At 47.9% G+C, this 72,089-nt stretch overlaps 1 protein-coding gene across 1 annotated transcript; it reads right to left on the bottom strand.

The window, feature by feature from the left end:
• Positions 1-26,043: 26,043 nt before the first annotated feature.
• Positions 26,044-46,841, bottom strand: LOC144370358 (uncharacterized). The gene is made up of 2 exons (XM_078031098.1): positions 45,844-46,841; positions 26,044-31,227 (listed from the first exon to the last, which is right to left on the bottom strand). The coding sequence occupies exon 2, from the start codon at positions 29,902-29,904 to the stop codon at positions 29,269-29,271; it is 636 nt and encodes a 211-aa protein (XP_077887224.1). The 5' UTR covers positions 29,905-31,227; positions 45,844-46,841; the 3' UTR covers positions 26,044-29,268.
• Positions 46,842-72,089: the final 25,248 nt, after the last annotated feature.

Genomic DNA, 72,089 nt, shown 5'->3' with positions numbered 1-72,089 from the left:
ATATCAGCAAAGAATCAATGGGACACCTGGTCCTGTACCTGTGGGAAATGGACAGGACAACTGAGTGACCCTGAGGGGGCAGTGCTTCCTGTGCCCAGGGTAGATGTGGTCATGGGTGGGGGTGGACAATGGGAACCCCCCAGAAGGTGAGAAGATCCATGGAGCTCAGTGGACACGGGGCCTCTCCTCCCAGGGAGCACCCTGGAGCCACTTCCCAGCGTGGGAGGAGCTGGCACCCTCCTCGGTCATTGCCGTGGACAGGGCCCACTGTGTGCAGATTCCCTCACCCAGCCTTTGTGTTATGCTGGGCACATGTAGTGCACAGAAAGGGAGAGGCTGGTACGTGTCTTCTTGCTTTCCAGATCCTGGACCAAGAGGAGCCATATTTTGACCTGGAGGAGAGGGCTGAGCCGTTGCTAGGACACCTGGGCTGTGAGCTGGTGCAGTCACTTCAGAGGACCTGGTTTGTCGTACCCAGTAGGAGGGGGGGAGTTTGTACATTATAAGAGGGATAAGTGGATCTCTGGTGACCACAAAGTCAAACTAGGGCAGTGATGTCCACCAAACTCCATTTGTTCCTCCTCCTGGGCACACAGTGGCACTGCATGTCCAGATGCCTGTGAAATTAGAGTGGCCATCAGACTAAGTTGTGGTCAGAGGGACAGTTCTGGCCCAGAGAGCCCTTCCAAGTCAACACACCACCACTTTCCCTATTTGGCTACAGGTGATTCTTGTACTAAACATGGTGGAGTGGCCATCACCCAGGAGCCCTGAGGAGCTCCCTGTGGAAGCTACGTGAGTTCAAGATTGTGATTTAGCAGATCTCTTTATCTCCCCAAGCCACTGGTACCCAGAGCTCTGATGTTACAGAGCAGCCCACTCTGATCACCAGGGGTCTTCCCAGTGGGCTGATAGTCCTGGAGGATTTGTCTCCATCTCATCTTACAACTGTTGTCAACAGGTTTTCAGGCTTAGTTTTTCTATTTTTTATTTCATTGACCCTTCTACCGTGATGACTGTGGCTTTGGAAGTTGGTCATAAAAGAAATGGAGAATCTATTTGACTTTTTCCTCCCCCAGTAAATTCTTGAAATATATAACAGATATGTCAATCTGGAACGCCATCCACAAATGAGCAGGAGATTAATGTTACAGTTAAGGAAAGGCATGCAGAGTCCAAAGAATAAGCATCTAAATCTCCAACACAAGTGTGTCCTATAAACTGGAGCTGACCAGGGTCTGTGGATGAGCCAGTCCCTAGGTGGTGACACCCATCCACAGGGCAGGCACCATCATGGGTTCCTGAGGTGAGGTGAGGAGAGTCCGAGGCCCCCTGTGGAAGTTCCTGGCAGAGAGGACATTTCTTGGCGCCGTAGTGAAGCCCTGCAGGAGCCGCATCTCACCAAGGAGAGCATTCGTGGGAGATGCAGACGGCTCCAGGGGTGAGCTATGGCCACACACGTCCAGGCAGAGGGCTCCCAGGCAAAGCGTGAGATGGAGAGATGAAGGTTGTGCTCAGTGTGGAGGAGAGAGGGTCAACGTGGATGTCAGGACCAGTGAAAGTCCTGTGTGCTGGGGACACCAAGTGTCCAGGGAACACTTGACTAATGAGCCAATGAAGCCAATCCTCAGGCCCCATTCACCTTCCCTCTGCTTTTTAGAAACCACAACAAATTAGAGCGTTGGTCCCTCCCTTTGTGAACACTGCCCTCCTGGGCTGGGTGCAGGTGTTGAGCCAATCACACCTGTGTGGGAAAACACCTGTGGGGTGTGGTGGGCACTGACCTGGGAGGAGATGCTGGCATCAGAACCTCAGCATGCTGGGAACTGATTCTTAAATGCCCAGCTTCACCCAGCGGGTCCCGAATGATGCTGCACTGAGGTTGGAGCCGAGCTTGGGCAGGAATGCGGGCTCTGAGCCCCTGGGGGTTGGACGTGAGCAGCACTGACCATCCCACTCCTTTAAGCCCCAAGTGTGGGGGCACCTCCTGGCCCCGGGTCCCCTGACCCTCAGCAAGGTGGCACTTCAAAAGCAGGCATGCAGGCGTCTGACACTCCCCTCTTGCTCTCAGGATTTGGCAAGGTGAGTCGGTGAGAGGAGGTGAGTCCTGGCTAGCTCTGATCTAGGGTGCAGCAGGAGAGCTCGCTAGGGCACCCCCCTCCACTGGGTGTGTTCCCACCTGGATTCAGCTAGAGATGTGAAGTTAGGCACACGGGGCTGCAGTCTAACTCTGGCAGTATGAGGATGCAGTTTGTGGAGGTCCCATGAGCCACCCCAGGGAGGAGAGGGTTCTTGATTCCTCCCAATGCTCCTCACAGATGTTAGTCTCTCTGCCAGGCTTGACTGAAGCTGCAGCTTTGATGGTAGTGCACGTGCACGTGTGTGTGTGTGTGTGTGTGTGTGTGTGTGTGTGTACCATTCCACAGTTCCACAGAGCAACAGGACAAGTAGAAGCCAACGTGGCAGTCCTAGTTTCAGACGGATCAGAGTGAGCACACTCTGTGTCCCATGGAAGGAATTAAATGTCCTGAGTAGGACACCTGTAGAAGTGGACAATCAGGGAGGGATGGTCAGAATCCAGAGAAACACCTATTGGCACTGAGGTGTCCTCTGGACTCCTCAGCCTGAATTTGGTGCAGTGTGGAACCCAGGAATGGCCACCTGAGACAGGCACAGAAGGCTCCAGAACCCTCCAGCTTTGACTAACAGACAAGGTGCCTATGACAGCTCAGAGGGAGTGCAGAATGGCCCACTTTACTTTTCCTTTTTCTCTGATATTACATATTCCATCCCCTGAAAATACCTGACAATAGTTCAGCAGCCTCAGAGTGAGCCCATAGCAGCCACAGCCACAGGAGGAGACCCCCACATGAGGGTCTGGGATCTCACCAGTGTGGGAAAGCCCCTTCACTCTGCTTCTGCCCATGCCCTCCTCCAGCTTGGCTCCATACACAGCTGCAGTTGCAAAGTGCGTGCAGAGGGGCAGCTGGCCAAGGAGCCAGAGGGAACGGAAAAGCTCCAAGGTGCTTGTGGAGAGGGAGGCTGCACCGGAGCCCCGGACTCATGCCTGGTATGTGTGCAAGTGCACCTCATCCCAGACAGTCTCTGCGACATTGAGAACTTATCTACACAGTAGCCTTCCCGCTTTCCAGAAACAGACTTGCCCCTAGGTACAGCAAGCAAGATGAATCAAATGGCTCTGCGAGGTTTAACACATGTCCTGATTCTCCAGCCACAACCAAGTCTTGTGGAAAACACCCAGGATAGAATCCAAATATGCAAAGACCCAAGGAATCCCAATCTGCAGAGGAATAACCACCAAGGGCAACAGTGCATGAAGCAGATGAACCTCTAACAAAGATGGAGGAGCAGCTCCTGTAAATATGCTCCAACAAGGAAAGGCAAACATTCTAAAACAAACGGGGAGGGGGGGAACCTCCAGAAAGAACTGGAAGCTATAAAGAAGAACCAGGTACTAACTTTGTTAAAAATATAACAATTAAAGTTAAATAGTGACTAAATAGGCTTAATGGCAGATTGGGATTGACAGAAAAATAATACAAATTATCCAACATGAACAACATAGAGGAAGAAGATTTTTAAAAAATGAAATATGCAACCTAACACATCAAAATAAAACTGATGAGGTGTAGAGACAAGATAGAGTCTTGATGGCATCAAGAAAAATTGCCTGTGTTACTTGTAGTGACACAATTTTATTAAGTGCAGACTTCTCATTGTACCCTGCGGAAGTCAGTAAGAAGTGAAATGACATTTTAAAACTGATGAAAGAAGAAACGATCACACAAAATTTAAATACAGTGAAAATCCCTTCAAGAATAAGGTGAAGTTTTGCTCTGCTCAAATGAAGGAAAGCTGAGAATCCAATCTCAGATCTGCTCTGAAACTATTCATAAAGGAAGTAATTCTGACAGAAGGGAAATAATGCCTGCAGGCATCGTGGAGAAAATGAGGAAGGAGGAAGGATCACTGGGAATGGTAAATAATCGAAAAAATGCAATAGACTACTGTCCCATTGAATTCTCTAAATTATTGACAATTGAAAGCAAAATTATCCCATTGCCTGATGGGCTTTCAATGGATGTAGATGTAATGATAAGACGCCTATGACTTGGAGTAGTGAGAGGGGAGGCTTCATCTCTGCACTGTGTGTTGATCTAACATCAGATAAATCAGACCACAACAGAGAGAATCACCAGAGACAAAGAACATGACAATGGAATTCCGACTCACCAGGAAGACCCAGCATCCTAGACGTGAATGCACCCAGCAACAGCACTTAGAGAAGCTGAGACAAAGACCACACAGTTGAAGTGAGAAACAAGCCCCTGTGCACTTTGGACAAAGGCTTTAATACCCCTCCCAGGAGTGGACAGAAGAGGTAGACAGAGAGCAGGTTTCTCGGGGATGGAAAACACATCAGCCATGGGGTCCCTTGTCTTGAGAGCAACACCACTACCAGAACTGGGATGCACACACTTTCCAAGGGCACATGGTACCAAAGAAGCCATATCCTCCGTCAGAGGTCAAAGGGCCGAAATCTCACCACGTATGTGCATAATGGAGTTAGATCACAAAAAAATAACAGAAAATGAAGAAGAAATTCACCAAAGGATTGACAAGTAAACCATATACCATTGGATGGATCAAGGGTCACAAAGCAAGACTCAAGAGAGATTACTGAGAAATTAGAATGTAGCCTATGACAATTTGTGGGAAGCAGCTAAAGCCGTTCTTAGAGTAAAATTAACAGCATTAACATCTTACCTAGAAGAGAATAAAGATATAAGCCAATCTCTAACTTCCACCTTCAAATCCAGACTGAGGAAAAGGAGAGAAATAATAGATAGGCAGAAATTAATAAAGTTGAAAACACAAAAATAGGAAAAATGTATACAAAACAGAAAAAAAGAAAGAAGACCAGGGATGATCAGGACTGAAACAGGGGCCAACGCTACAGACCTCACCAACGTGAAAAAAACCCATGGGCGGACCTGCAAATGCCCTCACACAGTGGTGACAATCAGGTGAATACACCACTTCCTGGGAAGTCACAAGCCCCAGCACAGACAACCCACAGGGACAGAAGACCACAAACCATGCTGTGGTGGATGAGGCCATTGCCTTCCCATCCACTGCTTTAGGAGACCAGTGTCCTGGTGGAACAGCTTTAGGGACAGATTCTCTCTGTGTGTGTGTGTGTGTGTGTGTGTGTGTGTGTGTGTGTGAGAGAGAGAGAGAGAGAGAGAGAGAGAGAGAGAGAGTATGAGTGTGAAAGTGAGTGTGTGTGTGTGACTATGAGAGTTAGTGTGTGTGGGTGTGAGTGTGAGAGTGAGTGTGTTGTGAGAGAGTGTGAGTGTGTGTGAATGTGAGTGTGAGTGTGAGAGTGTGAGTGAGAGTATGAAAGTGAGTGTGACAGTGTGTGTGGTTCTCTCACTGGGAGTTTTAAACAGTCATTTTGGGTGCTCTTCTCCTTCAGGAGATGTAATCAACTGATTTCCCTCATTAAACTGGTGACCTCATGCAATCAGCTGACTGATGTTTCAGCCCCCCAAGCCTTTGCCCCCCTCGTCAGCCCGCTGTATTGGGGTGCACACACTCCCACGTGTGCTGGGTGTGTGGGCTTCCCCCTGGCTTCCTGCCCATCGAGGGTCTCCTCCTGGGCATTTAGTGTTTTGCTTTTCTCCCCTGTCCTCGTCTACTGGGGTCGGAGATGCAGGCCTCCTCCTGGGGGTGAGGAGGTGTCCCCTACTCCACGGGAGGCTGCAGTTCTCTCCCTTCCGTTCATTTACTTATTTGTGGTACTGAGGGTGGCACCCGGGGCCTTGCACTTCCCAGGCAAGTCCTCTGCCCCTGAGCTGTTCACAGCCCCCACTCAGAAGAGAAGCTGGGACCCATGGATGGCAGTGGCCACAGCCAGGATGCCTCAGGGGCAGCCCAGAGCCACGGCTCTCTCCACATACACATGCACACACACAGACACACACAGATACACACAGACATAAAGACACACAGACATGCACACATAGATGCACACACACACTATGCACAGAAACACATAAATACACACATACATAAAGACACACAGACACACTATGCACAGAAACACATAAAGATACATATACATAAAGACACACAGACACACACATACCCATTTCAGCTTCTATGGGACGCACACAGGGGGCTCCCCCACCACAGCCTGCCCCTGCATGGGAGCCAAGTGTGCTGACTCCCCTGCAGGGACGGTGAGAGAGGAACTGCGTCCCACCTGGTGTCCCCAGGGATGAGTCAGTGATGGCAGTTGGAGCTGGCAGGCACTGCACACTCCCTGCTGTCAACAAGGCTCAGTGGACAGTCGGCTTCTGCCCTACTGGCTCCCACAGGAGGCTGTGGGTGGGCCCTCTGCTCCTCCCTGCATGGTGTCCAGGGGTCCATCCGGCCACAGCAGAGGGGGCAGGTACACCTGAGGGAGACAGGTGGGTGGAGGGCAGAGGGCGCCACCCTGCACATTAGCAGCACAGCGGGTGCCCCACCCTGGCTGAGAGCTGGGCAGGGCCCAACAGGAGCTGTACAGTGCATACCCTCCCAGCCATTCTGGGCACTGGCTGCTCTCCTGGGTATGGCTGGCAGGTGACCTCCCAGGCCTTGGCTGGACTCTCCACCCTCACAGCAGCTGTGGTCATAGAAGAGAGTCTCTGATTGATGGGCGGAGGGGAAGCACTCTTCCTTCAGGGCACCTGCTCTCTGTGTTGAGTCTGGGAAGGTGGCTTCCCCCAGATTCCATGGGCTTCCTGGCACGTGTCTTCTGAGGCTCTGCACCAGTGTACGACCTGAGCACCCTGCGCTGGTCAACCACATCAGGAGGATGGCTGTGACCCTCTGCATCCTGCAGAAGGCCTGTTTCTCGGGATGTGTCCCCAGGCTTGTCATGGGCCAAGGTTGAGGCCAACACCAGCGGCCTGTGTGAAAGGGTCCAAGGCTGAGCCCACAGGCTTCTCGCTGGGCAGCTCTCAAAGGTGCTGAAGTGTGAAGGTGCAGGTGAAGAGCGACTCCAGGGCAAGGCAGGCAGAGAGCTGGCAGAGGGCCACAGTGGGTTCCCCTGGGCCAGGGCAGGAGCTGGGTGGCATTTCCCCCTGGTGGGTGAATTTACAGTGGAGATGGGCATCTGCAGGCAGGACAGAGAACATGAGGCAGAAACCAGAGGCCTGTGGGGAAGGCCGGGCCTTCCTGACTCCACATACCCAAGGCGGCCATTCGCCGTGCCCACCAGAGCCACTGCCCAGCAGTGGTCCTGGTGGCCCATGGACTCTTCAAACGAGAGGCAGAGACACATTGGGATAAGTAGGTCGATGTCTCCAGAAGTCCAGGGCTGGTTGGAGCACTCCACACTTGTCTGTCTGCCTCCCTGGAGCCCACCTGTGGCCACTGAGTGGATGGCTCTGGAGGAGCCCAAAAGGACAAGGATTTGGGCACCTGTGTGAGGTTCTTGTCATAAAAGCTGGGGGCTTCCATTTCATCAAGGTTCCAAAAGAGGGGGCCATGGCTGGTGGAAGACAGGGCCTCGCAGGAGACACAGGAGAGCTGGGCAGGGCCACCGCTGTGGGCATCCTGATCCAGACCGCCAGATCTGGAGCTTTCTGAACATGAATGTGATGTCACTCTTGAAGAATTCCACACCATGAAAACTCGTATCCTACTCCGAATTATCAATGCGTGTAAAATGGCCACCAGGCTGCGTGCACCAGGTGCACCTGCGCGTGGTCAGTCTCGGGGTCCTCGTCCTCCAGCACCTTGCTGTGCATATGCACAGGTTCCAAAATCTGAAAACACCTCAGACCCGCCACACTCCTGGCCCTGAGCATTTTTCGTAAAGGGCACTCCACCCCACTAAACAGCGACTTCTCTAGACCCTGGAATGAGGCAAGGGCTGGTGGAGCTCGGCACAGAGCCTCTTGCAGATGAAGGAGAAGGTAGAAGCTGGTGGCTCTGCTCCCAAGAGACTTTGATGTCCAAATGCACGTCGTCTGTGTGGCTCCCTTTGAAATGGCAACTCCAATTGCTCGTTTTCAAATCAACTCTATAATTACTGATGCTACACAACATCTCCCAAATAATTAGGGAGCAGTCCGGGAATCACTGGTTATGAGATGTGACCAGAGTTCCATGAGGCTCTTAATCTGTGGAGTTATAAATAATGTTAAATGCCCAGGAGCTTCAATTAAAAGATGTTTACTTGTGTAAAATGAAAAACGAGGTGGGGGGAGCATTTCCCGAGCCAGAAACTGGGACAAACACCGGGGTAGCTAAACCCACCTTCAATCGCGTCCTCACCTCCTTTGAAAGTTTAAAGCGCAGAGGCCTCTTCTCCCTGCCCCCAACCCAGGGCTGTGTCACCTGGGCCAGACCCAGGTCAGAGGGTTTTCAGCTTTGTCTGGCTGGTCCTCGCCTGGAGGGCCTTCTGCTCCCTCTTTTCCTAACCATGTCTGTCCCCTTCGCTGGACGATGCCCCGTGCCCTCTGGGCCAGGACAAGACTGGACTAAACTGTGCAATAAGCTGAGAATCGTCCCTCCCCTGTCTCCTAGGACTGAGCAGGGTGCAGCTAGGAATGGCACTTCCTGGAGTTGTAGGAAGCCACAGTGTGGCACTTCCCGGGGAGTCATGGCTCATGATGTGTTAAACATTCCCTCCAAGGAAACGGCCATGCCACTGCCTCTGGTCACTCCAGACACTAAGAGGCTCTGATGGGGAGGAGGTTTTAGGGGCAGACCGTGCACCTTTGGGCACTGGGCTCAGACCTCTGTGGAGGGGTCGATTTTGAGTGGAGTCAGGACAGAACAAGGCACTTTGGCAGGTGGCAGGACCATGCCCATTGCTCTGCCACTTGGACGTGAGAAGCTGCAGGTCGGAGTGGCCACAGCAGACTAGAGTGCAGCTGCGTAACCCTTGGAGTGCCGCAGCTCAGAAACCCAGCATTGCAGAGCAGAGCCTGGGCCTCTCTTCTTTGAGGGCCACTCCCAGGTCCTCCTGGGCCCTGGTACAGATTGAAGCACCAAGTCAGTCAGTGGCCTGTGGCTGCTGTAGCAAGTGACCACAGACTTCGTGGCTTGGAAACCACTCAAGTTCATTGTCTTCACAGTTCTTGAGGTGAAATGGGCAAACCAGGTCTCACCGGGGCAAGGTGTGGGCAGGAGGCTCCTCCTGGAGGTGCTGGGGCGGGGGGGCTGGCCGATCTCACTCTGGGGTCACCTATGCTCCATGGCCCATGGTTCTCCTCTCTCCAAGACTTGTGTCCATGGCCACATTCCCATCTTCTCTGATTCCTGTCTCCTCTTCCCCTTATAAGAACCCTGGAGCAGTGACTTTGGGAACGGCCACTCACCTGGTGGCAGGGGTTGGGTTGGGCCACTTCCATCCCAGGAGAAGCAGTGGGCTGTTCTGTGGCCTGCTCACAGTGCTCATGGGCCCCCGGGAGGCCCCAGGACCTCAGAGTAGGTCTGTATTTCAGAGGTGGTGCTGAGGGTCTGGGGGATCCACTGCAGAGGGGAGGTCAGGATTAGATTGATTTCCTTGCTGACCTCCAATCAAAGAGCCCCAGGGAAGAGGCTGGGTCAGGCACACCCCTCAGGAGGCCACTGAAGCGACTCCGGGGACTTATGAACAACCAGCAGAGGCCAGGCTGTGAGCTTCGGGAGGTGGAGGAGGCAGATGGACCCTGGTCCTCAGCGGCCATGCAGGGGGATGGCAGGAGGAGCTGCCCCCTCCCAGGCCTGTGTGTTTTGTTGGACTTTCATCTCTGAAGCTCTTCACAGGAGAGAGCACTCCTACCTTCCTAGGCGGCTCCTGTCTTCTCTAAAGGCTGTTCTTGCTCTCTCTAGATGGAATGATGATGGATAATGGGCTAGGAAAGCTGCCACGGATGCCGAGCAGTGAAGAAGTGGATGTCACAATCTGAAGCACTGGCAATTCAGACAGAAACACGCCAGATGAGATTACCATGGGAGATGCTTCAGGCCTACTTAATATGTCAACTCTTCTCCGCAGCGAGGCGGGGTGTGGGGGGGTGGGGGGTGGGCTGCTACTCCAGCGGCTCGGCCTGCTGCTGGCAGTCAGCTGGCCTCTGGCCTGCCCCCGGCTGGCCTCTGGCCTGCCCGCGGATGGCACGGCCTGGAAACCAGAGAGCTCAGCTCTGCCTATTTTGCTCTGTAGTTATTTTCTTCCCCGGTTTAAGAAATAACTCCGAGCAAAAATCACAAGTTACATAAGGTATCGCAGTTGAGGACCACAGAGACTCAGGCTGGAAAGAAATGTGGCTACTCCTCAGTCCCGATCACTTGTTCTCCAGGAGGGAACTGAGGCCCCAAAGAGGGACTAAGCCTTCCATCACCTAATCTGCTCCTGGGTTTTGACCCAGTGCTTTGCAGGTTCTCCTGCTGCTTGGAGTTATTTAGAGAAATTTAAACATCCTGCTGCTCAGGCCACCTCCAAGGTCCCTCAGCCCAGAGCCTCCCAGGTGGGACCGAGTGTCAGCATTTTTTGGGTTTTCACAGGATGCTGCCGAGCAACTGAGGTGCTGACCCGTTTGGGCCCAGCCTCACCTCCGCACTTGTGGCTCCCGGAGTGCCTGGGCTGGGGCTCCGGCCAGGCACCTGCTGTCTTTCTGTTTGGGATTGGACCTGGCACCCTGTTTGTCCCTGGAGGTGTCTCTGCACTCTGCCTCACCCATTGCGCACCACATGGCTCCTTGTGTTTCTCCTGCTTCTGGGTGATGGAGCACAAAGTTATAAATAGCCACAGAGCTGGGAGGGCAGCTCTGCATGGCTGTCAGGACCAGGCTTGTCAAAGGCCTCCTGTTGACAGTTGCATACATTCTGCTACCCATGCCAGTCCGTTTTCAACAGGCCCCAGAGCTGGGCCCCAAGGCAGGGGCTTCCTCCTTGGCCTGGGAAGCCTTAGATTCCAGGCCAGTCCTCCTCAATGTCCCACTTGCATCCTGGCCCTGTGAGCTGTGTCTGTCCCCTCTCTCCTGGGCTGGGGGGCTATGCAGTTCAGTTGTGAGCCTCTCCTATGTGTGCATGAGGTGGCTTTGGTGAGCAGGTGCTGACACTGAGGAGGCTTTCTCTGGGCCTCAGCTCTGGAGGCTCAGGGGAAGCAGGAGGAGGCAGGAATCGTCTCTCCCCACCATAGCCGATGACAGCCATACACCTGCTCGTCAGGCCACCGTCACTGCCCTGGAGTCTGTGGACAGGCACCGGGAGTCGGGTCCAGATGTCACCTGTTTATGGTTTGATGGTGAACAATGGACTGAGCCCTGGGGACCTGGGTTTCTTCAGGTGCAAAGTGGGATTAAGAAGGGCACCACTCTCTGACCCTCGGGCGGCTGGCGTGAGAACCATGAGTAGAATCTCTGACACTATTTGGAAGAGAGAATGTGGTGTGTGTGCTAAAAGGAAATATGGGGGCTGGGGGGCTCAGCAGTGGAGTGGGTGCCAGGTGGGCGCCAGGTGGGCACAAAGCCCGTGGTCACCCAGCGTTGCAGTCAACCCAGCAGCGAGTCGATGGTGATCCACTCAGGAACCTTGCAGTGCTGCCCCCCTCCACGCCCTCCCCATGTGGCTGTGCTGCCTGTTCTGCTGCCTCCCAGGGGTCACACCACACCACCCCATCAAACTGCTACCCCTGCCTGGCAGAAGGAGGCCCTGTGCCATCTCTGCCCGCATGGAGTCCTGGGAGTCAATGGGACCAGGGCTTCTGTGGACAGGCCGCCGGGCAGCAGTTGTATTCAGTGTGTTGGAACCAGTGGATTGTGGAGGCTGGTTCTCTGGAAACCCAACTCTAGGTTAAAACTCTCCACTCAGAGCAGTACAAGTGGAAACTGGGTCTCCACACTGATGGACATGTTGCGTCATACCTACCAGGGAGAGGGACAATGACACTGCTTCTGAATACCATGTGCCCTCAGGTGTTAGGGTGGCATCTCCTCCTCGAGTTCAGGCCACTGGATTTGTGTTAAAGTTGGCCACAGATTCATTGTGGGCCTAGACAAGGCCACCAACTCACAGAGCCTCAGAGTCCGAACCGAGGAGAAGGAACACCCCTCTCTGTAAGTCACAGGGATGTGCAGAGGCCACTGGTGGAGGGAGTCCCCGCAGCCACGCAGAACCCTGGCGGAAGAGGATATGAGCCATCAGGTCTGGAGGAAAGATGGCGTTATTTAAATGTCAACAGAGACACACACGTATTCCCACACAGCGACCTGGGTCCTACCTAGAAGAGTGCGCCTGGCCTTGGGGAGGCTGGCCCTGTGTGAGGAGCTGGCCCAGGTGTGGGGGACAGGGCCAACAGCTCTCACCTGGAAGCCAGGGAAGGAGGAAGCACGGGGGTCTGGTGTGGCAGAGGGGCCGAGGGCATTGTTCTCCCTGTGGTGGGGCAGGAGACCAGGCCTGGCCAGGAGACCACCACCGAGTGGAAAGTCCTGGGGGTGCAGGCAGAGGAATGGTGAGCATGGGCCAGGGTCCCCAAGGGTGGGCGTCCTTTCGGGACCAGAAGTCTGGCCTGCTGCCGCGCTCCCTGGGAGCCTTGGTGGGGTCCCAGACCAGGCGCCTTTTCCTCAGTGCTGGCCACGGAGTGACTCACCGGCCTCAGCACAGCAGCTCTTCCCCTGCACCCCACACAGCACCACTGAGATCCTCCCGTTCTGATTTCTGAGTAAAAAGTTATTCCAGGAAGAAAGCGCTAGACATGCTGCAGCCCAGGAGAGACTCTGGCATCCAGCAAATCAGAAAATGCATATACGGCCCTTGGGGGCATAGACAGTCCCAGTGAAAGCGTCTCAGGGCAGGTGGATACAGGGGCACCCAGAGCATGGGTCAAGGCTGGTTGTGCTCCACAGGGTGAGGCTGCCATGGAAGTGGGTGTCCATGGGAGGGGGAAGGATTCGGAGGATGCCAGCTCCTGTCCGAGCCTGATGGGCTGCCATGTGCGGTGCAGAGCAGATCGATTCCACATGGCCACAGGGACTACAGGGCAGATGGGTGGAGGTTGCAGGGAACAGATGGACATCCAGAAATAGGACAAATTATCAGAGCATACCTAACATTTGTTGAGCCAGACCGTGGTGCCAGGCACTGGTCTACATAATGTGTAGCGCAAGTCCCCGTCTTTAGGAAGCCTCCGGAGGCAGATGTTGCTGTTGTTGTAGGCACAGGGGCTCAGAAAACTTCTGCAACTCATCTAAGGTCCCACAAGTGGAGAGTTCAGAATCCAGATCAGGCCTGGTTTGGCCAATGCACCTTCCTGGTAACTGCTGCTGACCTGTGCGCCTCTGAGGGACATCTTAGGCAAAGATCTGGGGACAGACAGGTGAAGTATTCCACCCCTGCCTGACATGGTGCATTGGTCCGAATGACTTTCAGATTTTATGCTCCACCCTGACATGGTACACACTAGGGGAAGAATCAGTGATGCAGATACCAGTGAACAGATTGATTAGAATAGAGGGAGCCTGATTTGGGAACCAGTGTGTTGTGTTAGGAGGGGGCTGGCCGGTAGCTGCCAGGTGTGGCTGCCTTAATACAGGATGAGAGGACACACCTGAATCTTGATCTGGACCACATGGGGCCTGGTAGTGGTGTGGAGCAGAGCTGAGAGCCCAGTCTCACCTTGCTCCCGGAGCCCCGCCCCACGGCACTCTTTGTTTCCCGCACATTCGTCCACTCTACAGACAGCGTCTGCGTCCCTGCATGGGCAGAGATCTCCGCTGGGGTGGGAAGGCCAGGGCGTAGCCATGCTCCTGCACCTGGACAGTTCACAGCATCAGGTGGAATCAATATCGAAGAAATAATTATGTCAATTAATCATGACTTATGCACAGAATTACAAGCTCATAAAGCAGAAGTGTGGTTCAGTGAGGGATGTCGGAATCACTGCGGAGAGCCCCAGGGAGGGCCTTCCATGGTGAGGACCCTAGGGATGACACCCAGACGATGGCAGAGGGGCGTGGGGACTGGAGGTCTGAAGCTGTTGCAGGCCTGGGTGGGTGTGTGAGGGTTCTGGGAGAGGAGACTGGCACCTGGGCATTGAGGAGAGGGGATGGAGGGTGTCAAAGGTGACAAGGGAGGAGGGTGATATCCTGGCATAATATGGATAAACGCTGGCATTTTTCAAAAAAAGCAAGGAGACAGAGAGAGGGAGTCCCTGCACGTGGGCACTGTGTGCATGGACACAGACCAGATCTGCGTCTGGAGCTGGGCTGGACTGCAGTGAGGGGGCTGCAGGGAGACCAGGAGGCAAGCAGTCCTCTAACCCAGGCAGCAGAGCCAGGTCGAAAACGTGACCTTGGAGTCTCTGCAGACCCAGGGCCAGTCTGGTCCTCGCTGAGCCCTAGGCCTGCCTGGTGCCCTGTGCTCTTGCTCCACCTGCAGCCCAGCTCAGCACCCCACGCCCTGCAGGAAGGAGCTGCTGGGACGCACTGGTCACCTCTGCTCGGAGTAAACACACCACCGTGCTCTCAGAGCATTGGCCAGAGTGGTGTGTGATCTCGGCTAACTGCAAGGGAGGCTGGGCAGCCCATCCCACCACACAGGGGAGCCCATGCATACTTCCGCCCGTGTGAGAGATGGTGGGAGAGAGACGGTGACAATCCCACACCCATGAAGAAGTAGAAGGAGGCTGCATGTGACAGCCAAGGACAGGGAGGGAGCTCTCAGAGGTGGCTTCCTCAGCCTGGGAAGTGGCCAGGTGGTGGTGCTCACTGAATGGCCCTAGGGTCAGGCTGGGTGAGGACAGAGTTCCAGGGTCAGCTCACATTTCTTTGAGAAGCCCCAGGGAAAACGTTCAGGTGGACACGTGGGTCTGAGGTCCAGGGGGAACCTCAGGGAGGATCCAGGCCCCATGTGACCTTCTTGGTGGCCAGCCGCCTCTTGCGTTTTGCCTCATCACCCTTTGGTCAGTTTTGCTAAGGTCCTGTTTCCTGGGCGATGGTCATCCTCCTAGCACTCCCTGCTTGAACGCTCCTGGTCCTGCTGCTTGGCCGCTCCTGGCAGCCTCTCCAGCCACTGCAGGCTCCCTCCTCAGCCTGCCCATCCTCTGGGCTGACCTGCGCCTTTCATTCTTAAAGGGTAGCCTCTGGCTTCCTGTCCTTCCTGGTCTCCCCTCCTCCTTTCTGTCCTCTTGTTCTGTCCGCAGTTTCACAGGACCCAGCAGGACTCAGAGCCCCTGTGACCCTGGGCCATCAGGTTTGGTGCTGATGTGCCTCAGTCAGCCCAGAGGGGCCCCTGGTCTGCAGAGCTTAGAGCTAAACAGGGAGGACAAAGAGCACAAAGCACCCTGGATGCAGCCCACATGTGGCCACACGTTTGGCAACGGTCCTGCCTACAGACCTCAGGGTGATGCAGGAGGAGCAGCTGCCCTGTGGGGGCAGCCTCATGCTGAGGACGTCCCGTGCCATGCGGTTTAACACCCCTTAGTGTGTCTTTATCACTGTCACGTCCCGTCTTTGGAGTCATCAGGCCACACCTAGAGAAGCCGATGGTGATCGTCTCCGACTCTTGTTACAGGGTAATCCATCCCTCCGTGCCTTCTAGGAACACCAGTGGGATATGACGCTACTTGGGATCTCGTCTGCAGGGGCGCCCTGCCCAGCGTGCCTCGTGTGAACCATCAAAGGAGCAGGGAAGCCTGGGCTCCACGGGGGCGATTCAGGGCCTCTCAGCATCGGAGACATTGATGGGCTGTCTCCTGAGGAGGACGTGCATGTGTAGGTGGCCGTGCTAGTAGCTTTGCCGTGACAAAGTCCCCAGATAATCCACTTACAGGAGAAAGGCTTTATTTTGGCTCTTGGTCTCAGTTGTCTCAGTCCTGTGTCACCACCCATTGCTTTCAGCCTGTGGTGGGGCAGGACTTCACGGTGGGAGGGGTGTGCCACCAGGAAGCAAAGAGGAGAAGGGGCTGGAGTTCCCGAAACCCCTCAGGGACACTCCTGCAGAACCCACTTCCTCCCACAAGACCCCACATTCCAAAGGCTCCATCACATCCTGATAGCACCTCAGGTGGGGACCAAACCTTCAAAACGAGGGTCTTCAGGTCATTCAAGGCCCAACCCTAATGCTGCCTAAAGTTGTTTTTCTTTTTTAAAGTAATTGAAAAAACTATTTTTTGATGTTGTGTAATTGCTTATCTTGGGATGGAAAAAGAGAGGCATGAAACCCAGAAGCTGTGTAGACTTTTAGCGTGTGTCCTGCAGGCACATCCAGAGGAGGCCTCAGTGGTCACTACTAGCTTCTTCTTTTCCCAATGTTTTGCTTGCCATTCTGAGCTCTTGAAGTTCCCTCTGCTGCTGATGCTCATGCAGGGTCCTGGGTTAGGAACTTGTCCCTGGGAGCTAAAGCAGTACACACATCTGGGGGTTTTCTCAGGGTCATTGCTCCTGCTTGGGGGCAGCAATCACACCCCACCCAGCAAAGGGTTAACATCTGGGGATATCGTGGAGTATGCAGCGGTAACCTGCGGCCGATCTGCGCACAGCTGCAGAGTGATTCTATCTCTGGGTTATTTTTAATCACCATTATTAAAAATCAGAAATAGTTTGCTAACCTTGGCCTCAGTGGAGCAGACTTGGAACCTTTGCTCCTGTTTCCTGAGTCAGGACCTTCCTGTCACCCCAGCCCACATTTGCTACAGGGACATCCCCACGGAGGTGTTTCCTGGCTGCCCCTTATCCTTGTTTTGCTGCATACCTAGAGTTAGGAGGCGGAGTCCCTGTCCCCCATAGCCTTCTATGGCCCATGGTTGCACCCCACCCCCTCAAAAGAGTCAGGAGCTCTCCCTGTTTTGGCCACCTCAGCCCAGGCTCTGGGGACCCTCGCCCCAGTGTTCTCCGGGCAGGCAGGCAGCCTGGCTCTTCTGGCTTTAGGTTCAGCATCCTTGGACGGAGGGATGGACCACCAAACCCCACCTGCTGTAACTGTGGAGACTCTCCAAGTCTAAATCAGGGACAGCACAGGCCAACAGCAGCAAGGGGCTTCCACAGCCATCGAAGCACAAGGGAGAAGACCAGCCTCAGGGCCTGGCTTCCCCAGGCACAGCAGGCCGGGGAGTCAGGGAACAGGCAGGCTGGACAGTGGCCTCCCTGAAGCAGTGGACGTGGGAACCTGATGTGTCTGTGATTATTTATTCAGCTCTGACACTACATTAAACAGCCTCCCGGGGAGAGCGCAATTGGATTCCCGTGAATTAAGACACGGTGAGGAAACCACAGTGGCAGCAATTTAATTTAAAATGACAGCGTTGCTTCTGAAGGAAACAACAAACACACTCACTGAGAGAAGTCGGGAACCTCCAGACAAGGCAGCCTCAGCACACAACTCCTGTGTCACACAGGGGAGTAGAGGGCTTGTGCTGCGTCACGCGAGGCTCCAGGGTCCACTGTCCACCACTGAGGCCAGCACCCGGGGCTCTGCAAGTCCAGGCCTGTCTGGGCCCCACACAACGTCCCCCAGGCCCTCTGCTGTGTCCAGAGGTTGGCTTTGCCCATCTTGTGGGATTTCACTGGACAGAGGGTAAGAGGTGGCCCAGCCCCTGGCCAACCCCTGGCTCATAGTAGATGTCTGTGTGTTGCACCCAGGGGCGTTGCCAACTATGCCCAGTGGTTTAATCATGTGTGGGGTTTAGGACCCACATGTGCATCGAGAGGAAGGATGTACAACAGGGACATTGTAGGCATTTCCAGTCCTTGACCTGAGATCTGGAGGTGGGCAACTGAGTGGCCTGCCCCTCACAGCCCAGGGACCTGACCCTCCTGCCCCACTTCCTGTGTAGCTCCCTTTCCTGACCCTCTGGCCAGGCCACACAGGCATCCTGGCCCTGACCCCACCCACATTTTCCCCGTGCACTGATTTACGACCTGCTGCCACATTCTGAAAGGTTGTATTTTTGATTTTGTCATTTAATACAGGAACTCTATCTGCAGACAGAGATTAAACTTTGAGAACATTTGGAGAAGAAATGTTATCTATGTACAAGGGGCGATTTCTGGTGGGTTGGGATCAGTGGCTTTTGAGGGCTTGGGGAGAGAAGATGTGAAGGCAGAGATTGGCCTCAGCTCTGTTTTGAAGAGCGCTAAGACCTGCTTGTGCTTTAAGGGACTCAGTGTGGAGACAGGTAAGGCTTGCTCAAGTCACAGGGCAAAGCCCAAGGGCACAGGAGACACGTGTCCAGGCAGGGGTGTGGCTGGCTGTGGCAGACACTGGGATCAAGGCCAAGAGCACAAACTAATGGAACCAACCCCCTGAGCCCCCACTCTTGGCCAGAAGCTGTGCTAGGGTTTGGGGGATAGAGAATAGAGAAATAAAAGACATCACTCAAGCTGAATGGAGACTGATCTTGGGTGATCCATCTCTAGGGGACCGTCAGACTTTTATTACAGCCGCTTAGCGGGAAGCCGAGTGCCATCTTTTCACTGTAGAGGCCGGGGATCAACTCTAAACGATCCTTAAAGCCCAGGAAGATTAGATCATTGACTCAATCACTGAGTATTGATTTAGTGCTGCAGTAATTAAGGTGAGTGAGATTAACTGAAGGTTGCTGTGGTGAGGAAAGAGTCCTCGCTGAACGGGAGGACTCCTAATGAAGAGGACAGAGTAGGGTGCTGGGGTTCCTACAGGCACACGGGGTGGGCAGTGCAGACCCTCGGCCTCTTCAGGCAGCTGAGCACGTGTGAGTGCCCCCAGAGAGCCCAGCGCTGCCACTGCCTCACAAAGGCCTGCCGTGGGCTTCTGGGACACACACTGACCTCCTCTAGGATATGGAGGCTGTTTGGGGCGGCCTCAGGCCACATGGCTGATCTGATCACCTGTGTTGACTCTGCTATATGCCTTGACCAGGGCCCCAGGCCTGTGCCCAAACCTCATGAGACTTGGCTCAGGAGCAGCCAAGCATCAGGCCCAACTTCAAGTGCTGGCCACGGAATAAACTATTTGTAGAGGAGAGAGCCTGGGACACATGCTTCCCATTTCACCCCTGCACATTCCCAGGCAGGGTGAAAGTGTGCCTGTATTCTGATAAATAAAAGAAGGGAGAGGAGGGACAGGTGGGAGAAGTATTCATGGGTGACTTGAGGGGTGGACAGAGGGGTGGACAGAGGGTGGACGGAGGGTGGGTAGAAGATGGATGAGTGGGTAGATGGAGAATGGATGGATGGGGGAATGGGTCCTGATGGATGAGTGGATGAGGACAGATGGATTGATCTGTGGGTGGATGAATGGGTGGGTAGATGGACAGATTGATTAATGGATGAATGAGTGTGTGGGTGGGAGTATGGAGGGAGGGAAGAATAGGTGAGTGGGTGGAGGCAGGGAAGGGTCAGCAGCTGCCTGAAGAGATGGATGGATGGATCAATTGATGGATGAGTAGATGAATGGATGGATGGATGGTTGGATAGATGAATGGGTAGGTGAATGAGTAGATGGGTGGACAAATGGATGAGTAGATGGATGAGTGTATTGGTGGGTGGAGGTATGGCTGGATGGATGGGTGTAGGGTGGGGGGGTGGAGGTATGGGTGGTTGGGTGGATGAATGGATGAGTGTGTTGGTGAGTGGATGAGTAGATGGGTGGATGAATGGATGGATAGATGGATGAGTGTGTGGGTGGGTGGAGGTATGGATGGATGGATGGATGGATGGTGTGTGGGTGAGTGAATGAGTAGATGGGTTGATGAATGGATGGATGGATGGATGTGTGTGTGGGTGGGTGGAGGTATGTATGTTTGGATGAATGGATGGATGGATGGGTGGGTGGGAGTAAGGACAAAGGTAAGAATAGGTGGTGGCTGGAGGCAGGGAAGGTACACTGGCTGGCTGGATGGATGGCCCAATGGATGGATGAACAGATGGATAGATAGGCTGGAGATGGGTGGACTAGAGGAGCCGAAGGCCACACTTGTTACTCTCCAGTAGTGGCAGTGAGAAGGAATAAACCCAAGAGCAGAGCACAGAGTGGAGGGGTTGTGGAGGCGTCACCGGATCTTAGATGTGGAAGAGGCTTCAAAGGGGTGTTGGTTCTCACTTTCCATTTTACAAGTTAGTAATAAATGTTCCCTCTCACTTAGATCAAACTGCATATGAATTCTATGCCAGAGTGGATTTCAGAGCAGAGCAGAGCAACTGGCTGTCCACCACAGCAGCACCAGCATGACCCCATGGCTGGAGACCCACCCATCTCCCAGGAGACCCAGTTTCAGGGATGTTTGCCTGAGGGCTTTCTTTACTTGTCTGTGTGATCCTAACAAGCACTGTGTCCTCTGATGCAATGCCTGCAGCTATGCAACCGTGACCGTGACCCACACCCCTGCCAAGCTGACCTGTCCCTCACAACATGCCCCTTGTGTAACCACATGGGCTGCATTGCTGAGTCCACCCCATTTTTCAAATACTCCAGGATCATGGAGAGGACAGAAAATCATGGCACAGGGTAAACAGGGGGTGGGGACACTTGATCCCTCAGGAACTTCTTTCCCACTGACCCCAGCTCATTCCCTGCTCAACCCTACGTGAGCCAACCTGATGGCATTTACTCTTTAGTCATTTGAACAAACAGTCCCCTGGAGACGAGGAGGGGCACAGCTTCAGGGCTCTGGCAGAGGGCCTGAGTGCAGAGGTGATGGAACCATGCACTCCCTGCCCCCACTGCCGTCTCCTCCTGCCTCTTGCTCTGTCTCTGTTTCCTCCAGTGAGCTCATTCTCCAACAGCCCCAGGGACCCCTCGGCAGCACAGCAAACAGACCCCAGGCAGAATTCCACAGCATTGTAAAATGGATCCTAAACAGCACAGATCATCTGACCCACAGTCTCTGCTCAGCGAGTGTGTGCATGTGTGTGCCTGAGGGCAACATGGTATGCAAGTGTACCAGCATGTGAGGGCTCACACAGGCCACGCAGCTTTACAGTCCACCCTGATGCAGACCATGAAGTGCAGCATCAGGGCTGTTTCTGCAGGTGGCCGCAGCCGGGGGAATGGGTGCAGTGTGTGCGCGGTGAGCACAGAGCCACTCTCTTCTGCCACTTGGTGCCTTTCTCCCTGGTGTGACCCTCAGGCCACCTTCCCATTCACAAACCTGGCCTGCAGAGCTGCCACTGTGGAGCCATCAAACTAGGGTCAAGGGTCAGCCTCAGGACAAGCCTCTGCCCCATAGACCTCCAGGTACCCTCCGTCTCTGCCCGCGGCAGAGACTGTGCCCCCAGCTGTCCTGTGTCCCCTAGATGCATAATGACTGGGATTCGCTATAAAATGGCTCCGCAGGAAGGACAGGGAAGGGGCAGCGCATCTCACTTTAATACCCGAGGCCATGCCACGAGGAATGAGAGACTTTGGGGAACAGGAAACATTTTCCCTGAGACAAACTAACAAATGACAGCATCCTCCTGGCATTCCAAAGATCGTGTGCTCAGGGAGAGGATGGCTGGTCTGGATTCACAGCCCAGCTCCTTGGCTCGGGTGGCTCTCCTGGGCTGGGAATCCTCACTGGTTCCTCAGACTCAGCTGGAGAAAACACTAACGTATGCTCTGCCACAGTTAAATATGTGGTGTCCCCAGAAGCTCACATGAGCAAACTGGAGGAAGAGACAAGCCTTCCCTGGTGATGAGTGTCTTAACCTAATTAGTGCATCAGTCCCCTGATGTGATTCTCTGGGTGTCAGTGGGGTGTAGCTGGAGGAAGTGGGTTCCTGAGGGCCTGCCTTTGGGGATTACAGTTTTTCATTGGTGACAGAGCTCTCTCTCTGCTTCCTGGGTGCCAAGTCCTGAGCTGCTTTCCTCCTCCACAATCTTCTGCCTGATGTTCTACCTCACCTTGGACCTGCAGCAATGAAGTTGGCCAACCATGAACTGAGACCTCTGAAACTGTGAGACAACTTTTCTCCTCTAAAATTGCTCGTCAGGGCTTTTGGTTACAGCAATGCAAAAGCTGACTCAAAAAGCCTCTTGATTTTCTTTTCAAATATTCAGAAAATAGTGGGAGCAGGGCTTTCCCTCAACCCACTTAAACCAGTGCATGTAAATCACTCTCTAAGGGCTGCTGGGGCAGGAAGACTGACAGAGGAGGTTTCCAGGGAGCCAGGGAGCCATCTGAAGCCCCAGCACTGAGGTGTGGACATCACACTGGTCCCCACTGGCCCACCAAGGTGCCCCCAGGGAGCAGAGAGGCAAGCAGTGGTGTTGAAGGACTTTGGTGGCTGATAGTGGGCATCTTCCCTGGGAAATAACAGCATCTTCTCTGCACAGCTCTGTGATAGTCCCTGCACCTGGACCACCACCCTGGAAATCTCATGAGTGGGACTCCAGTTCCAGGGTGTTTTGAGTACATGGAGAAGCCAGGCACTGTGCTAGTCGAGATCTAAGATGCCAGAATGAAATATGCCTCACAGAGAGTTAGGGAAGTCAGCATCTTCCCAAAATCAAACCAGAGAAGGATGAACTTACTGAATGTTGGAGAGATAAGGCTGGGTCAGAGGCTTATAAAGTTGACCAAGAAAATATCGAGGACTTAATATACAGGGCTTGATAAATCCTGCTTCTGTCAGAACTGTTCTGTCTTAGAACACCGGGTTAATAGGAAGAGATGACAAGGGCTATACTTGGTGTGACATTTTTTGGAACTCTCTGGTCTCCCACTGTGGCAGGCACGTCAGCATCCTGGAGAGCTCCTCAGACACTTCCCACTTGATTTAGCAGGTCCTGCCACCCAGAAATACAATACAGACATTCTCAATATTCCAGAGAGAACAGGGGGGTCCAGGACTTAGCTACATGACAGAAACTCCCAGCAGGGATGAATCCTTGAAACCAACAGGGAGACGCACATTTCCAGACAGTGCCTCAAACTTGAGAACGAGATCTGAATATTGAGGACGGGAGGCCCAGCTGGATGTACTGCAAAATCTCCATCATGATGCCCTCGCAACAGATGCTGGATTCACCTGGCAGTGGTCCTCCCCCTTCACGGGTCACTTGCTCACAAACCAATGGCCCCAGACCCAATCCCAACCCTACATGTGCCTGCGTGTGTGTGCCTGCATGCACATTTGTGTATGGAGATGTGTGTCCGTGGTTTGCAGCTCATTTTTAGACCTTTCCTTTTTTGGCTCTTTCTCTGGCTGGGAATTTCAAATGACTTGTGTTTGAGAAAACCTGTACAGTGGAACGTGGATTTTGTAGGGTGAGAACAAATGATGAATACTGATATATTTTGGCTTATTATTTTGACAGTTTCAAATTCCCATAGCACCCTTAAAGCCAAATCTTGCAAAAGTGTTTCTTCTATTGTACTAGCCGGAACGAACACAAGCCTGAGAAGCGCTTTTGCCTTGTACATTCTGTATTCCTCTGCTCAGGCTCTTGGGCTACCAAGAGCTGTCCTGAGCCATTCTGTGCCTGGCTGTCCTTAGTACCTGGAGGTTATTTGGGGTGTACTGGACAGAGCCTCTGAACACTGAAGAGGGGTTTGTTCTCCCATAACGTTGTGATGAGCTGGATTTTCTCATCGTTTGAGCAGGTATGAGAATAATATTGAACAATTAATGTTTTGTGAAAGCCCAGGTGACGAATGGACCCTCGTTGTTGTGCTACCCTGGCACTAGGCAGCCCTTGACGGGTGCTGTGGTCATTTTCACCCTTATCAAGGGGTGGTAGAGAAAGTCTGGGATCTTTACGAGGGGCTTCACGAACTGCCGTGTCCATTTGCTTCTGTACACGTGTCAGTGAGAAGGAAGGACAAAGGATGACATTGTGGCTGTAAATCATGGCTGGGAGAGAGTGATAGGGACAGAGAATCATCATGTGCACACACAGGAGGAAAATGGAGGAAATCTGTCCACCAGTTGATAAAAATGTGTCATGAGGCAAGAAGTCCCCAAATCACTCAGTGTCTCAGGTCTCAGAACTGCCTGACGGATTACTGGTTGGAAAATTTAGGTCAGGCAGGGCTCCGTTCATCACCCACAGCCACAGCAACGAAGGGGAAGAACCAAACACGGATCCCTCCTGGATGGGACAGTGTCCCTTGACCCCACCTGACCCCACACTGCCTCGGCAGGCACACCTGTCCTGTGATGCAAAAAGTCCATTGAAACCATGCTGAGAGCAATAAGAACGGTCCCTTGAGTTAAACTATAGGAGGCCAGACTAATGGAAAGATTTTGAATAAAACGTGTCCTTTCACAAGTGATGGTTTGTTTTTGCTTTTTGCTGGAATCTTGTGTCACTCTATATCCAAAAGCAAAGAGAGTTCAGCACCCCTGTGTTTGCCAACTAAGATAAATGGAAAAGACAAAGTTCTGACCTGGCACTCATATGGGTTATTTCTACTATGGAGCAGTACAGGGACATGCTCCATGGGCCCTATTGCATGGTGTCTGTTGTCCCTGCTGCATGCTGCATCACTGACACCCCCCCCACAGCTCTGATCTCTACTGGGACTGCACTGCAGTGACCTACATATTCTGCCCGCAGGGAGCATGAATGAGAGAAGGCAGGCTGAGGACCTTGAACTATATACTACAGAGCAATAGTGACCCAAACAGCATGGTATTGGCATCAAAATCGCCTCATAGACCAATGGTACAGAATAGAGGAGACAGGGAGTAACCCACATAATTAGTTATTTTATATGAGACAAAGGCACCAAAAACATACATTGCAGACAAGATAGCCTCTTTGACAAATGGTGCTGTGAAAATTGGAAATCCATATGCCACAAAATGACATTGAACCCCTATCTCTCACCATGCAGAAAACTCAATGCAAAGTGGATCAAAATTAAAATTAAACAGAGACTGCATCTACTAGAAGAAAAAGTAGGCAGAGATCTCCATCATGTTGGATTAAGCACCAGCTTCCCTCACAAGAAACTTATAGTGAAACAATTAAAATCATATTAAAGGTATCTATTGAGCTAAAAATCTTCTCAGCAAAAGAAAAAAAAATCAGCAAGGTGAATAGAGAGCCTACGTCTTGGGATCAAATTTTTACCAGTCACACATCAGATAGAGCCCTAAACTCTACAGTATATAGAGAACCCAAAAAATGAAACACCAAAAAACCAAATAGCCCAATCAACAAATGGGCTAAGGAACTGAGGAGACTCCTCTCAGAAGATGATATACAAAAAATCAACACATGTATTTTAAAAAGTTCTACATCTTTACCAATTAGAGAAATGCAAATCAAAACTACTCTAAGATTTATACTCACTCTAGTCAGAATGACAGCTATTAAGAATACAAACAACATTAGGTGTTGGCAAGGATGTGGGAAAAAGGCACATTCATACATTGTTCATGGGACTCCCAATTGGTGTAGCCAATATGGAAAGCAATATGGAGAATCCTTGGGAAAATGGGAATGAAATCACCATTTGATCCAGCTCTCCCACTCCTTGGTCTATGCCCAAAGGACTTAAAAGCATCATACTATAGGGACAGAGCCACATCAGCTATTGTGAATTCTGCTGTTTCTAGTAGCAGAATTCACAATAGCTAAACTGTGGAACCAACTCACATGCCTGTCAGTAGATGAATGGATAAAGAAAATATGGTATATGTACACAATGGAATACTACTCAACAACAAAAGAGAACAAAATCATGGCATTTTCAGGTGAATGGGTGGAGTTGGAGAATATAATGGTAAGTGACGTTAGAAAATCCCCCCAAAACCAAATGCAAAATATATTCTCTGATATAAGGAGGCTGATTCATAGTGGGATTTGGAGGGGGAGCATGGGAGGATTAGATGAACTCAAGATTGGGCAGAGGGGTGGGAGGGGAAGAGAGGGAGCCTAAGAGTAAAAAAGATGGCATCATGAGATGGATATCATTACCCTAAGTACATGTATGAAGACACGAATGGTGTGGATATACTTTGTATACAATCAGAGATATGAAAAAATGTGCTCTCTATATATGTGTGATGAGCTGTAATGCATTCTGCTGTCATGTATAAAAATTAGAATAAAAATAAAACAAAAAATACCTTCAATTGACCCCAAGTTTATTCAGAACAAGGTCAATGGCATTATGGCAAGCATTTACAGAGTGGCCTCTTTCTACTCCATGTTTCTACCTCTAGTTTTGCATTTTCTCCTCCTTTAACATATGTTATCAAATAGTATTTTGTTATCTTTTAAGCAACCTGAAATATTAGGGGGATGAGATGAGAGATAAATGTAATGTTTTTGAGAAATAGAAAGCTGCTCTACTCCAGATTCTTCAATATAGAGAATGTGAAGCAAAGCAAAGCATAGTGTACAGAGTCATGGAAACCGGCACCTCAGGGTTCTCATGAGGACACACATCATGGAACAGTTTCATGGTCAAAGTCATGGTGCTATCAAACTGTTGACAACTTACATAACTTCATTGCTGCCCTGTTTCTGGCCTGGTCACGTTTCCTCCTGTAAAGCCCAATTCTGCTTTCTATGTAAACACAACATGCACTCATTCTTCATCAGTTCCAATCCACTGTGACTTATGCTTTATAGTCATTTTAGATGTTTTCTTTTCATTCTGCAGGATTTTCAAACTTTAGAATTCCATCAGACTGTGGAATTGATATAACCAATCTTATTGAACCAATCTTGTTGAGCAACAGCTTTTAAAGATTATCATTAATGAGGGAGACAGGTCTATATTATAATAGTTGGAAGATTCATCTATACATGTGAATTATTGAAGTCACTGTATTTGAAAATGAATGTCAAACTTTTCTTCCTAGTGGGGGAGGGAAGACCCCGAAACTTCCTGGACGAACTTTATTTCCTGTCTCTCCATGAGAGTTATTTGGAATTTCTAGGAGGAGTCACAGACTTTTCACATTTTTCCACATGTACTTTATCTTGCTTCTTTCCCTAATTACACTTTTCCCAACAGTTTGAGAAGAGTATGTGTGTCTCATACACTTAATGCTTTACTCTGCTGTGAATTCTCCAGGACAGCACATTCTCTCCCATAACCCTGGAAAATTCCTACATTCAGGAAACTAACTTTGACACAATACTTTACTCCAGTCTATAGCCCAATTTGTTAGTTGTCCTGTTGTCATCCTCCATGCTTGATTGAAGTCCAGGCTCCCACAGTTCATACACTTATCACATCTCTTTAGTCTCCTTTATGGTTTTAGAAAATTTTCAAGTTTGCCTACTTCTGAAATTTAGAGGCAAAGACTGTGGCATTTCTGTGTGTGTGTGTGTGTGTGTGTGTGTGTGTGTGTGTGTGCACGCATGTACACACATGCGCTGCTTCATTGGTAATTATGCCTTCAGCTATTATGTCAAAAGCCAACATTTGCAAAGCACATTTTACCTCAAAACTAACATTGGGAAGAAATAGCAAGCAGAAATCAAATCCCAAATATGTGGCACCAGGCCTACAATATAGAAATAGCTGTCAACGTGTCTGCCATGCTTACCAAATTGAATCAGTCTAAGAACTTGGCAGGCAGGAGGTGACTAGAACTTGACAGCCTTCGAAAAAGGAGTCGTATCCATGGGCTCTTCACTGGCAGCCTGGGAGGTTGGTAGTGCAGAGGCCCTCTGTGTCAGGGTGGAGGCCGGTGAGTGGACCTTCACTGGCAGCATGGTAACCATGGGGGCATTGGGAAGAGAGGCTCTTTGCTGTCCAGGAGGGTTTCCAGATGCAGGCTGAGGGGTGGATGGTGGGACAAAGGAATGGGACAGATTGGGGTTGGGTTGGGAGAACTGAAGGGTTGGGGGGCCTGGGAGGACTGGTCCCTTTGCTGGCTGCCTGTGCTGCCTACGGCCATGGACACTGCAGTGTGGGCCAGAGCTGTCACTGGACACCGAAGATTTGAAAATGACCACCATGGAAGGGGGGGTAGTGTCCATGGCCGTATCTTCAGGCAGCACAGCGGGATTCTGGGAAAGGTGAGCCAATGACATGGCAATGAGGGTTGGAGGGGCGGAGTGTTGGCCCTGGGTATTGGGGTTGTGGGTGGAAGGGACAGGAGTGGTTCTTAGGAAGGAATGAGGAGAAGAAGGAAGAGGGGCAGGAGGAGGACCAGCCAAAGGAAAGGGAACATTAGGAGGAGGAAGAGGAAGAGGAGGAGGAAAAGGAGATAGAGGACGAGGAGGAGGGCGAGGATGAGAAGAAGAGTAGGAGGAAAAGGAGGAGGTGGAGGAGGAGGGGAAGGAGGGAGAGGATGAGAAGAAAAAAGAAGAGGTTGAAAAGGGCGAGTGGGAGGGGGAGGAGAAGGAATAGGAGGAAGAGGGGGAGAAGGAGAAGAAGTAAGAGTAGCAGGAAAAGGAGAAGAAGGGGAGGGGGCGGAGGATGAAGGGGAGAAGGGGAAGGGGGAAGAGGGCGAGAGGGAGGAGAAAGAAATTGAGGAGGAGGATAAAAAGGAGGAGGAGGATAAAAAGGGGGAGGAGGAGAAAAAGGAGGGGGAGGAGGAGAAAAAGGAGGGGGAGGAGGAGGAAGAGGAGGAGTGGGAGGAGGAGGAGGAAAAAAGGAGGAGGGGGGTAGGAGGAGGAGAAAGGGGAGGAGGAGGAGAAAGAGGAGAGGAGGAGGGGGAGGAGGAGGAGAGGAAATAGGGAGAGGGTAAGGAGGGAGAGGAGGAGGAGGAGGATAAAAAGAAGAAAGGAGGAGAATCAATACACATGGGGTTTGGGGATTCAGTTCTGGAAGAGGTAGGATTGGAGGGGAAAGGGACCTGGGTATGAGGTATGGGGAGGTGGAAACTGGGAGGTATCACAGGTCTTGACAGTTGTGTGGTTGGGTGAAACACATTAGGGGTAACTCCAACTTGGGGACTGGGGCTGAAGGGAGGAGGTTTAGTGGGAGGAGGCAGAGAAATGGAAGTTGGGATTTCCCCCTCATCTTTATTACATGAGGGGGAAGGTGGAGGGATGGGTAGGTTCAGGGGCCCAGCAGGCTGGAATTCCAACTGCCTGCTGGCAAGGATGGTTGCTATGGGAAAGGGGTCAGTGGGTAGGGGGAGGGGGCCTGCATTCCAGGAAGGGCCTGCAGGTGGGGAGGATGAATGGACAGTGATGGTGCAGTCCTCCAGAGCCTCTCTTCCTCCCTGTGAGACCTGTGTCTCAGGCTTCACATGGTTACTTCTGGCACTCTGAACCCTCCTCAGGGTGCCTTTTGAACATAAAAGTGGCCGCTTTGCAGGTGGGGGCAGCCCATCCTGATGCCAGGCAATCAATGATGGCAGGGCAACTGGCATGAGCTGTTTTCTTTTATTTGGCCTCCTGGAAGCAGCAGTTAGTGAGAGCCAACTCTGGGATAGAACACAGGTCGGTCGGCTTTAGGCCCTGCTCTCCCTGGATGGATGCTTGGGAGGCTGGAGAGGTGGGCGGATCCAGTTCACCTACAAGCTCCTGGGCCCACTTGTCCAGTGTTAAGAAGCCCTCAGCTTTAAGCAGGACAAGCACTCCTTGAGCAGGGCGGTGGGAGCTGCAGGTGACAGGGCTCCCATATGTCAAGTTCTTGGGAGACACCTGGGCCCTCTCTGGAATACTGTTTCTCTCTGTGGGCCAAGAACTGGGCTCCAGGGCACTGAGGTCTCCCTGAGTGTCGTACTCCTCCTCCTCCTCCTCCTCCTCCAGCTTCTCCTCCTCCTCCTCCTCCTCCTCCTCCTCCTCCTCCCCCTCCTTCTCCTTTTCCTCCTCCCCCTCCTTCTCCCCCTCCTCCTCCTCCCCCTCCTCCTCCTCCTCCTGGTGGATCTTGCCTTCTTCGAGCTGTTCCTGGGCCCTGAGCTCAGCATCCTTAGACGCACCAACAGGGCATCGAGCAGCTGTCATGGGCCCTTCAGCTTGGTGGATGAGCTGAGGAACTGAAGGCAGGAGTGGTGGTCTGCACCCAGGAGGGGGCATCCTTACTGCTATTTAGGGTCAGAACATCTGAGAGTTCTTTCAGGATAGCACTGTTGTTTTGCGGAAGGACCCCCAGGACACGGGCAGCAGGATCCCCCAAGAGAGGAGCGGGCCTCTGTCCCTGCCAGCAGCAGGAGGCCCCTGAGGTCGGGGATCCTGGAAGAAACTCCTGCTGGCAGGGCTGAGGGGAGAGGCAGGTGCAGCGGGGTGGTCCCTGTGAGGAGAGGCAGCCTCACAGGCAAGGCGGAGGGGAGTCTGACAGCCCAAGAGAGCCCTGTAGCGTGGCCTGCAACCGCACTTGGTCAAAAGACTGCCAATTGAGGGCACCTTTGGCTCGTCACTAGGCAGAAGTCCACACTAGTCCAACGCTAGTCAGCACAGAGCAGCTTGGCTGAGAAGCCAGCTCCTCCTTCGACCAAAGGCTGAACTGGAGTTTAGCCTTAGTGACATGTGGCTGGAACACATGACTCAGGAAGGACTTGAGCCAAGACGGTTGGTCAAAGGAAGGCTCCAGGATGAAGAGACCCCCACCGCCAATTGGTCTGAGCTCAGGGTTCTCCGGACTCTGTGCTGCTTCTTCTCCCACACCCATCACACAGTTATCCTCACCCTCCAGAGGGTCATTCTGAGGCTGCTTTCCTTTGGGTTACTTAGGCAGTCATTCCACTTGGCTCCAAAAATATCTCCATGGTTCTACTGGACATGACTGTAGCCATCCAGAGTCAAACCACCATCAGTTGCCCCCAAATAGCTCTAGTCAATGTTTCCTCTCTGCTTTCCACCATAGTATCAATTTAGAAAACCATTACAGTGGTCCCTGGAACTGTCCCACAGGATCCTTGAGCCAGTAATGGTGCCTGACTCTGGTATTATTTCAGGTAAAATATGTATATTTTGTTTGGGAGGAGTTCCCTCTCATCCTGACCAAAGCACATACATATCCTTCTCTCTACACCACATTGAAAGTGTTCAGTGTTCTTCCTGTTGCCTAGCGTTGCATTTTCCAGAGATCTCAGTCCATGTTTGGCTGACTGCATTGCTCTGGGGCTAAGGTGATGCAGAACATTTCATGTCTCAGAGGTGTCAGTTCATAGGCAGCCAGCTCCATGGCCCTGGGCCAGAGGTGAAGCAGAACAGTAGGATACAAGGACAGTTTGAAAGGCAGCTGCTCACCTCATGGCGGCCACAAAGCAGAGTGTTAAGAAGGAACACCTGGGTTTTAGTCTTGATTTGGTCCCATCTCTTCTTTCTATGTACCAATTTCTCCCTTTTGGAATTGGAGAGGCAGCACTTCCAAACTCATCCTATTAGGCCAATATTACCCTGTTTCCAAAACCAGGCAAAGACACAACAAAGAAAGAAAACTTTAGATCAATATCTCTAATGAATACAGATGCAAAATTCTCTATAAAATTCTGGCAAATCAAATACAAAAACATCAAAAAGATCCTGTACCATGATCAAGTGGGATTCGTCCCAGGTATGCAAGGTTGGTTCAACATATGGAAATCAATAAATGTAATTCATCACATCAACAGACTCAAAGATATGAATCTTATGAAAAAGCAATTGTCAAAATATTGTCTCCAAGAGCATGCTACTAGTGGCCTCCATCTTCCAGCCACACCCCACCTTTCCACAGTTACAACCCAGTACAGTGGTCCTTGCCAATTATTAATCCACCCAAAGGACTTATCTATTGATTAGGTTACCTTGCTTATAATGAAATCATTCACCTCTGAACATTCCTCCATTAACTCAAATGAGCTTTTCAGGCACACCTAATCTCAAACCATCACATGCTACGCCTGATCTAGCAAAGGTTATGTCCATCTCACTGTGCATAATACACTCATTGCATTTTCAAAGAGTCCTCTTATCCTTAACAGTTCCATCATTGCCGAAGACTTCATGTCAAAAGACTCCTCTTGGTTGTGAGTTCTTGTCTCTCTCTCTCTACACACACACACACACACACACACACACACACACACACACACACGTATGTAAGTATGATCTCCAGTATACATGGCACAGTATAAATATTCCCATTCCAAAAGGGAGAAATTGGCACATAGAAAGAAGAGATGGGACCAAATCAAGACTAAAACCCAAGTGGGCCAACAAGTCTTATATCTTCATGTCCTGTGTGGGGCACAGGGTTGTACCTTGTGTGCTCTAAAATATTTGGGCAGCCCTGTCCCATGGCCTCTCAGATTTGCTCTATCCTCAGCCAGCAACATTCCTTGGCTCATGATCCTCAGTACTGACATCTCTTAATCCCAGGGTCTCTATGGCAGCTTCAGCTTCCATCTCACAGTTTCCCCACATTATCCACATCAGGGCCTCTTACAGGGATTCTGAACTTGTTATAAGTTGAACTGCCAGGCCTTTATTTTAAATCTTGGTGGAGGCTTCCTTGACCTCATCAATAGACTCAAAGATAAGAATCCTATGAAAAAGCATTTGTCAAAATACAGCACTCCTTGATGTTCAAAACACTAGAAAAACTAGGGATAAGAGGAATCTACGTCAACATCCTAAAGGCTATCTATACTAAGCCCCAGGCCAACACCATTCTAAATGGGGAAAATTTGAAGGCATTCCCTTTTAAAACTGAAACAATTCGGGGATGCCCTCTTTTACCACTTCTATTCAACGTAGTCCTTGAAACACTGGCCAGAGCAATTAGACAGACAAAATAATTAAAGAGATACATGTAGGAAAAGACGAACTTAAATTAGCACTATTTGCTGACAGTATTAATTCTACACCTAGAAGACCCAAAACGATCCAGAGTACTTCTAGAACTAATAAACAAATTAAAAAAAGAGGCAGGTTTTAAAATCAACACCCAGAAATCAAAGGCATTTCTGTGTATCAGTGATGAATCCTCTGAGAAGGAAATGAGGAAAACTACCCCATTTACAGTAACCTCAAAAAAAAAGAAGATACTTGGTAATCAACTTAATGAAAGAGGTGAAACATCTGTACAATGAAAACTACAGAACCCTGAAGAAAGAAATCAAAGAATACCTTAGAAGATGGAAAGATCTACCTTGCTCTTGGATAGGCAGAATTAATATTATCAAAATGAGCATACTTCCAAATGCACTATACAGATTTAATGCAATTCTGATCAAAATCCCAATGGCATTTCTCATAGAAATAGTAAAAGCAATCATGAAATCGATCTGGAAAAATAAGAGAATAGATAAAGGAATTCTTAGCAGGAAGAGTGAAGCAGGTGGCATCACTATATCAGACCTTAAACTATTCTACAGAGCAATAGTCACAAAAACAGCATGGTACTGGCACCAAAACAGACTGGTAGACCTGTGGTACAGAATATAGGACACAGAGACCAATGCACAAATTATAATTATATAGACAAAGGCACCAAAAATATGCATTGGAGAAAAGATAGGCTCTTCAACCAATGTTGTTGGGAAAACTGGAAATCCATATGCAACAAAACGAAATTAAACCCCTATCTTTCACCATGCACAAAACTCAACTCAAAATGGATCAAGGATTAGGAATACAACCAGAGATGCTGCTTCTAATAGAAGAAAATTAGGCTCTCGTCTCCAACATGTGGGATTACTTCCCAACATCCTTAATAAGAGTCCTATAGCGCAAGAATTAAAATCAAGAATCAACTTATCAAATGCCCCGCCTCTTCCTTTGTCCATACCTTGCTTAACTTTTTATAGGACCTATTAGTATCTAACATTAGATTATATCTTTGTTCATTTTCAGTCTTCTTCAGCACAAGCAGCTGATTCATAAGAGGAAAGACTGTTTCTCTGTCCCCAAATGAAGGATTTACTCCTGCAGGAAGAATTCAGCCTCTGTGCAAAGACAGCCAACAGTGCAAGGTGTTTTTGGGAAACTAAGACAGCACATAGCTCTAGCCCCTAGGTCCAGGTTTTATAGAATCCTCTTAGAGGAAACAAGTGAATGTAGGTTGTTACAGATTGCTTAATGTGAGAAATACACAAATGGGGAAAAGCCAGTTCCTGAAGGAGACCCTTGCTCTTTCACAATAAAAAATCCAGGGGTTTCACTACGAACCTCAAAATGCTTTGATAATACTTTCAATTTGTCATTACTTATTTCTATGCTTTTTACTTTCATAAAAAGCTTTTAAATAGAAAATTAATTTGTGAATATGTGAAAGTTATTATCTCTTGAATGGAAATGGACTTAATGCACTTAAACCCCTTAGAAATTTTGAAGCGTCCTACAAAGCTGTGTTTGGCAAGGGGCCGGGGTTGGACAACTGAAAATAGGACAACCCAGGGTTGATGTAATGTTCTAAAGGAAACCCTAAGGTCTGTGCTTCTCCTAGCCCATCATTCTAACATATTATTCCTCAAAAAGGTGATCTATGACCACTGAGCAGCCTGGAAACTTTTCAGGGAGTCCATAAGATTGCCATGGTAATTTCATGATATCACCAAAGTCTTGTTTACTTCTTTCATTGTTTTTGACATAAGCTTACACTGGCATTCACCAGAGGCTACTTGGTTTGTGAAATGTAGAAGCAGATATGAAAATGTAGGTATCTTCTATTCAGCCAAACGTTAGAGATATTTGCAAATATGAAAAACAATATCACTCTTCTCACTGAATAGTTTTGTCTTGGAAATGCAATTTTGGGGGAGTTTGTGTGGCTTGCACCCTAGTAATTGAACCCAGAACCTCACCCATGCTCAGTATGTGCTCCAAAACTGGGTTTTACCTTTAGCCCCAGAAAATGTACTTGTATTTAAAAAAAACATTAGTTGATAGACATATAATGAATATGTCATTGTCATTTTTAAATGAACTAATAATTAACAAATTACTTTCATATTTAACAACTTCGGAATTTTAATTTGTAATAAAATATATCTATAGATAATCTTCACATAAGCAAAGATTTGAGTGCTGAATAACTTTTAAAAGCAGAAGGAAGGTCACAAGTTTTAAGAACTACTGTTCTAAGACATTAAGCGGTCAACAGATACACTCTTAGTGAATATTTTATAAATTAAACTTTAAAACAATGAAGACGTAGTGATACTTTGATAATTTTCATTAGCTGATTAATTTTAATTAGCTATATTTCTCTGGACTCCAAGATAATTGTGATTCATTTTTGTATTCATTATGTCTTCCTCTTTCAACAAAGGTTTTTACTATTTGACATTTGTTTCAGCTTGTCTGTACATTGGTATAATACTTGGCTGAAATTTGTTAGGTCAGCCCAACTTCCTTTGTTGTGCCAATGCTGTGCCTTGTCCTATAATGGAGAAAAAATATTTTATGTAGCCTGCAGTTATTGTTTGCCTGGGACAAACTTTACCTTTTGGCTCTATCTTTATTGAAATGTATTTCATTTTCACATCTATTATGTCTATGGCTTCATAATGCTGGTTCTGGCCATCCTTTGCATTGTTACCATCTATGTGATATTGTGTGCACACACTTCTTGCTAAATGGGATTATAGGTGGCAGTGGACAAGTTTTCTCTCTGCTGAATCAACTTCAATCCCTGTTTACACGTATTCGCTTTACTAATATTTTTTTTTGAAACAAAGATGTATGGCTTACTTCAAACATTTTACTTTGGATACATGGTGGTATTTAGCACAGCCTTGGGGTAATGTGTGGAGCACTTGTTTACATGGGAACAAGGGCCTTTGTCCAAAAAAAAAAATCTATACTAATGTGAAAATTGATTAGAGGCACAAGAAAACCTGGAACTTTGGATCAATTTCTCTTTTATATGGGTAGCAGTCAGTGCTGTTTTCATCTAAACCCTGAAAGGAACTCAGAAAGGGAAATGGCCTTCCTGATAATGGGTGGCTCGTCCATGATCTCCACAAGTCAACAAAAGCACTCCTAATAGAACGAAAACCTCAGGCAGGACCACATGGTGGTCATATCCAAAACTATGTGGAGACTGACTCTGAGGCAATAGAAATTACTGAGCCAACCTTTTTCTTACCAGGCATTACCTACCCCAGGTTTGCCCAGAACAAGGGGAAATGGCCATTTAGGGAACAACCTCTTTCCCAACATGGACTGTGACTCTCCAGTAATCTTCCCACCCCTGAGACAAAAGTAGTTAAGATGCTCAATCACCAAGCTGCCTCACTTCTTGACCCTGTCCTGAATCACATCTTGGAGTCATTGAATAGAAGACAGAATCTTCTAAGGGTCACTGCTCCATGTTTCTTTCTGAAATGCTTCTGTGTGGCTGTGGAGCCACCAGAAATCTAGGTAAACTGACTCTGACCACAGGTGACAGCCTGGTGAGCTTCAATTGGTGGACATTAGCATCATGATCTTGTTTTTAATGTTATTTGCCTCAGGTCCCAATATCTACTTTAAAATTCAGAACTTTTTTCAGCATCACAGATTACTCTGAACAGGTCTCTACATCCAGCTGACATTTTGCAAGAGATATGGAAGAAAGAGAAAGGAAGGTGTGTACAATATTCTAAATATGAATTAGCAAAATCCAGATGTGAGGACCTCCATGGGTCCCAGGGCCTGCCGCTATAACAAAGAGACCAAGGAAAAGACACACAGGGCGGGGAACCTGCAAACCAAGAACTGCACAAAGACATACCAAGTGGTGCATGGGGTGTCTGTCTTAGCCCTTGAGCTTGTGTGCCCTGGTGCTGGTTACTTCTGGAGGGAGGAGGGACTAGGGCTAGGATGCAGCCATGTGGGATGCTGACAAGGTGCTGTTCTTGACTTGATTCTAGGGTGTTCCACATAATTTTTCACTAAGTTACACTTTTTTCTCTGCGGTCCCCTCCCCTGCTTTGTACTTGCATTGCCTTCCATTACTGTGACAAATATATGAGGTAATCAGCTTAGAAAGACAAAGGTATATTCTGGTTGACTTTTGCAGGCTTCACTCCATGGTTGGTTGCCCTGTTGTTCTTGGACCTGGGGTGAAACCACATATCACCCTGGCAGTGCATGGTGGCAAGTGACTCACTTAATGGTGGCTGGGAAGCAGAGAGTGGGAAATTAAGAGACCAGGGTTCCTCAGTCCCCTGAAAGGAGGCCCTTAACAGGAAGCTCCCCACTAGCCTCCCCCTTAAAGATCCCACTTCCTCCCAATAGCACCTGTGGCTGTGATCAAAGCTTTCTCACCTGGGCCTGTAGGGATCATTCCAGATTCATACTTTAGTAGTGGCAGTGCTTCATTTAAAAAGGAAAGGATTGGAAGTATACCCTCCACTGGTCTTTTCCTACAGATAGAAATCTAGAGGTGGAGAAGCCAGGAGCCCACTGGGGTCATCCCAGCCATCAGGAGAGGCCACAGCTTGACCAGGGAGGCCAGAGCAATGGAGGCATGGAGTGGAAGCCAGGTTCTGGATGCCCTGGAAGTAAGAACCAGCACAGCTGCTGACTACTGAATGGAGCATAAAGAAAGAGAAGATGTCACCAGGGTGGAGCTCAGGGGCACAGTACTTGCCTGGCATGTGTGAGGCCCTGGATTCTATCCCATGCAGAACAAGAGAATTTTTTTGAAGAAATAAATAGGAGACACAAAGTCAGGCCTCTGTTTCTCCTTCCTTTGTTGCACAACCAGACAATACAAAACTCTTTCAGCTTAGGATATTATTGGTCACCACTGGGGAAAAACAGCAAAATGCAGGGAGATGTCAGAGAAATCTGCTTTGCAGCAATAACAGCCCCAGTTCCCCTGGCCTTCATTCTTGTCCCTGACAGGGGACTGTAACTTTGTTTCTGTTATCCCATTAGCTGAGGATGCCTGGCCAGGGCCCAGCAGGCAGCATTTACCTGGTCCAGGGAAACTGTCAGTCTAGATCCCAGAAGAGTCCTGGTTCCCCTGTGTCACCAGATCACCCACTGGGAAGGTGCTCTTGGAAGGAAGGCTGTCTGCAGCTTCAGTTGTTACAGGGTGGGGACTGGGGAATCTGTAGCCACCTGCCCTGGGATTGAGGGAACTGATCCCAGTGACAAATGCAGATGCCTCCTCCCCCAACTCACATGGTTAGTTGATTGGTGAGACCAGAAATCTGCTGCTTTGGGAAAAGAGGGAAAGCGAAATCGTTTCTGCTTTAAGAAACTGCTGATTCCCAGTTATCTTATTTGTTATGAAAAGGGGATTTACTTTTCCATGTACTTCTGCATTTAAATCTACATTCAGAGCCAAGGAAAAGAGTAGCTCAGATGGGGATCTACACCTTATCCCAAAAGACTTGCCCCTGAGGTAGAAAATCTCCTGTCTTCAGCGGCAGTTGTCTTGGTTTTCCCAGCTCCAAGTAACATACTGTATGCACTCAATTAAAGTTAATTTTGCATGAGTCAATGAAGACTAATCCAATAATATTTCTGAAGCATCCTTAGTATCAATATGTAGCCTGTGCTTCATGATGCTTTCCTTACACAATTTCTCTTACTTGCAGGTCACCTGGCAGAATTCCTTATCTTTATTCACCAGATCCACATTTTAGAGTTGTAGTTAGTTTTGCATTCACTCACACAACCATTTATACTGTAACCACTATTTATTTGCCAACCACTGTTTCACAGTAGCTTATAATACATCAATAAACAAGAAAAATAGTCACCTGCCTTGTGGGTGCCATTCTGATGAAGAGAAGCAAACAACAAATAATAAATACAATAAATAATTCAGTAATTCAGAAAAAGTAGATCTATGGGGGTTCAGAGTATCACAAGGGATCTGATGCAGGGAGAGGGACTGACTGCGTCATCCTAACATCTTATCATAGGAACACAATTTCCAGAACCTGTCTTATATATGTCTGCTGAAGAGCAACCTTGACTTTAATTTCATTTAACAGTGTGCCAAAATATATTAGATGAGAATACCAAAAGCCTAGAGAAAATACAGAAGTATTACTGAGCCTATGGAAAATGAAATAAAAATGAGAGTGCCTAGGATTCTCAGAAGTTATTTATTCATAAATAACTTTTTAATCATGTTTTGTTTACAAAACTTCAGAGAATATGGAAAATATTTTAAATTTGTCGCTAACTGATATATAAAATGTAAAAATTCTATGTATTTAGGAGTACCTTGTGATGATTTGATACACCAAATAAGGTACAATGTTTATATCAGGTTAAAGACACCTACCTCCTTAAACATTTCCCCTTTTTATATGGTGAAAACATCTGGGCTCTTTTCTTCCACCTTGTTGAAATATACCATATCTAACTGTTATCAATACTCACCACTTTACTGTGCAATAGCATTCCAGAAAATGTTTGCTATTGTTTTTCATTTATTTATTTGCCAATGAGCCTTAATTTTATTTATTTATTTAAATGTGGTTCTGAGATTTGAACCCAGTATTTCAAAGGAGCTAGGCAAGTGCTCTGCCACAGAGCTAGAACTGCAGCCCTGTTTGCTACTGTTCAGCTTTACTTAATTCTGCAGCACCAGGGACTGAACCCCAGGGCCTTTTGCACTGTGTGAGTGCTCCACCGTAGAGCTACACTCACAACCCAGCAGAAAGCATTTCTGGAAGGAGTGAGAGGATGGACTGAATCATCTCCTGAAAGGAACAAAATTGGGCTACTTCAATTATTTTTTTCAACTTGGTCTCATGGCTTTTCAATTACAAAAGCCATGCATACTCTTTGTAAAAAAAAAAAAAAACAAAGATCCACACTGCATAGAGGTTTATCAATTAAGTCTAAATCCTCAGAGAACTGAGAAGAATTCTCTTATTTTGACTTTCCAAAAGTATGTTAATACATACCTATATTTGTTTCAAAAATATGGAAATGCGTATCTCCTTAACAGATATTAAATTCAGCACAATGGCCTATGGGCAGAGAAACGAAGGAGGTTCTCATTCTCTATTTTTTGTTTGTATGTTGACATTGAGGACTTTACATGTGTATACTTAAAATCTGATTAAAATGAGAGATATGCAGTGATATTTTATAAACTATATAAACCCAGTGCACACTATGATAGTTAACACCCAGTGAGCTAAATAGTAAGTACTAGTTTTCCCCTCCAAACTCATGAAAGAGTAGAGTTTGAAACCTAGTTTGAACATCCAACTAATTACCTGGGGATTGCCATTAGGAAAAATTCAGACTTCCTTCCTCTATCAATATGTCAAGAAGAAAGCACTTTTTCCTGATTCTACCCACCAGCCATTGGTCTAATGCATCTTCCATGGCATCTCACACAATGGTCCAACCCAACCCCAGCCAGGCTCTCCACCATCCCCAAGTCTTCACCTGTGGTGTCCTCATGCAGGCCAATATCAAAAGCCAGCTTATCAGTTAGAGACCACCAGATGCAGAGGCAGCACAGATACTAAATCACAGAACCAGAAGTGATTGCTCAATATTTACAGTCATGGTGGAGTCCTGTTCTGACAACTGATTTGATATGTGTCTCTCTCTCTGCTGCTTAGCCTTTTTCTAAAAATCTGGATCCCTCTGAACAAAGCCCAGGTCTTTATTGGCTGAGGCAGAACAGCCCTAGCACAGCATTCATTAGGAGCAATATTTAAAGGAAATGTGCTGTGTCACAACAAGACAAATAACTGAATATGTGTTTCTACATCTCTCACTTCATGTGATATATTCATGATCCCCAGCTAGAGCACAGTGTGATCTGACAGTGACAACCGGATCCCAAGCAGAAATTGAAAAACTATTCAATTTTATGTTCTACTTCTGTTTTCCCTTCATTTGTTTAACTCTCCGAAATCCATCCAGAATTACTTGGTTTTAGTGTGCAGGATGTTGCTTTACTAAAATGAAGAAGTTTCATTGTGCATGTGTTTCCCTAGGAGGAATTGGTTTCTCTCCAGACTATCATTGCCTCCAACCCCTAGGTTTTCCTAACCATATGGTCATGAAGTTTTGGGTCATTTTTCAGACCAACTCTCAGCACCTTGCTAAGTGCTATAAGGAAGAGGACACAAAATGAATGTGGTATGAGCTTGCAGTACACCACCATCTGCAAAAAGCACACTCACAGCCAGTAATAACAGGACCATGTGAAGAGGACACAGAGAGTGTTCTGGGGATTAGGAAAGGCCAGGCCCCTCTCCAAGAGCTCTGAACAATTAAGGCAAAGTCTAGAACATTCCCATCATGGAACAGGGCCTTCCAGCTAAATGGCAGCCAGTGAGTGTGTGAAGGAAGGAGATGAACTGATTGGGGGGAAGTCAGCACCATATGGATATGTCATCTATGTGAGCTGGAGACTCAGACTTGGCCTGCTGACTATGAAGCACTGGCTCTCATGGTTATAGGAGAAGCTTCAAGGGTCTCCAAACCTGTACTGAGTAAGCATAGAACTGTGTGTCTGACCTGGAGACAGGCAACCCACAGGGATCCCTGAAGTTCACAGGTTTCAGATATAAACTGTTAAATGTCTGTTTTTCTCATGTGGGGGCAGGCCCCAAATTCCTTAATGAGACACCTAAAGCACAAGAATCAAAAAATGGGATGAATTCAACCTAAAAAGTTTTTTTCTCAGTAAGAGAAATAATATGTAAGGAGAATAGGGAGCCTACATCCTGGAAACAAATTTTTACCCCTCACATCAGATAGAGCTCTAATCTCTAGAGTATAGGAAGAACTCAAACATTTAAACAACAACAACAACAAATAAATTAACCAATCAACAAATGGGCCAAGGACCTGAAAAGATACTTCTGAGAAGAGGATATACAATCAATCAACAAATACATGAAAAATGCTCACCATCTCTAGCAAATAGAAAAATGCAAATCAAAACTACTCTAAGATACCATCTCATTTCAATAAGAATAACAGCCATTATGAAGTCAAGCAACAATAAGTGCTGGGGAGGATGTGGGAAAAAAGGTACACTCATGCATTGCTGGTGGAACTGCAAATTGGTGCAGCCAATTTGGAAAGCAGTATGGAGATTCCTTGGAAAGCTGGGAATGGAAACACCATTTGACCAAGCTATGCCCCTTCTCGGACTATAGCCAAAAGACCTAAAAAGAGAATACTACAGGGACACAGCCACATCAATGTTTATAGCAGCACAATTCACAGTAGCTAGACTGTGGAACCAAACTAGATGCCCTTCAATAGATGAATGGATAAAAAAATGTGGCATTTATACACAATGGAATATTTCTTAGCACTAAAAAATAACAGTATCATGGCATTTACAGGGAAATAGTTGGCATTAGAGCAGATTATGCTAAGTGAAGTTAGCCAATCCCTAAAAAACAAATGCCGGATGTCTTCTCTGATATAAGGGATGTGACTCAAAATGGGATAGGGAGGAAGAGCATTGAGAAGAAGGTTACCACTAAATAGGAAAGAGAGGTGGAAGGGAAAAAGAGGGAGAAGGGGAATTGCACGGAAGATGGAAGGAGACCCTCATCATTATACAGAATACATGTATGATGTTGCGAGGAGAAAAAAAAAGGAAGTATATCACATTAGATTGGGTAGAGAGATTTCAGGGGAGGGGGGGAAGGGGGGATAGGAAGGGCAGCAGAATAAAATAGACGTTATTGCTGTATGTATATATAGGTGAGTGTATGACCAATGTGAGTCTGCAACCTGTACAATCAGAAAAATGAGAAATTATACCCCATTTGATTCAAATGTACGAAATGTCAAGAGAATTGTACTGTCATGTGTAACTAATAAAACAATGTCTGTTTTTATTACAGAAAAAGTAACAACTTTATATTGCTCTGACTTCCCAGACAAAAACAAGGTGGTGCCTCATGAAATCGTCTGTGAATTTCCTCAACAATATTACAGTCCTCAGCACTGCAGTTATTAACAGACATACCGTCTTCTAAGTTTCACAGTAACATTGAGGTAGATATAGATGCTATAGATTATCCTACAAACTTCATTAAGTGCCATGGAAGCAAGGACTTGGCCTATTCACTCTGTACTCCACACCTAGTATAGTGCCTAGCACACAGACATTGATCAAGCAAAGTGGTTAAAGGACCCAAAGAAATTTTCAGACACAATTAAGTTTAAAAAACCCAGAAAAGTATCCCAGGTTGTGTGGTGGCAAAAGTGTGCCTGAATCTAGAAGTCAGCACCAACATGCAGAGTAGACTCAACTCTAAGACACCATTAACACCGAAATGCAACAAGTAACCTCAGCTTAGCCACCACCCAGTGTGCAGGAGATAGTAGCTGGCTCAACAGACACCAATGACCAGATAGCTGTCAGGTCCATGGTGAACTGGGATTCTTTTTCATAGTTTTAACTAATTTGTGCTTGGGCATAAATTTTAATGGAATTCATATTAAAATCCCAAAGACAATTCTTCACAGAACTAGAAAAAGCAACCATGAAATTCATGTGGAAAAATAAGAGATTCAGAATAGCCAAAGCAATACTTAGCAAGAAGAGTGAAGTAAGACACACCATAATAGAGAGCCACGGTAACAAAAAACAGCATTGCATTGGCACCAAAACAACAGAGACCAATGAACAGTACAGAACAGAAGACACAGAGACAAACTCACAAAATACCGTTACATCATACTAGACAAAGGCACCAAAAACATACATTAAATTTAAAAAGTCTATTCAACAAGTGGTGCAGGGAAAATTGTAAAGCCACATAAAACAAAAAAGAAAGTAAAGCCCTCTCTCTCACTCTTGACAAAACTCAATTGAAAATGAATCAAAATTTAGGCACTAGAACAGAGAACCTGTGCCTAATAGAAGAAAAAGTAGGCCCACATCTTGACTATGACAGCCTAAGACCCGACTTCCTTAAGGAGACTCCTACATTCCAAGAAGTAAATTCAAGAATTAATAAACAGGATAGATTCAAACTAAAAAGCATATTCTCAGCAAAGGACACAATCAATAATGTGAAGAGAGCCGACAGAATGGGAGAAAATCTTCCCCACATGCACCTCAGAGCATTAATCCCTAGGATATATGCAGAACTCAAAAAACCTAACACCAAAAAAACAAATAACCAAATCAATAAAGGGCTAAGGAACTGAACAGACACTTCACAGAAGAAGCAACAAATACATGAAAAAAATGTTCAACGTTTAGCCATCAGAGGAAAGCAAACCAAAACTACTCAAAGATTTCATCTCACCCCAGTCACAAACATGATTATCCAGAATGCAATCATCAAGTAACTATAAATGTTGGTGAGAATGTGGGGAAAAGGGTGCATGCTTCTGGGACTGCAAATTGGTGCAACTGTTATGGAAAGTAGTATGGAGGTACCTCAGAAAACTTGGAATGGAACCAATATCTGACACAGCTATCCCTTTCCTCATTTTATACACAAACATCTTAAAATCAACATATTACAATGGGTGTAATATTACATATTACAATGGGTGTAATATTAAAAGGGTGTAATATTAAAAGGGTGTAATATTAAAAGGGTGCATGCTTCTGGGACTGCAAATTGGTGCAACTATTATGGAAAGTAGTATGGAGGTACCTCAGAAAACTTGGAATGGAACCAATATCTGACACCGCTATCCCTTTCCTCATTTTATACACAAACAACTTAAAATCAACATATTACAATGACACAGCCACCTTATGTTTACAGCAGCTCAACTCATAACAGCTAAACTATGGAACTAACCTAGGTGTCTTTCAACAGATAAATGAATAAAGAAAATGTGGTGTGTATGAGTATACATATACATGTGTGTCTGTGTGTGTGTATATATATATATATATATACACAAAAAAACAATTTTACACACACATATATGATGGAATGAAATTATGACATTTGCTGGTAAATGCATGGAGCTTATCATGCTAAATGATAAGCTCACCCCAAAAAACAAAAGGTTGAAAATTTTCCCTGATATGCTTATGCTAATCAGTGTATGAGAAGGTGGGGGAGTAGGAAAGTATACAGTTGCTTTAGATTGCATAGAGGAGTGAAGAGAGGGGAAGGAGTATATTGGGTAGAATGGATAGTAGAATGAATCAGACATTATCATCCTAAGTACATATACAAATACATGACTAGTATGATGCTACATCCTGCAAAACCAGAAACATGAGAAATCATACTGTATTATGTATGATATGTCAAAGTGCATTCCATTGTCATGTAGAATTTAAAGTTGATTAAAGAAAATATACCAATTTGCAGAAAAATATGACTATAGTATCTGCCCATAAATGGATTCACCTGGAGACAATCATGCTAATGAAGCTAAACCAGTTTACAAAAAACAATGGACAAAGGTTTTTTTCTGATATGTGGAAGCTAACTCACAACAGGAGCAGTGATAGGAACAGAAGTACAGTAGATTAGACGATGGGGAAGGGAGGGAAAGGAGGGGGCATAAGCAAAGGAAAGACAGTGGAAAGACTGACACAGCTTTACCATGTATACATAAGGAAACAGTGAATCCCACCTCCATGTACATCCTAAGAATGCAACTCTAAAAAGATAAAGTATAATTATACAAATAGGGACTATATCAAAATGAGTTTTATGGGCCAGGGTTGTGGCTCAGTGGTAGAGCACTTGCCTAGTATGTGTGAAGAACTGGGTTTAATTCTCAGTACCGCATATAAATAAAATTAAACAGTCCATTAACAACTTTAAAAAACTTTAAAAATGGATTTTATAACTAAAACAACCAATAAGTGAAAATTAATAAAATGAAACATTTCCTCGGTCCCTTTAAACAGTTTAATAACACTCAAATCAACATCAAATGAATGGAAAGTAAAAGGGCTTTTAAGAGTGGGTATACTCTCTCCCACTTTTCTGCCAAATGACGACACAACTATTGGGACAGACTTTTTCTGGCTTCTTACCTCCAGAACTGTGGGAAGTAATTTTCTATTCTTTATAAATCTCATAATTTTCACTATTGGAAATTAAAATTTACAAATTTCAATATTTAGACTAATTATCTAAAATGTAACAATACCTTTGAAACCGGAGTTCGAAGACGAGGCTCCATGGCTTCTGCTGGCAGGTAGGCGCTGCCCGCGAGGGGCAGGGAGGCCTCTGCAGCAGAGAGGAGTCCTAGCTCTTCATGGCGGGCCATTCCATCCAGGGCTGCAGCAGACCCCAGCAGATCCTCAACCATTTCTTCTTTCGGCAGCCTCTACGAAGTCGAAGAACCATCTCCGGGAAACAAAGCAGGCTGGAACTTCCTCGGGACTCCGGCGAGGCGAGGCTCCTGGGAGGCTCCGGGGAGGCTCCGGCGAGGCGAGGCGAGGCCCCGGCGAGGCTCCGGCGAGGCGAAGCGAGAGTCCTGCGAGGCGAGGCCCCGGCGAGGCGAGGCTCCGGCGAGGCGAAGCGAGACTCCCGGCGAGGGCCTGGCGAGGAGAGGCCCTGGCGAGGCCCCGGCGAGGCGAGGCCCCGGCTCCGGCTCGGCAAAGCGAGGCTCCGGTGAGGCGAGGCTCCAGTGAGGCGAGGCTCCAGTGAGGCGAGGCCCCGGTGAGGCTCGGCCCCGGTGAGGCGAGGCGAGGCGAGGCAAGGCTCTGGCGAGGCAAGGCGAGGCAAAGCGAGGCTCCGGCGAGGCAAAGCGAGGCTCCGGCGAGGCGAGGCGAGGCTCCAGGGAGGCGAGGCCCTGGCGAGGCCCCGGCGAGGCGAGGCTCCGGCGAGGCGAGGCCCCGGCAAGGCGAGGCCCCGGCGAGGCGAGGCCCCGGCAAGGCGAGGCCCCGGCAAGGCGAGGCCCCGGCAAGGCGAGGCCCCGGCTCGGGCTCCGGCGAGGCAAAGCGAGGCTCCTGTGAGGCGAGGCTCCTGTGAGGCGAGGCCGAGGCGAGGCTCCGGCGAGGCGAAGCGAGGCTCCGGCAAGACCCCGGTGAGGCGAGGCTCCGGTGAGGCGAGGCCCCGGCGAGGCGAGGCGAGGCCCCGGCGAGGCGAGGCGAGGCCCCGGCGAGGCGAGGCGAGGCCCCGGCGAGGCGAGGCTCCGGCTCCGGCGAGACGAGGCGAGGCTCCGGCGAGGCGAGGCTCCGGCTCCGGCGAGGCGAGGCTCCGGCGAGACGAGGCTCGGGCTCCGGCGAGACGAGGCTCGGGCTCCGGCGAGGCGAGGCTCCGGCGAGACGAGGCTCGGGCTCCGGCGAGGCGAGGCTCCGGCTCCGGCGAGGCGAGGCTCCGGCGAGACGAGGCGAGGCTCCGGCGAGACAAGGCGAGGCTCCGGCTCCGGCGAGGCGAGGCTCCGGCTCCGGCGAGGCGAGGCTCCGGCGAGACAAGGCTCCGGCTCCGGCGAGACGAGGCTCCGGCTCCGGCTCCGGCGAGGCTCCGGCTCCGGCTCCGGCGAGGCTCCGGCTCCGGCTCCGGCTCCGGCGAGGCGAGGCGAGGCGAGGCTCCGGCTCCGGCGAGGCGAGGCTCCGGCTCCGGCGAGGCGAGGCGAGGCTCCGGCTCCGGCGAGGCGAGGCTCCGGCGAGACGAGGCTCCGGCTCCGGCGAGACGAGGCTCCGGCTCCGGCTCCGGCGAGGCTCCGGCTCCGGCGAGGCTCCGGCTCCGGCGAGGCTCCGGCTCCGGCGAGGCTCCGGCTCCGGCTCCGGCGAGGCGAGGCTCCGGCTCCGGCGAGGAAAGGCTCCGGCTCCGGCGAGACGAGGCGAGGCACCGGCGAGACTCGAAGGCAGCAATATGGAGGGCCTCACAGCTTCTCTTCCCAGAACAACCTTCAAGGGGTTTATATAGCACTTGGTCCAATGCTATTGGTCCAAACTTATGCTAATTAGGACTTGAAGGAAGTACCAATGCTATTGGTCCAAACTTATGCTAATTAGGACTTGAAAAAAGTACCAATGCTATTGGTCCAAAGTTATGCTAATTGGGTTGGACACATACTAATGCCATTGGTCAGTCTCTTTTTAATATTCATAGTAGATTCATTCATAGAATCAGCCCCAAATTCCCACGCTGACAATGAATGAATGGCTGGGAAGCGATCAATGGCAAAGCCGCAAAGTGCTTGCCTCTCATTCCCAAAGCCATGGGTTTGATCCCTGTTCCAAAAATAAAAATGAAAAACAAATTACAGATAAATCTACATCAGCAAAAAGGAAATAAACAAACTATCAATACATAAATCTTATTCAAAAACATACCTGCTCTGAATTCTGCAGATCTCTGTCAAGTGTCGCCTTACCCTTTACCTCTTCAAAGCAATTTTTCCCAAAACTTGAGAGTCATGGACCATGTCTTAGTTATGTCTCTTTTGCACCTATGCCAGAGGCGACGTGGATATGTGGGATGTAATCCTGCTGAGGATCAAGGTCTGATTTGGGGCCAGCTTGGGAAGCATTACTGGTGATATCAAATAATAGTTTTTTATTAAAATTCAAATTCATGCATGAAAAAAAGTGATATAGAACAAAAAGATGGTATGATTAAAGGTCAACAAGAAGCAAATAGGGCTGAGGTTGTGACTCAGTGATAGAACCTTTGTCTCCCACGTGTGAGGCACTGGGTTTGACTCTCAGTACCTTCTATGAACAAATGAATAAAATAAAGGTCCAGAGATACCCACCGGAGCTCAGGCCCATCCCAGATGCACTGGAGCTGCAGTGGGATGCTCAGGCCCAGCCCAGAATGCTTCTACTCACCTGCAGACACTAACCAGAGCTCATGTACAGTCCAGATCTGCCCCCGCTGACCTGGGCAGGAGGCCAGACACAGGGTAGGCCAGTGTCCTTCCCTCAACTGGGAGACCTGCACCGAGCTCAAGTCTGGCCCAGGACCACGTCCCCACACTGGCAGACACCTGTTGGAACTCAGGCTCTGCCCAGATCAGCCTCACAAACCTGCATGGAGCCCAGGAAAGGGTAGGTCCAGGTCCATCCTAACACTGGCTGACCCTCCCCAGAGCTGAGCCTCGGGCCATGACTGCCTCTGCCCACCAGCAGACCACTGCAGGAGCTCTGATCCAGTCCAGAGTCACCGTGAGGACCTGTGCAGGAGACGGGGCCCAGGGTAGCCCTAGTCCATCCACTCATCTTGAGACTGGCACCAAAGTTCAGGTTCTGCTCAGGACTGCCTCCACCCTCCAGCAGCTACCTCCAGAGCTCAGGTTTGGACCAGGACAGACTGCCCACCAACAAATCCTCGCTGGTGGCCAATCCTGGCCCATTTCAGCCTCAACGACCTGAGTGATAGCTGAAGCCCAGAATAGGCCCTGGTCCATCCCACCACCAGCAGACCCCTGCTGTATCTCAGGCACCCACCAGATTAGCCTTGTAGATGGGCAAAGGAGCCCAGGAATAGGGTAGCCCTGGGAGCATATGTCCAACGCCACACCACCACCAGAGCTCAGACTCGGCTCGGGACTCACTCTGCCACAGGCAGAACCCTGCCAGAGCATATACAAGTCCCAGATCAGCCTCACTACCCTGCACAGGAGCCCAGGCAAGGGGAGGCCCTGTTGCAACCCGCCACCTGCAGAACCCCACCAGAGCTCCAGCTCTGCCCAGATCCAACTCAAAGACCTGGCAGGACAAAACCCGAGTCCAGGGTTGGCCTGTCCTTCCAGTCATCAAGAGGCTTGCATTGGAATTCAGGCTCTGCCCAGGACCGACTCTGCCCACTGACAGACAGCTGCAGAACTTCAGCCCCAACCAAGATCAGCCTGACTGACAGGCACGGGAGCCTAGTCCAAGGTAGACCTGGTACCAGCTGAAATAAGCAGACCCAAGAAGAGCTCAGGCCAGACACAGGACCACCTCTGATCAACAAGTGGAGTTCAAATTCGGCCAAGATTGGCCCCGCTGACCTGCTTGAAGGCAGAGGCAAAGATAGGCCCAATGTCATCTCGCCACATGCAAAACCCCACCAGACCTCCAGCTCTATCCAAATCCAACTCCATGATATGGCAGGAGATGAAGTCCTAGCCCAGGGTAGCCCAAGGCAATCCAGTAACCATGAGACTAGCAGTCTCTGCCCAAAGGCCTACCCTACCAAAAGTCATTTTGGCAGCCACCCAGATCAGCCTTGCTGACAGGTGCAGGAACCTGGCCCAAGGTAGGCCTGGACCCAACTGCCAAAAGGAGGCTGTGAGCAGAGCTCAGGCCAGAAACAAGACAGTCTCTGCCCAAAGGCCCACCTCTGCCAGAGCTCATCTGTGCCCCAATCCAACTTGCTGATCCACTGAGAAGTCCTGACAGGATAGATCCTGTTCCCTCCTGCCAAACAGCTGACACCCTGCTGTATCTCAGCATCCAACCAGTTAACCCTTGCAGATGTGCACAGGAGCCCTGGCACAGGGTAACACTGGGAACATGTGGCCACCACCAGACCTTCACCTCTGCTCAGGCTTGGCCCAGGACCGACTCTGCCCACAGGCAAGACACTCTCCAGAGCTCATTCCCAGCCCAGGTCTAGCTGGAGCATCTGCAGCAGAGCCAGGGAAAGGTTAGGAATGTTCCATTCCTCTACTGTCTGAGCCCTGCTGGAGCTCAGGCTTGGCCCAGGACCACCACCACCCTCATGCTGTCCCCTGCTGCTCATAAATAGCCCATATTTTCCTTGCTGACCTGCACAAGAGCCCAGGCAAGGGGAGGCTGAGCTCCGTCCTGACAGCTGCAGACCACCACCAAAGCTCCAGCTCTGCCCAGATCCAACTCGACAACATGATAGGAGACAGTGGCAGAGCCTAGGGTAGCCCAAGTCCATCAAGTCACCTTCAAACTGGTACCTGAGCTCAGGCTCCTCCCAGAAATGACTGTCCACTGTCAGACAGTCACCAAAGTTCAGCCCCAGTCCAGATCTCCCTCTGACGGGCAAGCAAGCCTGCCCCAAGTTAGGCCTTGGACCAATGCCACAAGCAGGCCCCAAGCAGCCCTAAGGCCAGACACAGGACCATCTCTGCTCACAGGCAGAGCTCAAACATGGCCAAGATTGGCCTTGTTGACCTGCGTAGGATCCTGTGCAAGGGGAGGCCCAGTTCCATCCCGCCACCTGCAGAATCCCACCAGAGCTCCAGCTCTAACCAGATCCAACTCAGTGTCCTGGCAGGAGACAAAGCCAGAGCCCAGGGTAGCCCCAGTCGATCCAGTCATCATGAGACTGGCACCAAAGCTCAGGCTCTGCTCATGAATGACTCTACCCACTGACAATCAGTCACCCAAGTTCAACCCCACCCAGATCAGCAGTGCTGACAGGTGTGGGAGCCTGGTCCAAGCTAGGCCTGGGATCAACTGCCACAAGTAGGCCCCTGGTAGAGCTCAGGCCACAAGTTCTACAGCCTCACCCCACAGGCAGACACATTCTGGACTCTGGTTCTTCTCTGATCAGCCTAGTCCACCTACTTGGGAGCCTACACATGGATAGACACAGTGCCATCCCACCAGTGTGTGATCCCTGCTGGAGCTTAGACTCAGCCCAATACCAACTCTATCTATGGTCAGATGCACACCAGACTCAGGCCCGGGCCAGGACTGCCTCTGCTCATTTGCTGACTCCTGCTGGAGCTTGGGCTCAGCCCACATTATCCTAGTACACCTGTGGGAGTCCAGTAGTAGGCCTGAGTTCATTTCTCCACTGCCAGATAGCAGGTGGAGCTTAGGCTTGGCTCAGGATTGCCTCTCCAACCTGCACGGGAACCTTGGCAAGTGTAGGACTGGTTCCATCCCACCACCTGCACACCTCACCTGGACCTCAAGCTCTGCCCAGGAGCCAGGCCTCAGGGAAAGCCCTGGTTCTACCTGCCACCACCTGACATCGGTGGTTCTTAGGCTCAGCCCAGGACTTCCTCCACTCATTGCCAGACATCTTTGGGAGCTCAGGATCACCCCAGATCTGTGAGGATGACCTTCAGTGGAAGCCTGGGCACAGAATGGCCACAGGTCCATTCCCCCACCAGCCAACCACTGCAGGAGCTTATGCCTAGATCTGATCTGCCTGGCCAAACTCTCCTGAGCTCATGCTCAGGGTAAGCCTAGGAACATCCCGCCACTGGATGACCTCTTCTGGAGCTCAGGCTCTGTCCAGATCAGCCTATTGCAACCGCATGGGTGTCCTTACCTAGGGTAGGCCTGAGGCCAGCAGACCCTCACCAGATTTGAGGCTCATCCCAGGACTATCTCAGCCCACTGGCAGACACTTCCAGAACTCAGGCAGGGCCCAGGACTGTATGCACCCATCAGCAGACTCCCAATGGAGCTCAGGTAAGGCCAGATCCTCCTCATGGATCTGCATGGCTGCCAGAACCCTAATTAGGTATGGATCAATCCCACCAGGGGAAAGCCCCCAGGAGCTGATGAATAAATAAATAGCCAAAACAATAAATAAATAAAGGAAGGAAGGAAAAAGAAAGAAAACTAGTTCATTCATATTCTTGATTTTATTCACATTTACTTTCAGTAGGACATCATGGATTGACTCTATTCTTCAATGCAAGAGACTTACTTATATTACCTAAGCCTGATTTGGGTGACCCAAATGTCATCCATGCAAAAATTAGACATAATTGTAAAATATTGAAGATTTCTTCCCTGACTTTCACTAATATCAATCATATTCACCAGAATACCCCATCTGAAAAATTTGATTTCACATCTGAAATTTGGAAATAGAACCAGAATTCCCAAGCTGGCAAAGGGCTCTCTACATGAGGCAAAATTGTTCCCAGTTGGTAGAAAAGAGTATTTTGATGATGTTCCTTTGGGTTTCCGAACAACTCACTAGAGGTTAATCATATACGAAGCTCATAAAATTCAAGAAAAAGAAACAAACACCTTAATAAAAATGGGAAAAGACAAATGTAGGCTGTTTATAAAATATCACATACCATACACTTGAGATGGCATTTCATGTCAATATGGTAATCCAAAGAATATATAAAGTACATTTGTGTGTGTGCATATCACATAAAAAGAATAAAGAGAATGAGAAAACCTAATGTTGACAGTGTTGGAAAACGGAATTGTCATGCTCTGATAATTGCAATGAAAAATTGTCATAACCCTTCTGCAGAGAAGTTTAAAATATATACCAAAATTTGAAGTGCACACTTTCCTTTAACCCAAGAATTCCAACTCAAATAACTTATGTACAGTTATTATGGCAAATTTTTAAATTTTACCATGAAATTGATCATTGTAATCAAGGTCCCCATTGGCTAGGGATCAGACCTCAGGTCCCTGGGGAAAATCATTGGGTACCATTGCATTGCTCACACCCATGCCTTTCCTGGGGGTAGCTTACAATCATAAACAGCCCTCCTTCCAGAGATGTCTCTCTCAGCTCTTGGGCCATAGTTTCACTGGATTGGTAACATTTTTCCCATTAAACTCTAGGACATTCTTATATATTTTGGAAATTCAGATTCAAGTGTTTCCTCACATCTACAGGTTGTCTCCTGCGCTGATTTTTGTCCCCTTCTGTAGTATGGGCAGATGTTGTCCATTATCTATTCTTGCTTTCGTTGTCTGTGCTATAGATGTTGTATCAAGAAAGATAGAAAAAAAGAAAGAAAGAGAGAGAGAGAGAGAGAGAGAGAGAGAGAGAGAGAGAGAGAAAGGATGGAAGAAAGGAAGGAAGAAAAAAAGAAAAAAGAAAGAAATCATTGCCAAGACTAATGAGAATGACTGGACAATGAAGGGTTTTTTTCTCCTGTTTTTTTCTAGGAAATTTGTAGCCATAGGTCTCACACAGGTCCGCCTTGCCGACCTGCACAGGAGATGGTGCCCAGGGTAACACAGGGTCCATTCCTCCACCAACTGACCCCTGCTGGATCTAAGGTTCTGCCTAGATCTACATTGCCAACATGCCCAAGAGCCAGGGGATAGGGTAGCCCGGGTCCATAAAACCTCTGTGAGACCTCCACCAGAGTTCAGGTTTGGTCTGGACAACCTGCACCCAGCAGCCAACCATGCTGGAGCTCAGGAATGCCTTCCCCCACTGGAACTCTCTCCAGAACTCAGGCATGGCCCAGGATCTTCTCTGGCCACAGACAGATAGCAGCTGGGGCTCAGTACTGGCCCACATCAGCTTCTATGACCTGAACGGGAGCAGGAACACAGGGTAAGCCCTGGTCTTTCACACTACTTGCAGACCCCAGCAGGAGCTCAGTCTCTGCCCAGATTGACCATGCAGATTTGCAAGGGAGCCTCAGCACAGGTTAGGCCCAAGTTCATCCTGCCAACAGGATACACTGCCTGGAGCTTAGCATGCACCCAGGATTGCCTCTGCCAACAGGAAGACATGTTCTGGAGCTCATACACAGCCCAGGTCCTCCTCAAAAACCTGTGCAGGAGCAAGAGTTCAGGGTAGGCCCAGGGTTATCCCACCACCTGCAGAACCCCACAGGAGCTCTTGCTCCTCCTAGATCTGCCTTGCTGACATGCATGGGAGCCCATTGCACAGGATAGCCCTGGATCTATCCCGCCACCAGGAGATCCCCTGCAGGAGCTCACGACTGGCCCAGATCTTCTTTGCCAACCTGCATGGCTGCCAGGGCTCAGATAAAGTGCAAGTCAATCTCTCTGCCAGGAAAGTCCCCAGGAGCTCAACAAGAAACAAATAGCCTAGATAGATAGATAGATAGATAGATAGATAGATAGATAGATAGATAGATGAATCTAGATTATGCATATTCCTGATTTTTTTTTTTGCATTTCCTTTCAGTAGGACTTCATGGATTGACTCTATTCATTAATTCAAGAGATTTATAGAACCTAATCCTGAATTTGGTGGGCCAAATGTTGTCCATGTAAAAATAAATCATGATTGAGAAATATTGAAATTATCTTCTCTGACTTGTCAACAATATCAACCATATTCACCAGAATATCTCATCTGAAAAACTTGATTTCACTCTGGAAACTTATAAGAAGAACCAGAATTTCCAAGCTGGCAAAGAGCTCTATACATGAGGCAAAACTGTTGACAGTTGCTTGAAAACAGAATTTTGGTGATGTTCATGTGGGTGTCTGCAGAGCTCAGTCACCAGAGGTTAGTCATACACTGAGCTCCTATAATTCAAGAAAAAGTAACAAACAGCCTATTAAAAATGGGAAAAGACAAATGTAGGTCATTTATAAAATATGACATACTATAAACTTGAGATAGCATTTCATGTTAATATAGCTATCCAAAAAATATATAATGTGTATGTTCCTATCTAATAAAAGAATAAAGAGAATGAGAAAAATCTAATATTGACAGGGTTGGAAAATGGAATTTTCATGCTCTGATAATTGCAATGCAAAATTGTCAGAGAAGTTTTAGAACATTTACCAAAATTTGAAGTGCATGCTTACCTTTTGGCCAAGAATTTCAATTTAAGTAACCTATTTATTGTCATTGTGGCAATTCTTAAATTGTTCATTGTAACCAAGGTCCGAACCAGCTGGGAATCAGACCTCGGGTTCCTGGGGAAAGTCACTGGACACCATTTCTCTGCTCACACCCAAACCTTTCCCAGGAAGGTTGCTTAGGTTAATAAAGACAGGTCTCTTTGCAGAAATGTCTCTTCCAGTCCTTAGCCATGATTTCATTGGATTGGTAACTCTTTTGGCTATTAAACCCTAGGACATTCTTATATATTTTGGAAATCCACAATGTGAAAGCATTTCCTCCCTACTGCAGGTTGTTTTCTGCCCTGACTTTGATTGTCCCCTTCTGCAGTATGGGAAGATGTTGTCCAATATCTATTCTTTTTTTTTTTTAAAGAGAGAGTGAGAGAGTGAGAGAGGAGAGAGAGAATTTTTAATATTTATTTTTTGGTTCTCGGCGGACACAACATCTTTGTTGGTATGTGGTGCTGAGGATCAAACCCAGGCCGCACGCATGCCAGGCGAGCACGCTACCGCTTGAGCCACGTCCCCAGCCCAATATATATTCTTGTTTTGTTGTCTGTGCTATAAATTTTGTAACAAAAAAACAAAACAAAAAGAAACAAGAAAGAAATCATTGCTGAGACTAATGAGAATGACTAGACAATGAAGGGTTTTTTTCTCCTGTTTTTTTTTTTTTCTAGGAAGTTTACAGCCATAGATCTCACATTTAAATCTTCCACTCACTTTAAAGTGATTTGCATGTGGCATAAGATAAGCATCTTGTTTCATCTTTTGGCATGCGGGCATATTATTTCTCACTAAATTTTTTTATGGAGTTGTTATGGTTTTATATCCATAAGATCACCATATGCAAATAGAGACATTTTTTACTTCTTTTCTGATTGGGGTGTATTTTCTTTCTTTTTCATTCCTAACTACTCTGGTTAGGGCTTCTAGTACTCTGCTGAACAGAAGTGGTGAGCTTGGGCATTCTTGCCTTGTTCCTGATCATACATAAACAGCTCCCACCGCCACTGAGGATTATATTATGAGGTTTTCATATATGGCCTTTATGGGGTTGAGTTAACTTCTGGCTCTTTCTAGTTTATCGTGTATATTTGTTATGAAGTTGTTGAATTTGATAACCATGTGATCTTCATCCTTGTTTCAGTTGATTTGGTGTGTGACAGATGACTGTTATGAGGTGCTCAGGGAAATGAAAATCAGAACCTCAATTAGACATCACACCACATGCTACAGCTCTGTGTTTTCTTATCAAAAACCCACAAAAGACATCAAGTGCTAGTGGAGACTAGGGGGATTGGAACCCCTCTATTGGTGGGAGTGAAACATGGTGTGGCTGCTATGGAAACTAGTATGGCAGTTCCTCAAAAAAATTGAACTAGAACTCTCAGGAACTGGCCACACCATTTCTGTGTATTTATTAAAAAAAAAACCTGAAATTGAGTTTTGAAAAAGGTATTAGCACTTCCACCTTCATTCTAGCATTAGTCACAGGAGTTGGGATGTGGAAACAATTCTAGATGTCTATCAAAAGATGTATAGGTTTACAGATTATGGCTGATCACACATGAAGCTTCAAATAAAGAAATAATACTTTCAGTCCAGGACAACACAAGGGAGTCACAGATGACCAAAAGAAGTGGGCCAGTTCCACAACAAACACTGCGGGACTCCACACACATGATGTCTGTAAGATGGTCCAACTCATATACACAGAGAGTAGAAGGGGAGTTGCCAAAGGTGGGGCATAAGGACATGTTAATCACCAGAGATAAAATTTCAGGGATGCAGAGGATGCAAATCTAGAGAGCTGGGCTTGTAGATATCCAGGCCGCACTGTTGTGACCTGGAAGTTAGTGAAGGAGGCTGCTTCCCTCTTCAATATTCTTACCAAATTCTAACAATAAATAAATAAATTGAAGTACATTCACTTCCACAGAGGCCTTGGAATATTTTCTAAAAATAACCCACTATCTACTTCAGAAATTAAGTTCCTTCGTGTATCCATTGGTGTCTACGTATTTTCCCCAAATTTAACAAAGATGTTTGGTTATAAAAGATTGTTTTTACAAAAGTCATACTGTGCATAATTTTAACTGGGACACACATCAGGCTGGGCAAAACTTTCAACAATGAGAAGATACCCAAGTCTGAGTATTCAGAGTGCAAGGGCTACAGGGAGGGCAAAGATTTGTTTGTGACCTTCCTGCCACACACACCATTGAGGCCATTATGTTCCCAGCCAGGGGAACCAAGGCATGGGACACACAGGAATCCAATTTGGCCTGATTGGCTCAAGTGTCCATATGCAGAGGTTTCTAGAATTTTCTTAATTATTTTCAGTCAGAACCAACATGGACCTGGGATTGGTTATGGCCAGATCCACTTCATCCATCAAGGCATAGGATGTGTCATCATTGTTGGTCACCCAGAATCCAGCAGATCCTCAAGCACAATGTCTCCCATGTGGAGCCATCATGAACAATGGCAGATGTGCACGCCTTTACCATTTTGCATGTCGTTTTCTCCCTGTTTGCTGCTTTTGTGAAAGCAGGGATTGAGTTCAATTCATCTCAAAATCTAAGAGCCTAGAAAATGACCAGCCTGTAAGTGTGGATAAATAGCATTTTTGTTGATTTCTTCCTGAGCAAGACTTCATCAAAGCTCATTCTGAAGAGAAAATATTGTAACATTGCGATGTGCTTGGCTGCAGTTATAGAACATCCAACAAATGGTGTTAGGATTTACAAGATATCTTTTTGTCCTATATGAACAAGACTCATGAAGCCCTGAGTTCCTAGGGATGGGGTGGTATCAGTGTGATATCACTGTAGATTCAGGGTCTTTCAGCATTCTGCTCTTGTCTTCATCTCTTGCCTGCATCCTCACAGTCACAACATGGATGCCAAGCTCTCACTCTTCAGTTCCTAGAAGGGAGAGTGAGGCCTCTTTAACTCAGCTCAACATGCAGACTGGTCTTAGTAACTTCACCAGTGAGACCAATCACCTTTCCCATCTGAAAGCACCCCCCATTCACCTGCCACCCTGTTACCATCTACCACAACTCCTGATTATGTCCTTCACCACATAAATCTATCCCAATGTGAAGTTAATCTTTTCAATGTGAAAGAGGTTACTAACCCAAAGGGATCCTCTGTGAAGGTGAGTCTTCAGCCTGTGACATTTTCATGGAGAGGTAGGTGATCAGAGAGGCCATTGTGCCACATCTTCACAGGCAGAAGTGGAAGGCTGGTGGAAACCAGGCCATACCAGTCCACAAAGTGAAACTATCATCATGAACAAATTTTAACACAGATCTTTGATCCAATTTTAGAAATTCTGAAGTTTGACCATGTTTAGTCCACATACCTGTGCATGGTGGCAATCAGCTGGAGCAGAGTGGCAGATCTGTGTGCTCTCCAGTTTGTCACAGTCCCCACCTGCCTGCTGCCCTGTGTGCCATCTCATCCCTCTGCTCATTCATGTTCCTGGTCTGGCCCTGAAGGTGACTGGGCTTATGTTCCTATTTTGGTGTACAAAGAATGTTTTTCAAATTAATTTTCCTTTACTCTTTTGATCTGGGCATAGTGAGTAGATATAGTTTTCTGATGGGAGCTATGAGGTTAGAGAGGTAGAAACATCCCCAAGGTCAAACAGGTCACTCCCCATCTGCAGGGGTCCTAAGCATGTACTTAAGTTTCCTGCAATTGCAGGCTCCTTCCACCATGTGCAGAGAGACAAGAGTCAGAGCCCAGGTGGAAGACTATTTGGTTTTGCAAAAGGGGCCCAGTAGAAAGGAGCAAGGGACTCACAGGGAAAGATCATGGTCAAAGCCAACTTTACCCAACTTCAACAATTCCAAGCAGCTTCTGCTCCAGCTCCTAACACAACTGATCCCTGTTTGTGGCAGTATGTGGGGCCCAGAAAAGTACAGAAACAAGACACATGAAAATAGAGTGACAGAGACAGAGAGAAGTGTGCAAAGGAAGACAGGCTGAAAGGAACAGAAAAAGAGACTGAGGGGGGGAGGGAAGAGAACACCAAAGTGCAGGGGGAGAGAGATGGAGGTTGGCATGGGACAGAGTTAAAGAGCTTCAGAGAGCTGGGTGAAATTATGCTATTGGGACCAATACTCCAAGACAAGAAGCTGCTTCCATCTCCCAGGAACTCATGGACCTTTTTCCTGGGTTCCCAACCCCTGACTCACAGGACTGAGAGTTTTGTGCACATTGGATACCACAGGCCTATGTCTTCCAAGGGTCCCGTCTGCCCATCCCATCTTTGGCCTCATCTCCAAGGCTGTCAGGGATTCCCTTGCTGGATAGAACAGAAATCCCTTTCTCCCGCACTCTCCCATGGGTAGAGGGAATCCCATGGGAGGTGCTCCCCACAACCCGTGACCATTACACAGGCTCTGGGTCCTGCATTGTGGATTCAGAGCAGATGCTCTGCCTAGGAAATGCAAGGGAACATATGTGCATCTGCGGTCTCCATGGAGAATTGTGAGCAGGGCAACCTCCTGGGTACCTGGGCAGTAAAGCTTTTTTTCCCCCTTTTGTAGAAGGGACTGAAATCAGGGAAACTCAACCATTGAACCACATGCCTAGCCCTGTTTCATATTTTATTTAGAGACAGCTTCTCATTGAGTTTCTCAGCACCTTGCCTTTGCCTAGGGTGGATTTGCACTTGCTATCCTCCTGCCTCAGCCTCCTGAGCCACTGGAATTATAGGTGTGTGCAACAACAACCAGCTAAGATTTTGTCTTTGCCAAGTCACTTGTTGAATGCAAACACTATAAGTAAATCTGCAGGTGTCCTGAGGGAAAGAAGCTGCCCTCCTGGCCCAATGGAGCCTAATGGGCCAGAACACCCTTTTGGAGCCCTTGATGAAATCTCTGGGAACATTAGGCACAGGATTTGGTTGACTGAGGCTCAGCTCCCGCTGCTGTTTTTAAAATAGGTGAACACCAGCTAGGGTTCTACTATGAAGGCACCACATTTGCCCTGAAGAAAGGAAACAGTCCTGGGTGGCGGGGACAAGAATCAGATAGCATGTTATGGAGGCAGAGGCAGGAGACTAGGCTGTGGGAGCTTGTTTGTTTATCCAGGAAAACCCAGAGCCTTGCTATGAATCAGCAGTGAACTTCCCACACTGCCTCTTCTCTCACGGCATTCACTGGGCCCTCAGCATGTTATCAAGTAAACAATTTGCTTCCAGCCTGGGAGACAAGCCTGTACACTGAGTTCAAGATTCGAAAGGGTATGTGCCATTGGAGCATGCAGAGAGCAAAGATAAAGGCGTGGGGAGCTGAAGACAAGGATGACCAAATTACAGCACAGGGAAGAGTGGCCCAGGAGGGAACAATCAGGGCAAAGGTTCAGATTCCACCTTATGCAGAGTCTAAGGCCTTCAGGATGGTTCCCAACCTCTCAGGATGCTTCTTGGCTTCCAGAAGTTGGAGGACAGCATGAGGTGACCTTGTAACATCTGCTTCCTCTTCCAAAAGCAGGGTGGGTGAGGGGTGCAGAGAACTCCTAAAGCCCCCCCTTGAGATAACTTGTCCACAGCCTGATGACTAGGATCTTTGTGCTTTAAAGCCACAGAGCAGAAGGCTCCATGAAGGTCACTTAGGCCAGTATTTCCCACACATGGGCATCCACCTCTTCCCACAGTTTGTGATGCTGCTTCCTCCCAGGGCACATCACCTACATTCTCAGCCTTAGGCCTCCTCTCTAGTTAACCTGATCATGACCTTGTTGCCAGTTCTTTTGTTCTGACAGTTAATAAAATAAATGCTGTTGGACAACCCCATGAAACATTCCTGTTTTAGTCAAATCTTTGTTGTTGTGACCAAAATATAGGGCAAGAACAACTTAGAGGAGCAAAAGTTAATTTTGTCTCATGGTTTCAGAAGTTCAGTCTATGGTTAGCCAACTCCATTGGTCTAGGACTGAGGAGAGGCAGAATGTCATGGTGGAAAGATGTGATGGAGGAAAGCCACTCTGGACATGGCAAAAAGGAAGCAGGGAGAGAGCTCCATGCACCAGGGACAAAATACGATTGGCAAAGGCACACTCCCATTAACCCACTTCCTGCAGCCACACCATAGCTGCCCAGAGTTAAGGCCTAGTTAATCCATATCAGTGGATTAATTAGTCCACAACTCATAATCCAATCACTTTCCTCTGACAATTCTTGCATTGCTTCACACATGTCCTTTGGGGGAACACCTCATACATAAACTATAACAGTGTCCAGAATGGACCCTTGAAAAACTCTGCCCTGGACCAGTCCCTGAGTTTATGCACAACTGAGGCCCAGAAACAGGAAAGGATTTACACAAACCACGTGATTAGTGAGCCACACACTGTCCCAACTTCCCTCTGTCCTCTGGGCTGTATCATTCCATAGGCACTTGACCCTGAGGGTATCCAGTCTTTGTTCTTCAATTCCTCTGTGAAGCTGTCTCCTCCCCTTCATCTCTCCTCTCTGTCCCTCTCTTCCTATAGTCCCCCTCTTCATCCCCCTACCTCTGCCTTGTTCACAGCTTTAAAGTCAAGTTGGTTTGGAAGCTTGGTTCTTTCTTATTTCAAACCACTTCCCAGGTCAAAGAACAGCCATCTCGCCTTCTGCTTATGAAGGGGAAGAAGATCCTACCTGCTCGTGAATGGTTTTAAGCAGCTCATCATGTCAGAATCCAGGCACTTCACATCCCTCAGAGCCCAAGGCAGGCTGTGTAGGCACTTAAGGACTCTGCAGTTACTCACTAAGGGAACAGGTATATATGAGACCTTATTCAAGTCCCTAGAGAAGAGGTTTGAAGATAACAAACTTGTGTTTGGGTGAGCTGGGATTCCCCTGGAGCAAAAGGATAATTCACAAACAAGCAAATGAAGGCATCACTTACAGCAAAATGAATAGACACATACTCTTCACAGCTGTTCATGAATGGATTTCTTGTCATGCTTCAGGTCTGGTTTCCCTCTGCTTTCTCCCCGCAGCCCTCCTCAGCTCCTGAACCTGTGATGCTGCATGCTCTGGCCCGTCACTGAGAGCTGCCCTGCATGGGTCACCAGCACCTCAGATTCTCCATGGATGAAAACATATGTTTATGTTCAGAAAGAAGCACACTGTGTATGTGTTTCCTGCACTGCTGAGAAGCCAGTGTGTCCTGTGCATGCTGCTGATGGGATATGTGTGTGTCGAGTGTGTGATGAAGGGCATTGATTTGGGAGTTGAAATTATGTTTTCTTCTCCAGGATAAAGTAGTGATTGAGTGGCACCTTTGTGTGCCTATGCTTCTTGTATGTGTTATGCACGCATTGAAGATGAACATATGTATGCGTTGAAGGGTGTGTATGTGTGGTTTTCTTTTTTTTTTTTTTTGCTATGCATGTGTAAAAGTCTGTGTGAGCAGATTGTGTTGACATTTTTGTAATTAAAGAGGGTTCAGGCTTCTTCTGGCCACACACACCCAGTGTGCCCCCCACCTGGGACCAAGAATGCAGAGCTCCCAGGTCTGGGGGTCCACACGCCTTCACATCTCTTTGCCTGCACCGAGCTCAAGTCTGGCCCAGGACCACGTCCCCACACTGGCAGACACCTGTCGGAACTCAGGCTCTGCCCAGATCAGCCTCACAAACCTGCATGGAGCCCAGGAAAGGGTAGGTCCAGGTCCATCCCAACACTGGCTGACCCTCCCCAGAGCTGAGCCTCGGGCCATGACTGCCTCTGCCCACCAGCAGACCACTGCAGGAGCTCAGATCCAGTCCAGAGTCACCATGAGGACCTGTGCAGGAGAGCCCTAGTCCATCCACTCATCTTCAAACTGGCACCAAAGTTCAGGTTCTGTTCAGGACTGCCTCCACCCTCCAGCAGCTACCTCCAGAGCTCAGGTTTGGACCAGGACATACTGCCCACCAACAAACACTCGCTGGTGACCAATCCTGGCCCCTTTCAGCCTCAACGACCTGAGTGGTAGCTGAAGCCCAGAATATGCCCTGGTCCATCCCACCACCAGCAGACCCCTGCTGTATCTCAGGCACCCACCAGATTAGCCTTGTAGATGGGCACAGGAGCCCGGGAAGAGGGTATCCCAGGGAGCATATGTCCAACACCACACCACCACCAGAGCTTAGACTCGGCATGGGACTAACTCTGCCACAGGCAGAACCCTGCCAGAGCATATACAAGTCCCAGATAAGCCATACTACCCTGCACAGGAGCCCAGGCAAGGGGAGGCCCTGTTGCAACCCGCCACCTGCAGAACCCCACCAGAGCTCCAGCTCTGCCCAGATCCAACTCAAAGACCTGGCAGGACAAAACCCGAGTCCAGGGTTGGCCTGTCCTTCCAGTCATCAAGAGGCTTGCATTGGAATTCAGGCTCTGCCCAGGACCGACTCTGCCCACTGACAGACAGCTGCAGAACTTCAGCCCCAACCAAGATCAGCCTCACTGACAGGCACGAGAGCCTAGTCCAAGGTAGACCTGGTACCAGCTGAAATAAGCAGGCCCCAAGAAGAGCTCAGGCCAGACACGGGACCACCTCTGATCAAGAAGTGGAGCTCAAATTCGGCCAAAATTGGCCCCGCTGACCTGCTTGAAGGCAGAGGCAAAGATAGGCCCAATGTCATCTCGCCACATGCAAAACCCCACCAGACCTCCAGCTCTACCCAGATCCAACTCCATGATATGGCAGGAGATGAAGTCCTAGCCCAGGGTAGCCCAAGGCAATCCAGTAACCATGAGACTAGCAGTTTCTGCCCAAAGGCCTACCCTACCAAAAGTCATTTTGGCAGCCACCCAGATCAGCCTTGCTGACAGGTGCAGGAACCTGGCCCAAGGTAGGCCTGGACCCAAATGCCATAAGCAGGCTGTGAGCAGAGCTCAGGCCAGAAACAAGACAGTCTCTGCCCAAAGGCCCACCTCTGCCAGAGCTCATCTGTGCCCCAATCCAACTTGCTGATCCATTGAGAAGTCCTGACAGGATAGATCCTGTTCCTCCTGCCAAACAGCTGACACCCTGCTGTATCTCAGCATCCAACCAGTTAACCCTTGCAGATGTGCACAGGAGCCCTGGCACAGGGTAACACTGGGAACATATGGCCACCACCAGACCTCCACCTCTGCTCAGGCTTGGCCCAGGACCGACTCTGCTCACAGGCAAGACACTCTCCAGAGCTCATTCCCAGCCCAGGTCTAGCTGGAGCATCTGCAGCAGAGCCAGGGAAAGGTTAGGAATGTTCCATTCCTCTACTGTCTGAGCCCTGCTGGAGCTCAGGCTTGGCCCAGGACCACCACCACCCTCATGCAGTCCCCTGCTGCTCATAAATAGCCCATATTTTCCTTGCTGACCTGCACAAGAGCCCAGGCAAGGGGAGGCTGAGCTCCGTCCTGACAGCTGCAGACCACCACCAGAGCTCCAGCTCTGCCCAGATCCAAATCGACAACATTGTAGGAGACAGAGGCAGAGCCTAGGGTAGCCCAAGTCCATCAAGTCACCTTCAGACTGGTACCTGAGCTCAGGCTCCTCCCAGAAATGACTGTCCACTGTCAGACAGTCACCAAAGTTCAGCCCCAGTCCAGATCTCCCTCTGACGGGCAAGCAAGCCTGCCCCAAGTTAGGCCTTGGACCAATGCCACAAGCAGGCCCCAAGCAGCCCTAAGGCCAGACACAGGACCATCTCTGCTCACAGGCAGAGCTCAAACATGGCCAAGATTGGCCTTGTTGACCTGCGTAGGATCCTGTGCAAGGGGAGGCCCAGTTCCACCCTGCCACCTACAGAATCCCACCAGAGCTCCAGCTCTAACCAGATCCAACTCAGTGTCCTGGCAGGAGACAAAGCCAGAGCCCAGGGTAGCCCAAGTCGATCCAGTCATCATGAGACTGGCACCAAAGCTCAGGCTCTGCTCATGAATGACTCTACCCACTGACAATCAGTCACCCAAGTTCAACCCCACCCAGATCAGCAGTGCTGACAGGTGTGGGAGCCTGGTCCAAGCTAGGCCTGGGATCAACTGCCACAAGTAGGCCCCTGGTAGAGCTCAGGCCACAAGCTCTACAGCCTCACCTCACAGACAGACACTTTCTTGAGCTCTGGTTCTTCTCTGATCAGCCTAGTCCACCTACTTGGGAGCCCACACATGGATAGACATAGTGCCATCCCCCCAGTGTCTGATCCCCGCTGGAGCTCAGACTCAGCCCAATACCACCTCTATCTATGGTCAGATGCACACCAGACTCAGGCCTGAGCCAGGACTGCCTCTGCTCACTTGCTGACTAATGTTGGAGCTTGGGCTCAGCCCAGATTATCCTAATACACCTGTGGGAGTCCAGTATTAGGACTGAGATCATTTTTCCACTGCTAGATAGCAGGTGGAGCTTAGGCTTGGCTCAGGATTGCCTCTCCAACCTGCATGGGAACCTTGGCAAGTGTAGGACTGGTTCCATCCCACCACCTTCACACCTCACCTGGACCTCAAGCTCTGCCCAGGAGCCAGGCCCCAGGGAAAGCCCTGGTTCTACCTTCCACCACCTGACATCTGTGGTTCTTAGGCTCAGCCCAGGACTTCCTCCACTCATTGCCAGACATCTTTGGGAGCTCAGGATCACCCCAGATCTGTGAGGACGACCTGCAGTGGAATCCTGGGCACAGAATAGCCACAGGTCCATTCCCCCACCAGCCAACCACTGCAGGAGCTTATGCCTAGATCTGATCTGCCTGGCCAAACTCTCCTGAGCTCATGCTCAGGGTAAGCCTAGGAACATCCCGCCACTGGATGACCTCTTCTGGAGCTCAGGCTCTGTCCAGATCAGCCTATTGCAACCGCATGGGTGTCCTTACCTAGGGTAGGCCTGAGGCCAGAAGACCCTCACCAGATTTGAGGCTCATCCCAGGACTATCTCAGTCCACTGGCAGACACTTCCAGAACTCAGGTAGGGCCCAGGACTATATGCACCCATCAGCAGACTCCCAGTGGAGCTCAGGTAAGGCCAGATCTGCCTCATGGATCTGCATCGCTGCCAGAACCCTAATTAGATATGGATCAATCCCACCAGGGGAAACCCCCCAGGAACTGATGAATAAATAAATAGCCAAAACAATAAATAAATAAAGGAAGGAAGGAAAAAGAAAGAAAACTAGTTCATTCATATTCTTGATTTTATTCACATTTACTTTCAGTAGGACATCATGGATTGACTCTATTCTTCAATGCAAGAGACTTAGTTATATTACCTAAGCCTGATTTGAGTGACCCAAATGTTATCCATGTAAAAATTAAAAAATGATTGTAAAATATTGAAGATTTCTTCCCTGACTTTCACCAATATCAATCATATTCACCAGAATACCCCATCTGAAAAATTTGATTTCACATCTGAAATTTGGAAATAGAACCAGAATTCCCAAGCTGGCAAAGGGCTCTCTACATGAGGCAAAATTGTTCCCAGTTGGTAGAAATCAGTATTTTTGTGATGTTCCTTTGGGTTACTGAACAGTTCACTAGAGGTTAATCATATATGGAGCTCGTAAAATTCAAGAAAAAGAAACAAACACCTTAATAAAAATGGGAAAAGACAAATGTAGGCTGTTTATAAAATATCACATACCATACACTTGAGATGGCATTTCATGTCAATATGGTAATCCAAAGAATATATAAAGTACATTTGTGTGTGTGCATATCACATAAAAAGAATAAAGAGAATGAGAAAACTTAATGTTGACAGTGTTGGAAAATGGAATTGTCATGCTCTGATAATTGCAATGAAAAATTGTCATAACCCTTCTGCAGAGAAGTTTAAAATATATACCAAAATTTGAAGTGCATACTTTCCTTTAACCCAAGAATTCCAACTCAAATAACCTATGTATAGTTGTTGTGGCAAATTTTTAAATTTTACCATGAAATTGATCATTGTAATCAAGGTCCCCATTGGCTGGGGATCAGACCTCAGGTCCCTGGGGAAAGTCATTAGGCACCATTGCATTACTCACACCCATGCCTTTCCTGGGGGTGGCTTACAATCTTAAACAGACAGCCCTCCTTCCAGAGATGTCTCTCTCAGCTCTTGGGCCATAGTTTCACTGGATTGGTAACATTTTTCCCATTAAACTCTAGGACATTCTTATATATTTTGGAAATTCAGATTCAAGTGTTTTCTCACATCTACAGGTTGTCTCCTGCGCTGATTTTTGTCCCCTTCTGTAGTATGGGCAGATATTGTCCATTATCTATTCTTGCTTTTGTTGTCTGTGCTATAGATGTTGTATCAAGAAAGAAAGAAAGAGAGAGAGAGAAAGAGAAAGAGAGAAAAGATGGAAGGAAGGAAGGAAGGAAGAAAGGAAGAAAGGAAAAAAAGAAAGAAATCAAGACTAATGAGAATGACTGGACAATGAAGGTTTTTTTTCTCCTGTTTTTTTTTTCCAGGAAATTTGTAGCCATAGGTCTCACACAGGTCCACTTTGCCAACCTGCACAGGAGATGGTGCCCAGGGTAACACAGGGTCCATTCCTCCACCAACTGACCCCTGCTGGACCTAATGTTCTGCCTAGATCTACATTGCCAACATGCCCAAGAGCCAGGGGATAGGGTAGCCCAGGTCCATAAAACCTCTGTGAGATCTCCACCAGAGCTCAGATTTGGTCTGGACAACCTGCACCCACCAGCCAACCATGCTGGAGCTCAGGAATGCCTTCGCTCACTGGAACTCTCTCCAGAACTCAGGCATGAGGCATGACCCAGGATCTCCTCTGGCCACAGACAGATACCTGCTGGGGCCCAGATAAGAAGCACAGGGTAAGCCCTGGTCTTTCACACTACCTGCAGACCCCAGCAGGAGCTCAGTCTCTGCCCAGATTGACCATGCAGATTTGCAAGGGAGCCTCAGCACAGGTTAGGCCCAAGTTCATCCCGCCAATAGGATACACTGGCAGGATCACCTCTGCCAACAGGAAGACATGTTCTGGAGCTCATACACAGCCCAGGTCCTCCTCAACAACCTGTGCAGGAGCAAGAGTTCAATGTAGGCCCAGGGTTATCCCACCACCTGCAGAACCCCACAGGAGCTCTTGCTCCTCCTAGATCTGACTTTCTGACATGCATGGGAGCCCATTGCACAGGATAGCCCTGGATCTATCCCGCCACCAGGAGATCCCCTGCAGGAACTCAGGAATGGCCCACATCTTCTTTACCAACCTGCATGGCTGCCAGGGCTCAGATAAGGTGCAAGTCAATGCCTCCACCAGGAAAGTCCCCAGAAGCTCAACAAGAAACAAATAGCCTAGATAGATAGATAGATAGATAGATAGATAGATAGATAGATAGATAGATAGATGAATCTAGATTATGCATATTCCTGATTTTATTTGCATTTCCTTTCAGTAGGACTTCATGGATTGACTCTATCTATTATTCAAGAGATTTATAGTACCTAATCCTGAATTGGGTGGGCCAAATGTTGTCCATGTAAAAATAAAACATGATTGTGAAATATTGAAATTATCTTCTCTGACTTGTCAACAATATCAACATGCCACTCAGAGCAAGAAAAGTGAACTCCTGCCAATGACTGTTCATTAATGATGACAGATGGCCCGGTGCCCAGCACAGAGGTTGGCTTAGAGAGACTATTATTCTCCCAGGATGAGTAATGGTAAAAGGTACTCAGATGAGTGCATATAACCATGTGAGTCTAAGTAGTAAAATACATTGTTTTGCCTTCTGTTTATTTGCAATCTATTTTATACTGACAATTCAACACTCATGAACCTAAAACTCAACAGAATCCTAAGGAAAAAGACAAAATATAGTTTCCAGAAGAAAAAAAAAAGTGTTCACATGTGCATGTTCATAAAGAAAATTGACAGGTTGTCTGTCATCTTTCTTACAAGCTTGCTAAAAAATTTTGTAAGAAATGGGTAAGGAACAATGCAAGGATTCCATATACATTATTTTCAATAACCAGGAACATGAACAGAAATTGAAAATTTACTGGAAAATCCTACTGACTGCAGTGAGGAAAATCTGTAGTAAATGTAACTGTCTTCCTAAAAAAATACTCAGAAGAATGAGCTGGATAATTATGATAATTAATAAAAATGATTTGGTAAAATGGACAGATATAAGGTAACATTTAAAAATGAGTAACTATCCATATTCTAAGAATAATAAATGGAAATGGATACTGGTGAATAGTTCCTATGCCAGTATTAGGAAAATAACAATAATAAAAATATCTGTGAGTAAATCTTACAAGAAATGCTGTAGATCTATTTGAGGAAAGGCTATAACATTTTAGCAAATTACATAAAAAGCTAAATCAATAGTCATGCCATTTTCCTAAACAGAATAACTTGATGCTGTCAAAATTACAATTTATCCAAAAATAATTTATAAATTCATGCAAACCAACCAAAACCCAACAGGATTTTTTAAAATTTCAGTTTTGTTTTTAACTTGATTCTCAATGAATTCTAAAAATGATCAAGATTGAAAACTAGAGAAAATTACTTTAAAGTCTTTAACTCTCTGGTCTACCAAATATTCAAATACTAACAGCCTGAAACTGGCATGGAAATCTTCAAGTAAATGAAAGCAACAGAGAAAAGACCAGAACAAACTCTCAGGAGTGAAACTGCAGGGCTTGGTAATAGTAGCATCTGAGAACCCTGGCGGGAAAAGTGGATGAATCAATAATCTGTGCTGACACCATTTACTGTCCTTTGGGGGAGAAAAAAATAAAGTTAGATAATTTACACTATACAAAAAGTGAATTCCAAATGCATTCAGGATCTGAATATTTTTTTTATAAAAGCTGTATAACACTACCAGAAGGAAATGGAAAAAATAGTTTTTTTCCTCTTTATTATTTATTTATTTATTGTTGGTTGTTCAAAACATTACATAGTTCTTGATATATCATATTTCACACTTTGATTCAAGTGGGTTATGAACTCCCATTTTTACCCCGTATACAGATTGCAGAATCACATCAGTTACACTTCCATTGATTTACATATTGCCATACTAGTGTCTGTTGTATTCTGCTGCCTTTCCTATCCTCTACTATCCCCCCTCCCCTCCCCTCCCCTCTTCTCTCTCTACCCCCTCTACTGTAATTAATTTCTCCCCCTTGTATTATTTTTCCCTTTCCCCTCACTTCCTCTTGTATGTAATTTTGTATAACCATGAGGGTCTCCTTCCATTTCCATGCAATTTCCCTTCACTCTCCCTTTCCCTGCCACCTCTCATCCCTGTTTACTGTTAATCTTCTTCTCATGCTCTTCGTCCCTACTCTGTTCTTAGTTACTCTCCTTATATCAAAGAAGATATTTGTCATTTGTTTTTTAGGGATTGGCTGGCTTCACTTAGCATAATCTGCTCTAATGCCATCCATTTCCCTCCAAATTCTATGATTTTGTCATTTTTTAATGCAGAGTAATACTCCATTGTGTATAAATGCCACATTTTTGTTTTTATCCATTCATCTATTGAAGGGCATCTAGGTTGGTTCCACAGTCTTGCTATTGTGAATTGTGCTGCTATGAACATTGTTGTAGCAGTGTCCCTGTAGCATGCTCTTTTTAGGTCTTTAGGAAATAGACCAAAAAGGGGAATAGCTGGGTCAAATGGTGGTTCCATACCCAGCTTTCCAAGAAATCTCCATACTGCTTTCCAAATTGGCTGCACCAATTTGCAGTCCCACCAACAATGAACAAGTGTACCCCTTTCCCCACATTCTCACCAGCACTTGTTGTTGTTTGACTTCAGAATGGCTGCCAATCTTACTGGAGTGAGATGGTATCTTAGGGTGGTTTTGATTTGCATTTCTCTGACTGCTAGCGATGGTGAGCATTTTTTCATGTACTTGTTGATTGATTGTATGTCCTCCTCTGAGAAGTGTCTGTTCAGGTCCTTGGCCCATTTGCTAATTGGGTTATTTGTTATCTTATTGTCTAATTTTTTTTGAGTTCTTTGTATACTCTGGATATTAGGGCTCTATCTGAAGTGTGAGGAGTAAAGATTTGTTCCCAGGATGTAGGCTCCCTATTTACCTCTCTTATTGTTTCTTTTGCTGAGAAAAAACTTTTTAGTTTGAGTAAGTCCCATTTGTTGATTCTAGTTATTAACTCTTGTGCTATGGGTGTCCTATTGAGGAATTTGGAGCCTGACCCCACAGAATGTAGATAGTAGCCAACTTTTTCTTCTATCAGATGCCGTGTCTCTGATTTGATATCAAGCTCCTTGGTCCATTTTAAGTTAACTTTTGTGCATGGTGAGAGAAAGAGATTCAGTTTCATTTTGTTGCATATGGATTTTCAGTTTTCCCAGCACCATTTGTTGAAGATGCTATCCTTCCTCCATTGCATGCTTTTAGCCCCCTTTATCAAATATAAGATAGTTGTAGTTTTGTGGATTGATTTCTGTGTCCTCTATTCTGTACCATTGGTACACCCGCCTGTTTTGGTACCAGTACCATGCTGTTTTTGTTACTATTGCTCTGTAGTATAGTTTGAAGTCTGGTATCGCTATACCGCCTGATTCACACTTCCTGCTTAGCATTGTTTTTGCTATTCTGGGTCTTTTTTTTTCATATGAATTTCATGATTGCTTTCTCTATTTCTACAAGAAATGCCATTGGGAATTTGATTGGCATTGCATTAAACCTATAGAGAACTTTTGGTAATATCGCCATTTTGATGATGTTAGTTCTGTCTATCCATGAACAGGGTATGTTTGTCCATCTTCTAAGATCTTCTTCTATCTCTCTCTTTAGGGTTCTGTACTTTTCATTGTATAAATCTTTCACCTCTTTTGTTAGGTTTGATTCCCAAGTATTTTATTTTATTTTTTTTTTGAGGATATTGTGAATGGAGTGTTTTTCCTCATTTCCATTTTAGAGGATTTGTCACTG

Source organism: Ictidomys tridecemlineatus, chromosome 14, assembly GCF_052094955.1.
Source record: "Ictidomys tridecemlineatus isolate mIctTri1 chromosome 14, mIctTri1.hap1, whole genome shotgun sequence".
Lineage (NCBI taxonomy): Eukaryota > Metazoa > Chordata > Mammalia > Rodentia > Sciuridae > Ictidomys > Ictidomys tridecemlineatus.
The sequence above is the reverse complement of the archived record's forward strand: the minus strand, read 5'-3'. Positions and strand labels throughout refer to the sequence as shown.

Coding starts and splice junctions, on each gene's coding strand:
- LOC144370358 (XM_078031098.1), bottom strand. CDS start 29,904: ATGCCCCCTCCTGGGTGCAGACCACCACTCCTGCCTTCAGTTCCTCAG.